Genomic DNA, 50624 nt, shown 5'->3' with positions numbered 1-50624 from the left:
ACACTCACTAATATTCAATAATATGAAACTGACTTAGGGTCCATGCAGGATTCTACTCGTCCACCTGAGGATAGCTCATCCAATGGCACACCAGCAATCAGTGGGCGAGAGAGATTTTTGGAAATGTTGGTGCTCGTTTATCCGCATGCCAAATCTCCTCTTTCACAGCCATTGGCAGTTGAACAAGCTGGTTATTTACAGTAGTTTCATGTTTTTTTTACGGCCCTACTCTGGCTAGCTCTCGCTGTTGAGTTAATTACTGATGAACATTGCCGATTATATCATATTATAACGATTTCAACTCCGATGTGGATGTTTTCAGGCCCTCTTCTGTATTGTATTGTGTTGTAACCCCTAATATCAAATCAAGATGATAATGTTGCTCAGCAAGTTGCCTTTTTATGAAGGGAATACTTTTACAGATCTGTTGGAGATTTAAATGTCAACGCGGTGTCATAAAAAAATGTAATGTTAACCTTGAGAACCTTGAGAACCTTTCCGAACGGCATCCAGATCGCCTGCTGGTGAGAAGTCATACTTTGTTCTGCACGTGGTTGTTATTGTTTATGTTTTAAAGCTGTTTAAGCCAAGACTTCACTGCGGGCCATCTGGCTCTCGGCTGGGAAGCCAAACAAGTTGATTAAAGAACGCAATTAGCGTGGAACCGGCTCTGTCAGCTCACCCAGCAGGGATTAAAGAATGCACTCATTCACTGTGACAATCATGCATATGAGGGCCGGGCGACGTCTTCAATCGCAGGACCTCCTCGAGAGTGGCACACTGCTGCACAAATGTTAATAAAAGGTTGTTTTTTTAACCAGGATTTATACGATCGGCTGCAACCGGCAATGACGAACAAGAGGGGGGGGTCCAGTCCAGTGTGGACATGCGTGACGATGGCGATCGACCCAAAAACCACACACATACACACACACACACCGCCCAAGTGAGACATCTTCAAACAAAAGGCCATTCCTAGACAGCAGGAACAGGAAGTAGAAGCGGGTCTTCATCAAAGTGATCACAGGCAGCGAGGGGCCAGGACGCAGGGTGCATTCAAAAACAACCGTATGATGCAAATCAAAGTGTTGTCTGCAGACCTGCCGAGCTTCTTTTGGGGGCATCACAGGTCACAATATGTTCGCTCGCGAAAGTGAGGCGTTCAACCACCAGGAATGATGGATAGAAAAGGGAAACGCGAAACCGGGAAGACATTTTTCAGCTGCTGTGCTGACTGAAATTCAGCCCCAAAACCTAGGCATGCTTTGTTTTATCTCTTTATTCCTATGTAAATACAGTTATTTACCTCCACAACATGTGATTGGTAGCTTTAACTGCATTACCGCGCATGTGTCCTGTATTTGTTGCTCATGCTGGGGAGTGGGAGTCTGAGCCTCTCCCTCTGGGATGGAGGCGTACGACTTCTATAACTTCAGAGCTGGTTTCCCGCTGAAGGTTGGACACAATCGGGCAAGTGTTCGTGGGCCGTGACCCAGATACTTATTTCCAGTCCCAGGACTTTGGACACTGCACCAACCACGGCATCCTCTCCCGTTTCAGACCACACTCACGAGCGTGTCAGAGGAGAGAGGCGAAGTTCAGGTTCTGACTCACTGATTCGATCTGAGGGGAAATCCCCCGAAGCCAAACCCAAAACCAACAGCGGTGGACCCAAAATAGAGCCGATTACTGCATGAAAAGCACTCAGAGTCAGTAACAGGTCACAAGGAAGCCCAGCTTTTTTTCAGGTAATTCTAAATCATAATATCAGGGATCATTATCAAGTGACAGCTCTTGAATTGTGTGTCTGTTTGGCCATTTAGTGTTTTGTTTTGTGTCACTGTGCTTCATGTGTAGTATTTGTGAATATGGCGCCATCTGCAGCCCAAAACCTAAAGTTGACATATTCAAAAAGAGGTGAGGGGCCTCACTCATTCACTTATCTTATTTCATACATGCCACTTCATCTCTATAAATATTTTTTATCCATGTACAGTGTATACATCCCACAATGCAACAGTCGTAGATGTGAAATGCTTCTCTTTTATACTCTGATGAAAAGAGCAAGCAGCCAAAGAGCTCTCATGTGTTCACAACCTGCTATTAAGACATATGAGGTCATTTAAAAGCTATTCAGTGACTCACTAATTAGAATGAAAATATTTCACTCATGAGTGTTTGGAGGGAAATGGAAAGAAAGTGTCACAGCAGGCTTTAAAATAAAAAAAGCAGGAAAAGAGGTTTTCCTTTTCGCAGTGGAATAAAGTCAACTTCAGAGCCATGAGGCGGGCGATGCCCATGCCCATGCCCCGCCCGCTGCACTGTTGTTTTAACACAATGAAGCTTTGTCACGAGGGCAGGCCGTATGAGATTTCGCCCTCTGATTAAACTTTGACCTTTGGACGGAGTTTGGACTGAGGAGCGCTCAAGTTGCCTTTTTCTTGGAGTCATTCCACTGCAGCTGTAAACCTCATCACCTTCCAGGAAGTCACCTGTGTGTGTGTGTGTGTGTGTGTGTGTGTCAAAATCTAGGCGTTCCTTTAGTCTTTTATTAGAACAATATAATCAATGGACTGTTTTCCTCCTCACACAACTCATTAAAGTCTTTCACAATTTAATTATAAGAGCCTGCTGGGAAAAAAAACAAACATGTAATGGAGAAAGAAATGTTGCAGGTTTGAATAGCATATCATATTATATTTCATATTATGTTCTGCTGATGCTGGCATTGATCTTTGTATGACCATCACCTTGTTCTCCTCATCGTTAGACTTTTTGAAGAATCCTATGATTTATCTGCGATCTTTTTTTGACTGAAAGAATTATTTCCCTAATTCTGCCCCTAACGAGAGCTTCTCATCCGTCTCTCTGTCTCTCGTGGCCTTCAGCTTGTGAATCTGCCGCTGACATGCAGACACTTGTAACCTCCTCCACAGTTGTCATAACACAAAGGAAGCAAATATAACCTCTGATGCCTCTTTTCACTCCTCCCGTTCAGGCTCTCTGTCCACACAGAGTGTGAAATGAGCCTAAAACCAACGTGTGTGTGTGTGTGTGTGTGTGTGTGTGTGTGTGTGTGCTTCTCTGCTGGACGATCATCTAAATAAAAACTCAGAGGCTTGAAGGTTGTTGTTGGATCTCATTGTATTAAACATCTCACCGGAAGCTCGTATCCCATCACCATTATCACTGTGACGTGTTCTATTTACAAAAGGCACACAGGACATGCATTTATTGTGTCAGTAAATATTACACATCGGGTGCTCGTGGCCGCAGAGGAAATCTGGCCACAGGGCATACTTTGTTCTGAAAGGTGCTTTTCTCAAGCATTTGGCGGCGTCTCTGTCACACTTGCACAGCAGCTTTTCACATGTGTCCTCCAAATCATCTGCAACAGAGAAAAAAACAGAGGTCTTCTTTCAGAGACAAGAGGATTGTGGTGTGTGTGTGTGTGTGTGTGTGTGTGTGTGTGTGTAATTTGTGGTGAATACTGAGAAATGAGAGATGTAATTGTGGTTATTATGAACTAATTTGACATTGATTTATTTAAAGAACATCATAAACCAACTATTTTTGGCGCTTAAATACGTAAACCTCATTAAGTCTGTTGCTATTTATGTACAGAAATGACTGCGGTTTACGGGGGGCTTAAAATATGATGAAATATGTCTTCGCAAACATCCCGTCTCTCCCCTCCGATTAAATGCCTGTTTGGTTGTTTTCGTGGATATTTGTAGATCTCTCACCGCCTGATCTGAGTCTCGCTGTCAGATTTACCCGTAGTGATGCGCTAAATGTTACACAGAGCATCGTATCGGAGCGTGCAACCTAAAAATAAGAAAGCGGCAGCTGTCTTACTTTGAAAAATAACAACATCGTATGCCTCCACACACACTGGCAGATTATGAGGCAGAAGCACACACGTACTCTATAATTGTGTTGTGTGTGTCTTTAAGTAATTACCCATCTCTACGTGGTTTTCTCTCTCTCTTTGAAATTGTTTTGTGTCTCTTTTTGGCCCTTTTGAGTCTTATTTGTAGTTGCATTGTGGTTGTTTCTCACTTTTCATAGTCACTGTGTGTCTCTTCACAGCTGTTTTGCATCTCTTGTGTTTTCTTTGTGCTTATTTGTGTTCTCTTTGTTGCCTTTTTATTCATCATGCCTGTGTCCTGCAGGCCTATTTACTAATCAACATGCATGAATAAGCATTAAAAAAATGCATTACCACAATCAGCCTTCTTGTCCTCGCAGGTCCACTGGTACTGGTCTGTTTTGGTCTGGCAGCCCAGACGTTCTGCGTCTCCATAACAGCAATCATGTCTGTGGCAGCACCTTCACACGGAGAGAGACGGACAGCAGGGCCAATGTTTTATTGCGAAGGCTGAACTCCAGACGAGTCAGGGTCACGAAAAGCAATAGGTGGGTAGAGTCACAGGCCGCTGTGGTTTGAATCCCACCGCGGCCATCTTTAAAACGCAGGGCCGAGGTTTTCCACAACAGATAGTTAGAAGTGAACCGCTTTGATCGGGTTCGCTGGCGGAAAAAAAGCAGGCGGAAAGAGGGAAAAAAGAAGGAGACGGCAATTAGGATTTGGGTGTGGAATTTGCGACAACTATTTCGAGGCACCCATTCGGAGCGTGTGAATGCGCCGAATTTGGACATCATTGCCTCCTTCCATCCCATCATACGGCACTTGTGGTTCAGTCAGAAACGGAAACTGTGTGTAGAAGAGGATGGAGGAGGAGACTGAGAGGAGGGAAGGATGTGTGTCTGTGGAGTGGAGGGCTAAACATCCCTATGGCATGCTAAATTATATCTCTAGCGTCCCGTAATGTATAGGTGGGCCACATATAATGTCAGCTGAGTGTGTACTTTGTTTTTCGGCACACAATGTCCATGAGAGGAGGGTGATGGAGAGGGGGCAGGGGGGGCCTCACCAGTCCGCCCGGTCCCGGGGCCAGCCTTGACCTCCCAGTCCGCAGTAGCATCCGTACATCATGTAGGCCAAGGCCGATCTCCCCGTGCTGCATTTGATGACTCCCGCCAACTCCAGCAGCCCTCTTTTGGTCCGCTGGGCTCGATGCGTCTCGGCAGAGGCCGCCGCCGCCACTGAGAAGGGAAACAAAGAGCGAGAGAGGAGGAACGAAGGCGTGTCTTGTCTTGTAAACAGTTCTCAAACTCCTGCACACCAACATCCACTTTGTTGCCTTCATTTCTGCAGTAATACGTGACGTATGGTGTGATATTCATCGAGGGGACACAATAGGAACTTCTGCCTATTCTGCACAATTCAGCTAAATTGTCTCGCGTTAGATTTTCTAATAGGTGGTCCTACTTTTCTTGCCCACATATACACTTCAAGTGTGCCAGTTTATTAGGTACACATAGCTAAAACCAATGCAACAGAAACCCTTCCTTCATAATGGGTTGCTTCAACGTTATGATCATTTCTAAGGGTGAAGTTTGTGTTTTAAATGTGTTTTCTTATCTTGACCCACTCCATTTATATCAATGAGCTCAACAAAAACGATGCAGGTAGAATTTATTGGCGCATTATGCATTCGATTTAACGAGGTATTCCTCATAATAATCATACATTTCTCTGCACAGAGCCTCGGCACAGCATTACATAGGACTCTGAGAGTTGACTTCCCACTTACTCACATCTCACACCTCCACCACCATGTAGAAAAGCGAGAAGCAGAAGATGCAGTGCAGCAAACCAGTTGAATGTGTTTGCACTTGCATAATTAGACTAAAACTTCCACAGAGTGACTGGAAACACAGGCTCTTTCCCTGCCTGCTACCTGGCGGCACTCCTTCTGAGTCCTTCAAAAAATGACTGAAAATAACTTCACAAGAATGTCAACACTACTTTTGGAGCGCCACAAGTGAAAAGATCACCTTACCAGATAACAGGAGAAGAATCCGGTAAATGGCAGCCATGGCACGCAACAGGCAGCCCAAGTCCCAGCCGAGTGTTGACTTCCACTCAAGGGAGCGGAGCACCGAGTGGGGAGCTTTTTTTAGATGCTGTTTGAATAATCTCATGAGCATCACCATTGGCCGGAGGGCTAATCCAGTGTTTGTCAACCTGTTCGCCCCCTAGAGGACGCCGGCGGCAGTGCAGGGGCCTGGTGGCCGTGTGCTTACAGGCTGCGTTCAGGCTGCAATGAGGTTTGGTAAAATACTTTTCTGGACTTTTTTCTGTGTATGAAAATGAAATATATACAAAGACAGCAATTAAGACATTTTTTTCCATTATTTAAGTGTTATTTATTTGCTGTCATTTATGTAATTGGGGTAGAGAGAAGATATATGGGAAATGAATCAAAGAAATAAAAAACATTTGTTTTTTTAAAATGCTGTGTGACTTGTGGCACATCTTTGAAGCTCCGGGGCTAATTGTTGCTGACAGAGAAGGTTTTTTAGTTTCTGTAAGCAATACAGTGTGCGGTTCCACCTCCTCTCAACAAATACACCTTCCAGATTATGGCAATTACACTTTAATGACATAGTCCCCCGATCCCATTATCATAAAGACTCCATCCATCTTGTAAATAAACATGTCAGCGGGTGAATAGAAAAGACCTTTTTTCCATAAAACAAACTGTAGCCGTCCTTATTGTCACTTTGATTTACTGAGCCGCACTCCAAGTGTTTGACTTTAACAGCTGAGATTGTTTATTTGACAAATTGCAGCCCTGATCTGAAAATGCCATGAATCCTGCTCCTATCTTTGGGTTTCATCTTTTTTTTATTATGTTTTCTGAAAGTGTGTTTACGGCTCTGTCGTGCTGGACTCCATTGTCATTCATAATGTGGGGAGCAGCTAGCAGTAATATCAGGGCAGCTAGATCATAAAAGCACACGCTTTGGGCTTTTGATAACAGGGGACATATAAGTCAGTGTTTTGTGATTCACTTCCTCAGCGATGCTGCTGCACAATGTGAGATAAGCGCCTCCTCCTGGCAGTTATTGTAGCTGCCGGGGTGACTGCTCTTCATGAGAGGAGACACATCCCTCCATCCCTGTGTATCTGATTATTTTTCAGCTCGGCCTATCCGTTGCCACAAAAACATCCGGGGAATGTTGAGATCGTATCAGAGCACCTGGCTTGGGAAACCTGTCTGAGCTACAAATGTGCAACGAGCAGACAGAGAGTAACATCCCAGACAATGTGCCGGTTCGTACTGGTTTTCTGGATATTAGCCCGACTGAAGGTCGAGGCTGAAACCCTGAAGCTGAATGAGAGATGATGAGTTTCAGCCTGAGAACCATCCAGAGGATTATAGTATTGAGCATCAGGCCGTCTTCCTCTTCACAGATCTATGCTCCGCTGCTCCAAGACACTTGTTTTCATAACTCTCCTTGAACAACGTGCAAACTCATAACTTGTTCATGAAAAAGAGAAACAGAATGGAATAAATTATGGATTATTATTAGGAGGAAAGAAGAGAAAACCAAACAGATTTTAGCAATAAGAGTGGGTTTGATTGCTAATCTTATCCCTCCGACTGGTTTAATATTACAACACTGTTGTAATGCTTATACATATTGTATTACTTAACTTCAGTGTGTTTTCTCCCTGTTTTTCTGCTTCACAAATCTGCAAATTATATTAACGTTTAAACAAGGACTTTTTCCTGAAACTAATTATTTAATCAGCGTACAGATTGACACGTCGGCTTCCTTTAAAACCGAATAATTTACTTCCAGGTTATAATTAGTGTTGGAGAGAAACCTTGAAATAGCATATTAGTTCATGTGAAACCAGGTGGATCCCATTTTTATGAATGTGCTGTCGTCTAATACAGCCGGACTAGCACAATGTTGTAACTAATTAAAACTGAGATCAAGAACATTTTGTGTAATTTACTTGAAGCTGGAACATGAACCACATTGCTCCTTGTGTTGTCCTGAGCCGCTACGACGTGAAGCGAAACTCCACATTTACCAGAACAAAGGATCTGAGAGGCTTAATGTGTTGATTAATACCAAGATGAAAAAAAACCCAGTAACTTTCACACAAAAAAAGATTTGCAAGAAGGACAGTTGAGGGTGAGAGGAGTTTTCATTGCTTCCGGCTTAACAGTCTGAACTGTGACTGGCTTTGTAGATTTGGTTGAAGAGATGGAAACAGGGTGTCTTAGCAGTGTATATATTAGCAAAGGGCTTGAAGGATTTATCATTTTTTGAATTAAGATGGCGCCCCCAGAGTGGATTTTCAAGGTTGCCATATTGGCAAATGCACAGAGAAAAGGGAACATTCATGTACAATTAATGAATTCCTATGGCGGGATACATCTATTAAAAACTAATTATGGTAATTTATGGCCATATGATGGTTAAACATATGCAGCTATATGCTTCTTAGTCAAATAAAAGGTTTATATTCAGTGATCTCTTTCAGCTTCGTTGTCTTCATGTGGCAGTTCTCTGTTATTTGCCTGAAGAAAGTCACTATACATGTAGATGTAGACACAGAAAACACAACTAATGCACGTAATGTGGCTCAAAACATTTGATCCACACATCCTAACGGATGTCAATCATATTTCCTCGAAGGAAATATCTCTATTCGCACATAAAGTAAATTAAAGCAAACTGCAGCTGTGTTACAACAACATCAACATAAATACATATGTATATATATATATATATATATATATATATATATATATATATATATATATATATATATATATATATATTAAAATGCATGTGTTTCACATTCTGCATTGTTATGATTCCCATTAGAGACTCACTGGTTCATTGATCTATGCTTGACGAGCTCGTGTTGTCATTTTCTGTGTGGAACGTTGTCATGTCCCTCCGCGGCCTGCAGGGGGCAGCGCTGCGCTGGAGCCCGTGTTCACCCTGCATTGATACAAAGAAGAAGAAGAAGCCACGGGCGGCCTTCAGCGATACAGCACATCTAGCTAACTTATTTTGGCTAAAACGAAAAATAATTCACCCTCCTTTTGGATAACCGACATACGGGTTGTTTGGAATAAAGATACATTCATGTAAGTATGTTCAAGGAGCATTTGTTGGATAATGTATGTGGTATTTACCGGGTCTCGGGCGGGAGCTAAACATCTACTGCTCGCTATTGTTTGCGTTGGGGAACTAGTTTAACTTGACATGCCGATGCTTTGTTAGGTCCAGTGGACTTCCTAGAAACTTGGCCAGGTAACGTCACGCAACTCGGTTGGACCGGTGTGCTCCCGGCACCGGGGGACGCTGTCGGGTTTCATCGGTTGAGGTGTTTAGTGCGGCGGGTAAAACTATGTGAGCAACATATTGCTACGCGTCGCTAGCAAACCGATGATTGCTAACTAGAAGTCCACTTCCCCGGCCGCGGGGAAGACACACGTGCGCTAAACGCGATGCGTCCATTGTCGGACACGGACGTGGGGGGTCCCGAGGAGCTCCCTCTGATCCTAAAAACTCAACCTGCGGGATGTTTTCTTTCTCAGTCAGCCCGCTGTCATCACACACACCTGACTGATAATCGGCGGAAGCTTTGATACAAAAAAATGTCCTGGGAACAAAGTTAGTTTTCGCTTTGCTGAAAAAAACTTAAAGCTAAAGATTGTAAAGGAGAGGAAACGCTTATATCATAATTATAGTATTAGTCTATTATCTTTCTATTAAGATCCGTATTTGCTTAGAAAGTAGTTTTGAAGACATGTCAAACAATAATATGTTATTAAACATGAGCTGTGACGGGACCGGGTTAACGTTTAAACATATTAATAAGGAAATACATGGCTGACAATAACTCTGACGCCATGATATGCTCCTAAACAAACAGTTTGGGACGCCGAAGCTTTGCTTTTATGATTCATTTCTTGTGAAGCACTTTTTTTTTTGCATTTGCTTGAAAACAGACCAGGCGAGCTGAAGGATGAATCAGTGCTATCTCAGTGCTGTCCGATAATGGACCTCATGCGTTTAAACGCTTTGAGCAAACAGTTCACACGGGGCCAAAGAGAGCACCGTTCACCCTGCGCGGCTCCAGAGGGGCACTTTTTATTTTACTTTCACGAGACTGAGCTGATAAGAGACGCAAGCTGATAAGAAATATGTAGTTTTTTTTTATACCGGAACTACACGTGTGTCGTCATTACTCAATGCGGAAGTCATGCACATTGGAGGCAAAAGAAAACCTTAAGTAACATAATGCCTGTGAACTGTAAACCAGTTGGACGACCTGCTGATGGTGACTTATAATGACTAGGGAGTGTTTTTATGCTGTCATTGTTTTTGTTTTGTTTTTATACCAAGAAAACTAGCTGTAATAAACACTGTGTGTTTGTGTATATATTTCATAATTCCAGGTGCTGACAGAGGAGCGTGTATTAATACAAACATGTCCGAAGCGTGTCAGGACAGAAGGAGTCGCTGGCAGGAGATTCAGAAAGGCCTGCAGTTCATCCAGTAAGTGTCACTGTAAAAATCCCTACTTGTTTGAGTTGTGTGCGTTACAAGTAAGCAGACATGTGTGAAGTGTCAGGACTTCTCCGATTCGGACTGACGCCGCCACGCCGCAGAGTCTTGATTGTCCTCATATATTAGAAATATTGCACAGGATAACTAGATGAAGACGTGTCTGCGGTTCCTTTTTTTATTTATTTTCCAGCGCTGGCACCACCCTCACCCACATGGTGGAAGAAGGATCTGTCAGCCCCGCATCGTGCTTTGTTGTTCGGTTTATCTGGCTGTCAGGGAGACGGCTGATTACCGGCCGACTCGGCTTCACGTTACTTATGTTTTAATTGTGGGATATTCCACTGATTTGATCTGAGCTCTGTATTCATGCATCCGGCAGACTGGGAGAGTGTCCGCGCGCTGTTTCTTTCAGAGCTGTGCCTGACAGTGAGGTTTGCATTTCATCTGATCTGACGGCGCCTTTCATTTGTAAAACAAAAGTGATACATAAATGCTGCTCCGTGCTGTCAACTTGAAACTTCACTGATGTCGTGACGTTGACTCGGACTCATTAAATGTAATGTAATGCCAGAGGCTCTGAATGAAACTGACACGATGAGTTCGCAAAACAAGGAAAGGCGGCTTTAAATGCCTGACAAGCATCCGAGCTCGAAGCCAGTACAACAAAACAACCTCTGTGATGATTATTGCAACATTTTACATCACAACCACAAATCCTCTGCTCAAATTTTACAACGCAGCGAAGGATTAATAACCCTTGCTGATCTTAATCTAGACAGTAACTTCACTTTCTGTATTTTTTTATAACTTTTTTAACAAAATCATGACGATCCTGGACTTTAAAAATGACGGCCGCCGTATTCACCCTGTTTTTACAATGTGTTGATATAATTGGATTTTTAATGATGTCAGCACCTGCACACACAGCAATCTGTCAAACCGCACACACACACACACACACACCCACACACTTCCTGTGTTGATGTCACTGTCTGAAATTCATTTCATTTTTTAATGACGATGCAGATCAGATTATTATTTATATATATCAATGTATTACTATTAATATTAGCTTATGAAACGCAACATTTAATGAACTTAATACATAATATACTTAATGTATACTTAATATAATACAATTTAAATTTAAAAAAATGATGCTGCTTCATTCAATTAATTTAGTTTTCCCAGATGAATAATGATTTTAGTTGCAGACTTTCTGAACTAAATCAGACTCGTGCTTTTGAACTCTTACTTCTCATTCTAATGTATCTTTTGTTCTGACACTTTAAAGGTTTGTAACGTGAACTTTCTCTTGCTTTTAGGTCCACACTTCCTTTTCCTGGAAGTCAAGAGCAGTATGAGGTGAGCTGTGTACATTTTGAAGCGGGGGTTTCCCATCTTGTATCGTGGCGTCCGAATAAAAACACAAACGAGCTGCATTTGTGTTTTCAGGTGTTCATTAAGGATCTCGTGTGGAATCTTTTCGGAGAAGGAAACGATGTGTTCAGAGAAGGGGAATGGACGAAATCCATCGAGATGTACACCGAAGCCTTGAGTATAGCGGATTACGCCGACTCTGAAGATATCTGTGTTGCAACAGGTCTACTGGAAAAGCTGTATGCGAACCGAGCCGCCGCCTACCTGAACATTGTTCCGGTAAGCAAGTCTCTCCCAAACATTCTCCATATGCAGTTAAATTGTACAAATAAAGTCCAAAAAACAACAAGCAGATTTGGATCTCATAAAATCAGCCTCAAATGTCACGTTGGAGGGCGCAGGGTTTCCCAAAGCCGGGATTACTTGCTCAAATCAACCTTTACCAAAAAACAATACACAAAATGTCAACAAATATGTTTTTAAATGTCACTGCAGTTTCAAAAGAAGAGCTCTGTTTTGGGCCCTCCATTAAGCAACATTCACCATTTGTGCTTGAATCTCTCATTACACCATGAACACACTATTTGTATAATAATTAAAAATACAGGGAACATTTGAGAGGTTGTGGAGAGAAGAACAAGAAGCGTGTTTTTCGTTTTAATTTCCTCTCATTAAAACACAATGCTCCTCCTGAATAGAGTTGTCTGTTAACCTGAGGACCCTAAAAGGGCCGGACAGCCTCAGTGTTCTTTTGTCACAATGTTTAACTTGTCCCGCTTTGAATCTACTTTGCATACATCACAGGACCTTTTTTCCAGGTGCAGGGAACATCATGTGGTCTCAAGCCTCAACAGTAACATGAAAACAAAATGTCAGGATTTCTAAATGTTAAACTTCCCTTCAGGGGAAATAAATGATGCTTTCAGAGAAACGTTCGGGTCTCCTGTCGGTGTCATTCTGCTTTACATCGTGTCCCAAGGCGGGAAAAAACACTCAGCCGTCTTCAGGAAAAACACACACACACCTGACTCAACCCACTGGACACGTAAAGGCAATTCCTGAACAACGGGCGGTTACTTTGTTCTGTGTTGCAGCACGACGGTTAAGTACAGCTTGTCTAACTTTGGGACGCGTCCTCTCTCTTAGGGACTGTACGACCAGGCGCTAGAAGACTGTGAAAAGGCTCTCCATCTGAACGAGGGGAACTACAAAGCGCTGTACAGAAAAGCTAAATCCTTGAAGGAGATGGGGAGACATCAAGAGGCCTATGAGGCTGTTGCCAAATGCTCCCTCGCAGTGCCTCAGGTAAGGGATGCAACGCGTGCGTTTTTGTTGTGTCGATGTATCCAAATGTGCAGGGAAGATCCACTCTAAATTTGACACGCGCGCCGAGGGGATTCACGGCGGTTTCTGGCGCGTTGCCCGTCTGGCTCGTCGCTGTGTTGCCGTTACCTTTTTGAATGAAGACATTTCAGGTAACACTGATGTCGGCCCAACTTTCGGTGCAATTAGCGGCCCCATTTAGCGTAAGAGACGGTTTGTTTATGCCTCAGGACGTCTCCTCATCTACAGCGTGATGAAAAACGGAGGTTTCAAGGCAATTTTCATCAAACGACAGGACTGTGGATGTGGTCTTCGCCTTCAAAAGGTTGCTGAAATTCGTGCAAAATGGCTCGGTCTTGATGCATGAAAGCAAATGTACATATGTGCACAGGACAAATCCTTTGCGAATGAGGGGGAAAAGAAAAGCTTTCCACACAGCAGCGGCAGAGAATAATTGGTTAATGGAAATGACCGTTTTTTGACAAAGCGGTTGCGGCGAGAGTGTTTGTATAAACGCTGTCCGTTTGTGTTGTCTCCCCAGGATACCAGTGTCACAGACCTGACTCAGGACCTTGCCAAAATTTTGGGATTGAAAATCCGTAAAGCTTATGTAAGGAGTAAGGTATGTGTGTCTCAAACCGTCCTGACGCTTAAGGCAAAAAAAACAATGACAACCACGTGAAGCAGTTCTACTTGATGTCATACATTTGATGTCAATGGAGGCATCTTCTGTGCACGCATCAAGCCGTAATTTAATGAAATCTAATTCCATTTAACAGCCTGCCTTGAATGTTTTGCGAGCATCCAGTTATCAAGATGCATCATGTGAGAAGGTATGTAACGCCATGACCTCAATATTTACGTTGGCTCTCCCGAGAAACATGTCAATCAATGATTTACTCTTTTTTCCTTCTTCTGTAGTTTTCCCATGGCTCGTCTTCAGTTGAAGATATAGAAATTGGTAGGTGTTGTGTTAATGCAGCTTTGATTTGTTCATTAAAAAGGAGAAAGGATGAAAGTAACCCCGCCCCCTTCCTCGTCGTGTTTCAGAAGTGCCTCGGCTCACCCAGGAAAGCAGCGTTTTGGCTCCGTCTCCAATCCAAGCTCCAGCGCCTCTAAATGAAGCAATAATGGATGAGCTCCCCAACCACATCATGTCGTCCGTCTCCCCGTCGGAGCCGCCGGGCTTCGAGTCCGTCTCCCTGTCGGCCTGCGTCGTGCCCGCGCCGGCCCCTCTTCCCGTGCCCTCGTTCGTCAACGGGTGCAGAACCAGTAAGCCTTGCCCGATGCTCGACGTCAGTCAGGATTTCGACGCGGACATCATCGGGGACGACCTCGACGATCTGCTGGACCAGGCCGGCCCCGAATCGGCCATGGTGAGAGAGCCGATGTGACCGCTCGGCGGGGAGTGAAACGCGTCCATGTCTGAGCACGAGTGTAACTTTTTTCTCTCTCTCTCTTCCCCTCCAGGTTATACCCACAATGAAGGGGCCTCTTCCTTTGCCAACCAGTATTTCCTCCGGCAGCTCCATGTCGAGTCCATTCCTGATGCCCTCCCACATCAACCCGTTCCTCCACAGCAGCGCCCAGCAGTGCACCGTGACGCTGCCGCCGCTGTACCACAAGTCGGGGTCAAGTACGTACTTTGGTATGGACACCTTCGACGCCCTGCCCCCGCCCCTGGACTCCCTGGATAGTCTTAACATTACCGACTATAAAACAGGTACGCTTCCTTTGTCACACTCGGTGTGTCCAAATACGTCAACCTGTGTTTTTAATGATTTTTTTTTTTCTCCCGTCTGTGAACATTTCAGATTATGCTCAGAGTCGATTCATTCCGCAGGTAATTTTGTGTTGTTACTCATCAGTCAGTCGAGGCCTTGTTACAGGCTTGTGTTAGGTCTTGTTTGACATTTCAGTTTTTTTTATTTATTTAATGAACAGTTGAACAATAATGAAAGCCCCATGGGAATGGCTGTGGGGATGCCTGAAGTGAAGGGTCTTCCTGCTGCTGTGGAGTTAGCGAAGAACCCGTTAGCTGACACGCATGAATTCAAACAAGCGTGTTCAAGCTGCTACGTCAAAACTGGTGAGGAACTGCATGTGTGCCTGTGTGGGTGTGTGTGTTGTCTTTCTAAGGAAAGGCAGGGACTGTTTGGTGTAACATGTTTTATTTATTTTGGTATCCACAGGGCCCGGAGTGTTGGATTACACGCTTCATACAGAAGAGCATAAATGCAAAAAGGACGCTTTACTCGGAAGATTCAAACACTCGCTAGACAAAACGTGGAAGCTCATTCGACCAAGACCAACAAAAACCCAATACGTTGGGCCTTATTACATTTGTAAAGGTAACGTTTTATTGACCTTGATTGAACCATGTCTGTCTTTTCCCAGAGAAAAAAAACATCATAAATGTATAATTTAGCAATGCAGATAGTATCAGTTCCATCTGCAGGGTACGGTTTTCACCGTTTCACGTATTTCCCTTCCTCCTCGTCTTTATTACACATAAATATTCACATTTATAAAAATGAGCATTTGTGGCAGCTTCTGTGACTTTGCTTTCTCCACGTTGCCGTCGTTGCCCGCGACGGTCTCGTCTCTCTAACCGCCAGCCGCTGACATGTGACCGGTGTTGTTTCAGAGGTGGCTGTTGGAAAAGAGTGCCTGTACCCGGGCCACTGCACATTTGCATACTGCCAAGAAGAGATTGATGTTTGGTCGCTGGAACGGAAAGGGTTCATCTCCAGGGAGCTTCTCTTCGACCCGTACGGGCCCAACTCCAACATCCAGTTGACGGTCCCCAAGATCTTACAGGAGCATCATGGGATATTTATGTTTCTCTGTGGCGTAAGTGTTTAAGTTCATGTTGGAAAAAGAGCTCAGTGTGTCGTATGTCATTTAGTTTTAGTTACTGCAGCGGCAGAGTGCTAATAGAAGGAAACTTAGGTTTGTCTCGCAGTAAATGAGACAATATTTACCACCTCAGATGTTTCTTAGACTTATAAGCGCTGATTTCGCTTTGTCCGGGGGGAAATAAAACAATGTTAACGTGATAAACGTAAAGCTTTCCGTTGGAGCCTCATGTGTTAGTCTGATCATTAGAAGCTGCATCCTTACATCAGCCGTGAGGGGCTTTTAGAGTGCTTTTAGAGTATCTGTGTAGCAGCGATGGAGCCCTTTCTGTCCTCGCTGCAGAAAGACTGATGTGTTTTCACAGACTATTGTAATGTTTTTTTTGTAATTTGCAGGTGTGTTTTGACCACAAACCCCGAATAATCAGCAAAACCAACAAAGACGACCTCTCGCTTTGCTCTCATCCTGTGACGAAGCACGACTTTGAGGATCATAAGTATGTCATCTCGTGTTTTTTGCAGCTCTGAAACCACCTTTTAGTCGACTCATTCACAGTTGAGAGTTCTCTGGAATGATGCGAGGGATCAAGAGCGGGACTTTAATGTCCCCGTTTGTCTCGTAGGTGCCTGGTCCACATTTTGAAGGAGAATACGGTCCGTTATTCCAAAATCAGACCCTTGAATCCTCAGTGCCAGCTGGATCTTTGTCGGCATGAAGTCCGCTACGGCTGCGTGCGAGAGGACGACTGCTTCTACGCGCACAGCCTCATCGAGCTGAAGGTCTGGATGATGCAGCACGAACTCGGTGAGATGGCTTTTTATTTTTAAAAAAACACTCTCCCAAGCACACTTCTTCTAAAAGAATGCCTCATGCAAAACTTGTCACTGTGAAATTTTATATAATTCAATTATTTCCACCCGATTTTAATCAGTTTTACTTTTGCATCATGTAGGTATCACTCATGAAAGTATTGTCCAAGAGGCCAAAAAGTTTTGGAATTCAACGGCTTCGTTGCAGGGAGCCCAGGTAAGCCCAACTTAAGGACTGTGTATATATGTGTGTGTATTTATTTTTGCCGTTTCGTTGGATTCGATCGTCTCTTTGGGTGAAAACTCGGTCGCGTTCGTTTCTGGCTGAACGTTTGAGTTGCGCCCCTGTTGCTTGGTTTTGTTAATCGCAGCCCTTTCGTCGCAGCTTTCCAGTGCACAAAGGAGGTTCGGGCCCCCGAACCTGAAGATGATGTTTGTTTGTGGCCAGTGCTGGAGAAACGGCCAACTCAGCGAAGCCGACAAAAACAAGAAGTATTGCTCAGCGAAGGCGAGACACACGTGAGTGCCGCGACGTCTTCACCGCACACGAGGAGGAGAATCGATAAGTGACTCTTTTTCCATCCGTCTGTCCCTCTCAGGTGGGCTAAAGACCGGCGGGTGGTGCTCGTAAGTTCCCATGAAAGGAAAAAGTGGACAACAGTAAGATCGCTGCCGACCAAAAAACCCATCCCGTCTCAATTTGAGGTACGAGCCGAACATTCTTCTCCTCCAAGGTGGCTCTTTGTCTTTCTGATAAACAAATCCCCTGCAATCTGTCTCACCAAAACATTGTTTTCCCCCCATGTCGTAGATTTGCATGCATGTGACAGCTGGCAAGAAGTGTCAGTACATTGGGAATTGCACGTTTGCGCACAGTCAAGAAGAGAGAGACCTTTGGACCTACATGAAGGAAAACAACAGTGAGTTCTGTCAAGGAGACGGGCTCCTTTCCTTGGGTGAAACTGAATTAATTTGTGACGCAGCAACCCTAACGACTCATTTCCCATGCCCTCATTTAGTTCCAGACATGGATCAGCTTTATGAGCAGTGGCTCCAGTCTCAGAAGCCGGGCTGGGGCGACGAGAGCTCCAATAACTCTGTCAGGGAGAACGGCAAACAGATCCACATGCCAACCGACTACGCCGAAGAAGTGGTGAGTCTGAAAAAGCCCCGAGAATACGGAGCGCTGCTTTTGTGTATCAGCGGTAGATTATGCTCTTAAGCTGTCCTCAAGCAAGGACGTTAACACTCGTGCAATTGTCTCTGCTAATCAATTAGTTTCACAGATCTGTTGATTTCTCCACAAAGAATCGCACAAAAGCACCACTTTAAAGTCCCAGTGTAGGTAAAGTTAGTCTTTAGCTTCGGACTGTGAAGCATTGCCCACTGAAAAGAAGCATTTTTAATAAAATCCATCAAATTACTAGACCGCTAAAAGTGGGTGGGCTTATAATAGGGGACAGCGATGCCACACACACACACACACACACACACACACACACACACACACACACACACACACAACATGGATGTCATGATGTTGTTGCTTTCATAAGCAAAAGTCATATTAAGTTTTTTAGGAAGAACATATTTTTGATATAAAAAACATATTTTTGATAAATATTGTTGGACACGTGGACAGTATTATTGGCTACGTGAGCTAAATGTTTATAAGACTTTAAATATTGCGTTCACCAGATATGTGCTGACACATTTCTTGGGAATAAGTCATTCAGCAAAAAGAAACTAAATGCTTTCTTTTGCTGGCTGATCACACAATTTTACCATCAGACACAAATGTTTTGACAACTGGATGAACGTTTTATTAAACACTGTTTTAATGTTGTTGTTTACCAAGTGATTAACAGGAATAGCTTTAAATGAATAAACAGGCGATAATCAGTCATTTGTGTAAATGGAATTTGCTCTCTGTGTGTGTGTGTGTGTGTGTGTGTTGTTTTTTTCACAGGCTGGCAACCACTGTTGGCTGTGTGGGAAGAACTGCAACAGCGAGAAGCAGTGGCAGCAGCACATCACTTCAGAAAAACACAAAGACCGAGTCTTCAACTCTGAGGACGATCAGAACTGTTGGCAGTATCGCTTTCCTACGGGCACTTTCAAAGTTTGCGAGAGGTAAGACCACCGGCGGCCGAGCGCCAAACGTCTCCGGTCGGAGTCCGGTGGAGTTTTAACGGTTTGACCTTTTTGTGTCCTCGTAGATTCCTCAAAAGCACGTGCACAGAGGACGAGTTGTGTAAGCTGGCGCACGGCGAGCAGGAACTAAAAGAGTGGATGGAGCGCCGGGAATTCCTTTTGATGAAACTTGCCAAAGCTAGAAAAGACCATCTTATAGCACCGAATGACAATGACTTTGGGAAATACAGTTTTCTGCTTAAAGACATTATTTAACGATGCGATGACGATACTTAAGCCCACTTGCAACTAATGCAGTATTCAAACAGTCGAGTCAGGTGACCCTCCCCTCCCCCCCTCACCGAGGGCCTCGAGGAAAACCGCCTGATCACAGCATGATTTTGAAGAGGGCGCTCAGGACCGGCCCTCTGAACTGGTGGTTGGCTCTGAACTACAGTAGTGTTACCTGAGTGGAAGACGCGTGAAGCTTTGCTCTGTGCCGTTCAGTAGAACATCTGGAAAAAGCGGCAGGCGCGAAACCTCGATCAGAGGCGCGTTCAGATACGGTTGACCTTAAAGTACTTTTCTTTTCCACCCCCCCAAACAGTTTATATACGTTAATGACCTTTTACGGTTCCCCGTGTTGAATGTGGGATACTTGCATCGAGAGTTCAGTTGACATTCTCTTATTTTAATCCATCATCAAAGGTCATTTTCACTTTCCATTTATCTATTAATATGCCAGTGTAACAGACACCACTCAAATTAAAGCTTCTTTTTGTAAACCGTTTAAACTGCTATGTGTTTTATTAATCACATTTATAATCTGGTTGGGTTCCTATATTCTAAGTACTTAGAATATTTCTACAGTGTGGTACTTCTATTTCAAGAAATAGCTCTAATTGAAAACCTTAAAGGTGCTTAATTCGAATTCCAGAGCATATGAATAATCCATTGTGTCATACATTTGGGAAATGTCTTCTCTGAACCGGCGATCTCGGAGGACGCAGGACGACTGCTCATCCCATGAGCTGCAGCCGCCGCCCCTCCATCCTTATCTATGACAGATTGCCTCCTTATGGCTCTCAACATGACTGCTGAGCTGGCAGCGCAACGCTAACAGCACTGACTGTACTCTGAAAATACTACAGTAGATTAAAAGTACATTCCCTCAGTGCTACAGGCAGATTTTAAATGGATAACATGTTTGCATTGGGATCGAATTATTTTCTGTGTAAATGAAGATGGAATTTAATATTTTCATCCTTTGAAAAAAACAAATGGGTTTTATCAATCTGTCCAAGTGCAGTATGTATAAACATCTATATTCTGTTTCTACGAGAGAAAAGTAGGAGGTCATCTTTATTTAGAATATGTATAAACATCCCTGGGAGTAGGAGCCCAGAGGGAAAGCTCAGCTTCACAGCAGAAATACTGAATGCACAAAGTCAGTTTAGCCATCATGTTGAAGTCTTTGTCCCTCTTGCATCACACCTCGCCGTCAGGAGCCTGACATCGAGTTGAATCCCCCTCTTCAGTCCTTTTTGAGGTCGTCTTCTTTTCACCATTTGTCAAGAATCCCTTCAAAGCGGCGCGCCCAGCGGGACACGCGCGACAGGAGCCGGTCAGCGGCTGCGCTCTCAGGCCAGCAGCCGCTGCAGGTCCTCCACCTCCAGCTTCCACATCCTCCTGTGGAGCCCGGCGAGCTCGGAGAGGTCTGCCATCTTCACGGCACGGATCACCGGCTCCGGGGAGACGGTCACGATGAGGCCCATCACCATGACATATTTGCCTGTGGGAAAAAAACAGCTTCAAATAGATTCAAGGAAACAAAACATGATCCGGGTGAGATGTGGCTTGTATATTATAGAGATATTCACGCGCCGTGACCACAAAAGACTGCTCTGTAGTCAGAATAAAAGCCTCTCTTTATATGCGTCAAACTTCAGGAATGCTTCATATTCTAAGATTGTGTATTGGCAGCGTTTACACATCTTCATAACTGCTAAAGCCTTAATAGACATCCTGGTGTACTTACAGGCTCAGGAGTATTAAAGTTTATGTTATTAGCTACAGCTGTGGCTTTCCTTCTAAAATTTGTATTTTCTCTAAGTAAGGGCCAGGTTTTTGTTTACTTTAAATATTTATTGACGGTGGTGGTACAATTTTTAAAATGTACAGTTAGAGCAAAAATGGAAATAAAAAGGAAATTCCTGTTAAAAATTTCAATTAAAAACAGAAATCCAGATGGTCCAATTTGATCTCAATGGAGAATATTTCTGTATTTATAGCTTTATTTTCTCATCATTTTCCATGAATAACCGATCGACATACAGCTCTTTTTTAAATCTAGTGCTCACATTTTGTTACCATTTCCTGACAATAGAAATGATTAATTTATTAATCAATAATCTAATACTATCTACCTTACTATACTTATAACTAGAGCACAGCACGTGACAGTGTTATTGGCCCCTGTCGCAGTTCAAATGTAGTATGCATGTACGGATACTACGGAAGGCCTGTTTTAGAAAAGTGGAATAAATGAATACCACCTCTGAAACATAAACTACACCAGTGTTACGGCGTCACCTTGGGCCAGACACGGCTTCCCTCTGGGGATGCTGTTGACGCCGAGCACCGCGAAGGTCCCCGTCTCGTCCAGCAGCGTCACGGTGTTCCGGTCCGGCTGGACCTCCAGCACCGTGCCCTGCATCCACACCAGCGAGGCCAGCAGGGAGCGACCCCCGCCCAGCCGCAGGGCCCAGCCGTCCCCGCTGTCGGTCCCCCGGCTCTCCGCCGCCCGCAGCTGCCCGGACAGCACCTTCACCGGCGGCGGGCGCTTCCTCTCCGCGGCGGCTCTCACCGGGTCGTTCATCACTAACCGCCGCTCTTTGACGGTTAGCTTGGGAAGTTTTGCATTACCCGCGGTCCCGCCACTCAGGGTTATACCGGAAGTTGTGTGCGTGTTTTAGCCGGAAGCAACAATTTGATTTCCGGTCTAGAATCCTACAGAGTAAAGGCGTCTTATATCAAGTAGCTACTGAACCGCAGAGATGCCCAATGTATACGTATTGTTTTTTAAAAATAAAAATGAAATATAATATTATAAACAATATTTTTTAAATATATATTTATAAAAATGTAATATTATAAACAATATTTTTTATAATCATAGTATTTTAGGATATATATATATATATATATATATATATATATATATATATATATATATATATATATATATATATAAATAATTTTTTGTGAAACACATTTAACTGCTTTACTATAAGGTCAGCCTTATAAATATGTTTAGACTAGTTCTGTCCTTCCTGGTACAACTGTTTGCATGTGTGATGTGCAGGTTGCCCCTTTTAGCTTTACATTTTGGCATTTTAAAAAAAAAATAGGTATGAGCTCAAAACGCCATGTGTTTAGAGAAATATGAACACCATATTCGCCACCAGTCTGAGCCTCAATAGTGCTGTGACCTGCAAACTATAAATGTGATTAATATTGAAATACTGGTAGAAAACACATCCTTTCATGTTGATGAATATTGTTGTGAACAGTGCCTTTGAGTTAACATTGTGTTCTCATTACGAAGCACAACGTTGCTTTCAGCAAAGCTTTAATGGATTAAAATAAAAGGTTGTTTATTGATTTCATGCGGTCTTGAGATAATATAACAATTAATCCCACGAGTTGTGAAAATATTTATGATCTGTATACTTGTCACATTCATTTTAACTCACCCCGGTAAAGACCAGAGAATAAATAAAGTATTGCTTTTTTATGAATCCATTATAATTTCCTCAGTTCAGAAGGTGTTCTGCTGAATAAAACACTTGATATTTGGTACATGGAAACACAGATTTATGGTCCGAGACCAAGTATTTGGTCGTCATACTACAAGCTGCGTTTAATATCAGCCAAACACCAGGAATCACCCAGCAGAAAATATGCTGCAGTCTGCAAGGAAGATGCATTTTTCAGCAAAAAATAATAAAAAGGCCAATGTTTAAGTGCTCCGATGACTATATCCAAACTTAAATCTAAGTCCAGTAGACCGTCATCAAACTAGACCTGCACTGAGCAACATGTTGGTTCAAAGTAAATACAAGCAAATTTATTTCATTAAATAAGTTTTATTTCTTTAAGAATAACTGAAGAAAAGTGTTAGCAATTTCTGTACAATTGTTTCATCATTTTCCCTTGGATTTGCCGAGAACCTTGGATGTTCAACAGGGCTGAGAATTGTTACGCTGCCACATAGTGCACTTTTAACCTAAAAACAATATGATTAGTCCACCGGCATCCGTCCGTTTCCTCTGAATGTATTCCAAGAAGTTCCTTAAGCCTCACTGTTGACTCCAGTTTCATTTTCAATGGCTCTTTGCTCTCAATCCCAGTTCAAAAAAAAGAGGCACATTAGAAATACTGCCATTTTCCGAGGACTGTGTCTTTGATTGCATCGACAAACTGTGCAGGCACCCAGTAGACCCAATATTGAGACGCTTCTGTTGGACCCAACTGAAAAGCCTGCAGAGAAAAAGAGCGGCAAGCGCGTCAAGTGAGTTGACAAAACAACACTTTTAATACAAACAAACAATTTGAGGTGCAAATCTAAATGACATCTGTACATTTTAAATGAGATTTAATTATTCAAAACAAGGTCATCTGGAATGCAAATGACTAAAGCATAATGCTTTTTAATGAATCAACATTCAAATACCTGAGTTTTAGGTCATAAACTGCCTCTCAATTATAGACAAATTCCTTTGCAGTACATTACAGCCCACTTAATCCCTTCAATAGAAGTAAATTAAGTATCATTACTCCAAAACCTCCAAACATTTAAGCAAACAAGGCGGATCACTAATATCAACGACGGGCTCGGTGTTTTAGAGGGAGCGCTGCCTGCCCACTGGCATTTTAAATCCCTCATCTCCTCCTCCATCTCCTCCTCATACATCATCAACTCCTCAGTGATGCGGCAACATGCTTTCCGCGAGCAGCTGCCATCAAATTCCATTCTTGTGCCAAAAACGTTACACAAACAAGAAGCGGCGTCCACTACTCTGCACTTTGAGTGTCCTTCTCGTGTCCATACTGGGATCAACGTCACGGACAGGAATGAACTCCCACATGTTCCGTTGGCTGCCCTCGGTACCGATACACAGGAAAACCGAAACAAGGACATCTGTTAATTACCTTAAAAAAGGTCACTGGTACAGTGGCCCAGACGTTTATAATCAGCGTTATTGCTTCAATCCACTTGTGGCCGACTGCCATGACATTCACTGCATTACGCTGTCACTTTGTACTCCCTTTAAATTCATCACATCACTTTTCTTGTTTACTTCACATTAATCAAACCATCAAGGTCTAAAACGCATCAGCTATTCAGCTGACAGGATGTACCGCATTCTCCTGAAAATGTTTGTATTCTCTCTATTAATGCCGCTCTGACATTCTGCTTTGTTGAGCTCTGGATCTCCATCAGACCACCCGATTCAATTAAGTTACTTGTTCTGAGATTTCTGCCTTTTTTTTCTCTGACAAAAGAAGAACACAAGTGCCTTCAGACCCAAAGGTTAATCTAGAGAAAGCGCTGACATTTCCCGCTCCGCTGCCGAGCCCCAGACAGCAAAACGATGACCTCCGTCACTCCGATGCACACACATACTACAGCGAACTCCCCACTCGTGTCCGCCTCGCAGCGCTTGGCATTACAGCTTCTCATAAAACGAGAAACCCGGTGAGCGGGCACGGCGACAGGATTTCAATTTTGGATGGGCCCAAAAAAATATTTGGGTTGGCTCTTTTAAATTAGAGAAGTTAATACTCTTCTTGCCTTCGTTTGACGGCTTCAAGCTTGAAATCTCGCTAAAACCGCAACGACCGCTATCGTGCTGGAAGCAAAGTAGCACGTCTGCTTGATTAGGACACTTTAAAAACTTTTCAATGCCAAGATAGCTCAGGATTTACCCACAACAGTTTGTGTTTCTTAGAAGCGACAAATTAAAAACACTATCCTAGTGCAGCTGTCGGCTTTTATTTTTATCGTGGATTGTGTAGAACAATACATCCGTTCATGTAAAACACTCCCATTTTAAGGGCCTGTGTCCATATTAGTCTGGTCGCCGGCATCCTTCCCACTCCAACGAGAGTGTTTTCAGCAGCTTTGGTCTGTTTTTCTGAGCACTTTTTTTTGTGTGTGTGAAGTGCTTCCAGAAATGTCTGAACTTTTCAGAAAAGCGTCACTTTAGAAAATGGAGGAGCAGCTTGTTGTGACCAACAGATCGTCCTCCCCGCTCCAACGTTACGGCTGTCAGACCGAGCGGGGACGAGCTCATCCATACAGAGTATGAAGCAGGCGTCCTCCGCTTGGTGAAACAAATAGATACTAGACCACTCTGATAATAAAAAGCAGGAAGCCGCAGAGCGGAAGCGGCACTGCGGAGACGAATATGCTGTCTGAAAGAGGGTTTTTTTGTGTGTCTTTTTTGTTCATTTAAAAGTTAACGATGAAGAATAAAACACATTCTACCCAAATCAATTAGAATGTGGGCGGGGCCCAGGCTCATAAGGCCCGCCCACAACACCTGACATGTCGGAAGCGTCGACAACTCTTACCATCATGTAATAGTCGTTGTGTTCTTCGATGGGTTCAGACACTACGTTTTTAATGGAGCCCATCGGGACTTTCTCCGTTCTCTCTGTAGAGATGAACACACACAGAAACAAAGGAGTTTTAGTCATCAGCATCTTTGTGTGAAAGCAGATTTAGCAAAAAAATGAGGCCAGTTGTAACCTCACCCTTTGTTCCGATCCACAACTGATCCTGCTCCAGCTTGAACGTGAGTCTAACTTTTCCTCCGGACTTGTTGAACATCCCAGATAAAGGCACTGTTGGTAATCGTTCCTGTTAGCGGGGAGAGACAGTTAGTCTTTGTGTCCGGCGCTGAAATCATTTAGTCAACCTGAACTGCTGTGGTCCCTCCGTCTCCATCTCCTCTCACCTTTGTTCCTTTAACAGATGCCATTATGTCATCTGGTTTACCTTTGTCCAAAACCTTCCTGTGTTGCTGAAATAACAGTGCCGGTTTAACAACACAAAACTCCATGAATAGATTACTCCATTCTGCAGAAATGCCCTTCATCTTACCTTCTGGCTGCATAAAGGCTCTTTCTTGTCTTCTTCAGCTTTAACTTCCTGCTGGACGACCTCTTTGGGTGTATTCACAGCTAATACATCATTTATTGTAGATCCTACCACCATGATCTTTGCACCATTTGTAATCTTTATTTCACGTAGCGTCTTGTCCTCTGGAAGCAACCCTTTGTACATCACTTTCTGCATTGCGGGTGGAAGACCTGGGAAGACACAAGAGAGCATGTTAAGCGTTTAACATCCACTAAACAGCCACTAGAACACGTGAAAGGGAGCTCCTGTGTTCGTACCAGTGAGAGAGTGGATCTTTTCTTTTAGTTGTGCTCCGGTGTTATCAATAGGAATTTTCAGATCATATTTATTCTTGTTCCAGATAATCTTCAAGTCCACCTTCTCCTTGTCGGCGTCAGCGTCGTCCCCATTGCTAATACTAGAGTCCTGAGTTGTGGCGTCTACGGCATCCGTGGGAGACGTGATTTCCGGGTTGGCTTTTTCCGCTTCCTCACCGAGTTGCTCCGCTTCTTTTGGCTTGTCCTCAGTGTCCATTATGACTTCGTCAACTCCTGGAAGAGGAGGAGAACATTTATGTGGGATCTAGTCAGTGAAGTTCAGTGCTCTGAATAGTATCCAAGGCGTTTTAAACACATTGATGAAATGTCTTCAGAAACATACATCTGTAATGTCCTACTTACCACAGAGATACTCAACATGCATGTATTTCTTTCAACAATTCCATATCAACAGTGTATCGTACATGCAGTCTCGGAAAAATTCTCTATTGGTACTCACTAAACTGCAGTGTTTTATACTAGATGAACCACCTTCTCTAACAGACGCAAACGTTTTTATGAAGTAAAAACTCATATTTCATAAAGGAATAGCCATATATATTTAATGAGAGCAGCTAACGAACAAAAATACTAAATTGATCACAAGACAAAATGTGTCTAAACCTGGACGGACAACCAAAAACAATAATAAAATAAATAAAAGATTAGTGTGGCAACCCGGCTATCCTATCGTTATTATATTAACTTGGCCACCTCTCCATCTGTTTTAATCATATCGTATTTATTTGACTTTACACGTGATGTGGATCATTGAAAAATCTGCCAAGTCATTATAAACAGTGGTTTAGTTATCAATAAGGAGTTTATTTAGAGTTATCATGGTTCTTCTTTCGAAGTAAAAAAAACATAAATGATATATATTGGTTTCAAAACCATGTACAAATTCTTCCACAGAATAAGTAGATATAGAGTGTAAATGTCAGTAAAAGTGCGTCATAGCGTATTAAAGTCTAGTTTCGCTTTTCTTCCCCCTCTCTCTCTTTCTCTTTCCCCCTCTCTCTCTCTCTCTCTCTCTTTCTCTCTCTCTCTCTCTCTCTCTCTCTCTCTCTCTCGTAATTCTAGCTCTTTCCATCGCTGTTTCCTTCTGATTAAAGCTCAAACACAAGCGAGCCTCCTGAACCGGAGCGGTCCAGGACCAGGACCAGGACCAGGTCCAGGTCACCGTGAGCAGGCATGACCGACAGCCTGCTCCTGTAACACGGCTGGCTGGCCTTACTGGTCACTAAACTGGGAAACGTGAACGTAACAAACTGTTTTGTTGGAACTTGGTATACCGTTCCTAACCTGACCATGTTCAAAGTTAACCAGTCCAAACCCGACACGAGTTAAACCCCCCGACATTAACTTTAGTCCCCCACAAATGCAGAAACATTTGACTGCTGTTAGCGATCGTGAACGTTAGCTAGCTGCAGCACTGGACAACGTTTAAAGAACAACGTTATGGAGAGACGGACGTTTACATTACACGGCATTAACAGTGTCGTATCTTAACGTGCCCATTACTAACATATGTTATCCCATAAACAATGGTTAGACTCAAAGTAAAGATATGAAGGAAATGCTGCTGTATTTTCTCAATACCCACCAGCCTGGGTCGCCATGATGATTGTGTACAATCTGTTGTACGTTGGAGCAAAGAGTACAGAGAGCAGGAGGATGTCTGATATTCAGAAAGAGAAACTCGACCGCGGCGAAAGTTGTGTTGAAGCTCGCTTTTCACGCGTGACAGCGCAATAAACCGAAAAAAGATAAATACACGTTTTAAATGGCGTAACACGTATATATATGTTCAAGGTTGCAACGTTTAAACATTTTGTAGTTTGACTTAGCCGGTCGACGTGAAGACAGATCGAAAATGCGCATGCGCCTTCAAAAATATCTGCAAATAAAGTTGTATTTGGACAAAAGCGGTTCCAAGGAAAATAATGGCTCGAGCTAACGTAGTTACATCAATTAAGCTGGTATTAAAACGAAGAATTTTACTGCATAATATAGTAACAAAATCCTACGGGACTGTTCTACAAACACGGAAGTGACGGGTAGTGAGACTTCTCGCTTTGCTGAGCGTCTTTGTTTTTGGAGCAGCAAACCGCAGACAACGAGAGGTGGCACTTCACTCAATGGCTATTGGATACTGTTTTTCTTCTTCCTTCGTATTGTGTGACGTTTGGTGTTTCAAATTATGCATTATCGCCAACTATTGGAATTTATGTTTATTTATTATGATACAATACATTTGAGCTAGAATCTAATACGCAGGTTGAACTATTTTAGATTCATTATTAATGTACTCTTATGACCAACTAACTAACTATTTACTATTAATTTGGATTTTCTTAATGGCTCTTTAATGATCATATTCATCATTGTTTTGTCATTGTCTTCATCATGTATAGAAATGCATGTAACAGTTTTTTGAATACTCATAATAGTGAAAATGCATCAAAATTATTTAATAGAACCAAAAACACTGACCATTTAAAACTGACCATTTCAAAAATAATCTCTATTTTATTAGCTTATAGCAAATCGGTAAATATAATATATATTGTGCGTGGGGCAGAATCAGTGACTCCAACTGTAAAACATTATTTTATTTTAGTTGAAGTTTTCAGCCAGCATGTGTTTGACAGAAGATACATATTCTATAAAAGATGTTTTGAAGAAGGACATCTGTCAAACAGTTCAAACATCAAATCCCTAGAGATTTCAGGCCCCAAGAAAAATAAATTGGTTCCAAGGAGAGTTTGTAAAAGACCATTTGAGGTTCCGGGGCTTTATGGTAATCCTGTGATTGGGATTCCTGAGGTAATTTATTGACGGGAGAGATACTTTAAAGGTGTTTTTTTCCCGTGTGTGACGCTTCAAATTTCCTTTTATATTATAAAAAAAGAAGAATGAAATAATTTACTTGAGGATTTTTACTTCTGTTGTACATAAAGCTGGCAATAGTTTGCTTAAAATGAACTTTCTTTCTGTTTTGACTAACACACAGATTTCTGAAAAGATTGTTGCTGAGTCAGCAGAAAAAGCTGTTGGAGGAATCATTCAATAAAAACCTGAAGGAGCTTTTCAACTAAACGAAATCTTTTTTAATGTGCTCGTTTACTCTGCTGGAGTTTGGTGCCTTTGAATTACTGCAAAACACGAGATATGTTCTGGATGTGCACAGAAGCACAGCAGCAACTCCATGAGTCATACTAAGAAGTAGTGTCGTTTTAGTGGAGTGGACGTATGACGTAGGAGAAAAGGTAAAAATTTTTTTAAAAAAAAGTACCTCAGAAGTATACAGGCATGAGTACTTGAGTAAAAAATAACTCAAAGTGCTTTTCATGGGAGAATATTCCTCCTGGAAACCTCTGGAAGGCAGCAAAGCTAAATGAGAGGAAATGACCGTAAATTACACGAGAAGAAGAAGAAGGAAAGCGAGGAGAGAGAGGGAGAGAGAGAGAGAGAGAGAGAGAGAGAGAGAGAGAGAGAGAGAGAGAGAGAGAGAGAGAGAGAGGGGGAAAAACACGGACATGGGAGAACAAGGAAGACCGCAAAAAAAATAATTGCCTAAAATTAAAGTCACAAGTTGTCATGCCTCGATCATAATAGGCTACTTCTGCTCGGGGGGGAAAGTGCTCACAACAGCTTCTGTGTTGCTCTCTGTGTCCACGCACTCTGTTACTAAACTGCAAAGTCAACTTTACTTTGTGCAAATGTCTTTATCAGAGTTGTTGATGGACCCGTGAGGAGCGCTGCAGCAGCACCACATCAGCCAAGTGAGTTTAAGATGCGCGGCTGCTGAAAGTTACCGACACCATGGCAGACTGGAGGACCTTCAACGTGCTGGTTCTGGGGGTCGGCTTCTTGTTCATTTTTACCGCCTTCACCACCTGTGGGAACGTTGAAGTAAGTACTTTATTCCACTCCCACGCGCGCCTTCACACGACTGCAGTTCAATTACAATACAAGTTTGTGTCTCGACCTATTTGTGTTATCGGGAATAATTAGTGTATTTATGCAAATCACAATAGCAACTTTAAAAAAAAAAAAAATAAACATATTGTTAATACAACTTCGCATCCTAAAAAAAAATCAACAAATCCATCGGCGGATGTGTCACGCGCAGGAGGAAGCGAGTCTGGTGGCGCGCCTCGTGTTTCTAATTGTCTTCAATGGTCAGAGAATGTATCAAACCGGAAGGACGAGTTAAGGACACACGTGACCCACCCAGTCTCTAACCCCCGAGCTTTTCATCTCATCTCCAGCAAACTGTCGTGAAAAGCCTGCGGAATGACACCTTCAGTGGGAGCGGGTACCACAGGTAGGTCACGTGGGGTTCATTCACGTCCTGGCCTCTCGGATGGAGAGAGGAGGTGTTCCTTTTGTCATTTTTTTTTTTAAATACATGTCTGTCGATTCCTCTTTCACAGTCTGGGAATCATCTACGGAGTCTTTTCATTCGCCAACTTACTCGCTCCGGCTGTGGTTGCGATAATAGGACCGAAGCTCACCATGTTTCTGAGCGGCCTGCTGTACAGGTACCAGAGACATCTGCATGGTCATCACACACACACACACACACACACACACACACACACTCAGGAGGTCGTATCTGGTGGACATGTTGCTCACGGCTGTTCCCCTCGCTGTCTCTCCAGTGGCTACATCGCCGTGTTCATCGTCCCTTCAACGTGGTCCTTTTACTTCACCTCCGTCCTCATCGGCATCGCAGCGGCCAGTAGGTTCCTCCGCCAGATGTGGACTTTGGTTTTGCATTATGGTTTTGTATAACAGCCATGAAGCTGCGACTGTAACCTTTTGAAACGTTTGCATCATCATGCAAATTATATAAAATGGTGGGAAAATGTTCCTTCTGATTCCCCAGAGCTGTAGGAGACGTCTTCAATCGTCTGCTTTTGTCTCCTGAACCTGAAGACTACCAGATATGAGCAAGAGAGGCATCAGATCCTCTCATTTGAGAAGTTGAAAAGTGGAAATTATTTGGCGTTGCTTGCTTGAAGAATGCAAATTAGTCAATTACCAAATATTGGTTTATGAACTCATCATTTTGTTTCCAGCCTACATACTGAATCACATCCCATTTATGACAAAAACTACTTCAGCTTGCTTCCTGTTTCATTTAGCGGCCGATTCAAGCTCAGTTTCTGTGTTCAAAATAGTGTTTAATCATGCATACAGGGATTATCATGACGTACACAGTACATCCCAAATTAGACTTTAAATGGGTTAGGAGTTTATTTTGCCAAATAAATAGTGTGCAGCACTTTGAGCTTTTGCATCGCAGATGTTAATGGAAAATACTGAGAAAGCTTTTTTTTGCTGAGTTTTTTTTTTTACTGAAAGAAATTGCGGGAAAATGATTTGGGTCTGTTTATAATTCAGCATCAAACCATGGCGCTGTGATGGATTTGTATCATGTCCCGGGGCGGCTGAGCGGCTCGATGCATAAACTTTACAACACAGAGAGATAATCTCTCACTCTGTGCGGGCAATTAACGGACCGGTTAAAGGTTTTTCTCATGACCTCACTTCCCCCGCAGTGCTCTGGACGGCTCAAGGGCACTTCCTGGTGGAGAACTCGGACGCGTCCACCATCAACAGGAACACCGGGATGTTCTGGGCTCTGCTGCAGTGCAGGTACGACACAGTCACGCTGCAGGCTTCACCTTTTTAATATCCTCATCCTAATACTCAGATTATACTTCATGCCAGTCTCTGAAAATGATCCAACGAAGGCCTTTGGTAATTAGTTTTCTAGCTTATTTGCTTCTCAAACCAACCCAAGGCTGCACATAACGGAGCCTGCATTATGTAATTTGCTCCTATTATTACATTCAGTGCATAACACACAATTTATCACAATGTTTGTCGTGTTTTTTGTCGTTTCGTTTGATGCAACTATTCCAGTTGATCAAAGACAAAGCAGCCAGATCACTGTCAGGCATGTATTTTTAGCTCGACAGGATATTACTGTATGCTTTATTTTAGAATATATTTAATAAATCACGTTGCAAATTGTTCTATCTGTCAGCGAGTCGTTACTCTCTGTGCACGATGTGAAACACAGACGCACCTCTTTAAAGTCAGGTGAGATATATATTTGGCCTTTTCATCTCTGGCGCTCGGCCCACTGCTCCCGCTCACTGAGCTCGGACAACTCATTTGTATTTGTTAAAATATGCAAATTGAATTAGTATAACAATTACATTGGCTGTCATCTGCTCCGAAGCTGACAACGGAGCAGCGCTAATCTGCCCGCGCAGTGGTGATCCCTGCCACGGGAAACTTAGGAATCAGTTCTTCACAGCCGGCAGACACACACACACACACACACACACACAAAATGCAGTTCCTGTTGTCTTTCATGAGGAAGCCCTGTTCTCCTTCGCCGAGGCGTTGGGACGGACTAATTGCTCATCTGCATTTTGGTTTAGGTAATATTTAATTAAAGACGGAAATAGATCACAGCGTTTCACGGGACTGCCCCGCTCACCATGAAAGGCAGATGAACTGAGGAAAAGAGAAGAAAGAAATGCAGATTATTGTGTAAAGAAAGGCAGCGCTTGAACCCCCCCAACACAAAAGAGTCCAGTCCTCCTCCTAGCCCTCCCCAGAAGACATTTAAATAGCAGTGTGTGTGTGTGGCCTTTGCTTCTTTATTGACTCTGACAACTCTTTTGTCAAAACACCCAAAGAGTTTAAAAATAGCTCCAATGAAGAGTCAGAATAATGAGAAATTTCAGCTTTTTACTGTCTGTCAGCTCACGTTGGCTCTACTTTCTTTTTCACAGCATGTTATTTGGCAATCTCTACATTTATTTGGACTGGAGAGGAAGGACAGAGATATCAGGTAGGGTTGAACTCCACTGAGCACCGTCGTAAATATGAACGCAACATCTTGCACGATGATGGAACGCAACATACCAAGAGGATTAAATGACCGGTTGCTTATTCTGAATACGCTCCGGGCTTAATGTTGTTAATACATCCTGTGTGTTTTTTAATGAAGCGCTTCATTTTTAATCTCCCGCTCTCAGACGGCAGCAGGAGAAACATTTTCCTGTCCCTGCTGGTCGCCTCCGTCCTCGGCACCCTCAGCTTCCTCCTGCTGAGGAAGAGCCACGGCGAAGAGGAGCTGCTCTGCGAGGAGGAAGGGCAGTCGCTGCTCTCCGCCGGCGTGACGTGAGCGAGAGAAAAAACGTCCGAGAGATAATTACACCTTTGTCACCGTTGTCAAAATCACTCAGAATATAAAAAACATGTCTGAAGCAGCGCTGGAAAGGCGGGTACGGACCTCAAGTGATGAAGAAAAAGTATATTTAATAGCAGGCTGTGTTCTACGCAACGCACAAAAAGTTATTTTCATCCAGTTGACAAAGTTAAACTATAACCACACCACCTAAAAAAAAAAATATATATATATATATATTCAAATAACTCACCTTGAATGTGGAGGTTTGTCAAGATGACTTTTAGCTTTAAATCCCTCTTGTCCTTCTCAAAAGAAATGGCAGATCATTGAAATTGTGACACAGTGGAGCTTAATCTCCACACTTCATACAAGTGGGTGCAATCAGGCCGCTTTGTGGCCGCGTTGACGGAGACGTCCTCTTGGAGAGTGACGGCGGTTCGAGCCCTCCGGGCCCTCGACGATGAAATGATGAGACTGACATTGGGAGATCTGCGTGGCAGCGGTTGTGTGTCGAAGGAACGGTTTTGCGTGTCTCTCAGACGCAGAGATGTGAGTTTAAGTGATTAACGGCTTAACAAGGAAGCGCTCGGGGAGCCGCCATCCACTGTAAACGCTCTCTCTCTCTCGCCGCCGCCGCCGCCGCGTGTGGAAATCTTTTAAGGAATCAAGTGTCCGGGATTTTAAAAATCACTTCAGCTGTTTCAAGATGTTTTTACTGTCATGTGCACAGATAACAGACAGTTATTCTGTACAATGAAACGCTTATTTTGACACAGAATTACAATAAACCTAAGGTACAAAATGAATAAATACAAAATAAGGCACAAAATATAAAAGATATAACAGTATTGCTATGATAATTATAATAAAATATGATACTAGTATTGCTCTTATATTGCTCTTATGGCCGTTTGTCTCTTGAATGAAGTGATGTCATAGTTTGTGTGTGCAGGTAAACTTTATTTATTTCAGCTTCGTCAAACTAATGAATTCATTTCCTCTTGTTCAGGTATAGAAACAGAGCAAGCACCGCCATGCAGGAGGCCAAGTCAGACCTCAGTAAGTTGTATTATTTACACAAACACATGTATAGATGGATACACAACTATGTGTAGTAACACGAATACAATACTTTATATATATATATTCTCATTCTAAACAGGTTTATAGGACGTATCGTGTTGAAAAAGAGTCATTGCAAAAGAGCCAATCCCTTTCTGAGTGTGTTGATGCACTATTTTCCCATGATGCAATGCTAAAAGATCATAGAGGAGCTGCTGTAGGGAATAATCCAGCAAATTGTCATCACTCAGGAGACGACTACAGAGATCTCAGAAACGACACACCATACATTTACAGGAACCACTATTGGTGAAGTGAAGTATCACAGAAGTCTTTTTATTTTCCGTTATTTGACACCGTGTCGGTGACCTCGAGCGCTCACTGCTCTCGGTCTGTGACGAGCAGTTTTTTTCTAGTTTTTTCCTCTTGTGGAAAACGGGGAGGCGGGGCCGTTCCAGATGATATCGCTTTGAGCTGCGCTTGCGCCCGCCGTCAGCGCCGCCTGCAGTCGCTCGCAGCATCAGATTGCTCTTTGTCGGCATGCGGACGCGTGTCCACCTGCCTCAAAGGTATCAGGTGTATCAGAGATGCACTGATTCATGTCGAGAGAGGGCACCGGGGCGTACATAAACACACCTAGCGGGAGCTCTTCTTTTGAAATCTGCATTCCCCTCAACGCATCCTCTCCCCTGGGTGTTTTTCGGCTTAATGAAACAGAATATTTTGCGCATCTTTTTCTCTGCATTAAATGGCATTATCAGAGGGTGATAGGGCCTTTATTACGCCTGCATTGTCTTCATCTGAGCTCAATCCACTTGCTCTCATTCGAAAACGTATCTAATAGCGACTAAAACCCCGGCGTGTGGCGTGTCCTCCCGTTCAGAGACCATCCTGCAGCTCCTGAGGACCAAAAGCATTCTGCTGCTGAGTCCCTGCATGGCGTACAGCGGTAAGTCACGTCGGCGTCGCACGCAACCACGAAAAAAAAACCCTCCAGCGGCGGCTGACAGCCGGAGCTCCGCCCCCCCTCTCGCTCTCGTTCCGCAGGCCTGGAGCTGTCGTTCTACAGCGGCGTGTACGGGACGTGCCTCGGGGCCACCACGCAGTTCGGAGACTCGGCGAAAGGCCTGATCGGGATCTCCGGGATCGTGGTCGGCGTCGGAGAAATCGTGGGTGAGTCGCCGCCCTCTCTCGACGTGGACGCCGCCGCAGGGCCTCGGCATTCACGCCGTTATGTTCTTTTCCCCCCCCCGTCGAGGTGGAGGCTTGTTCGGGTTGCTGTGCAAGAACAATCGCTTCCGGCGGACCTCCGTGGTGTTTCTGGGGATGGTCGTCCACTTCGTCGCCGTCTATTTGATCTTCCTCAACATCCCGGACGACGCCCCCGTCGTCTTTGACACCGGCACCCAAAGCCAACCGTTTCTAGCTCCCAGGTCGGCCATTCCTCTCACAAATTACCTCTGCAGAAGAAGAGTGAGCACGGGGCTGCTCTTGTTGTGTGTTTTTTTTAATAAGAGCTATATTTCCTCTTTCAGCGCGTCCATCGCCCTGCTGTGCAGCTTCCTGCTCGGACTCGGGGACAGTTGCTTCAACACGCAGCTCTACAGCATATTAGGCTGCGTTTATGCTGAACACAGCACGCCCGCCTTCGCCATCTTCAAATTCATCCAGGTAATCCCCGAGTCGACAGTTCTCCGGCGTTGTTAGCGGGGCGGCGGCAAAGCCGGGTTAAAATGTTGTCTCGCGGAGGATGAAATAAATTCACCTGAAGGCAACGTGGGAAGGAAAAGGAGGAGACCCTCACACGTCTCCTAATCCACCCCCACCGCCCCCCACGTTGTGGTTGCTGCAAAAATTGGCCCGAAAAAAAGAAATAAACCCCCGGACATCGTGCTATTTTATATTCCACTGGAATAAAACAAATCTGGGGGGGGTCTTTTTACAGCGAGTGTAAATCACTTGTTCGGTTTTCCTCCGATACCAAGAGAGATAAATTATATTTGCTATTTACTGGCTTCATGACGAAGCCTCTCGAGACTCCGGAGATCTCATTTGGATAAAGCAGTCGAGTCCTGATGCATTAAGCAGAACATTTCTCCTGTTAATGATAAACACTGATAATGAACATCTGAATAATTGAATGTTGATGAGAAGAATGAACAGATTGACTGCAAACACGATGACTACATCGTGATTTCAGTTGCACGTGAACAGAACAGTAATTTAGATTACAGTTATTATTAATACATATAAAATGGTCTAATTGATTGTTTTATTCAGTCAATCATTATATTACAATAGGATTCTATATAATATACTGAAAAGGTAGAAGCAAAAGATGCTTTTATATTCCTAACCTGAATTATTATCAATTAAATCAGATAATTCATTTGAAATAAAGACATATATATATATATATTTTTTTTTTTTATTTACACCTGTAATTCTCATATATTGTTTTATGAATAATCCAAATAATGTGTCTAATAAACAGAGGATGCTATTTGAGGTCTTTTCCTCTCATGCACAAATCAAATGAATGTAAAAAAGAAAGATGATGGACGGTGTGGGCGGGACTTAACGGCCTCCCGGCGTGTCCTCCTGTCAGTCTGTGTTTGCAGCGGCGGCGTTCTTCTGCAGCGGCTACCTGCTGCTGAAGTGGCAGCTGCTCGTGATGGTCGTGCTGGGCTTCGTCGGGACGCTCTGCTTCTTCGCGGTGGAGCGGACGCAGAGCTTCTTCGTGGATTCGCCGGAATATTAAGAGAACGGAGACATTTCTACGTCATCGTGTTGTGGGAGGAGCTTCTGTATTAACACGCTGTCGGGTCGTCTACGCCCGAAATAGTTTGGATTATTGAGAACTGAAACATTTTGAGTTGCCTTAAAGCAAAGCTGCACCTTGAACTAACAACCCGACGCGACACCGTTTCATCGTCATGATTTTGACGTCTTACTGTAGCATTTTTAAAATAACCACTTGCCTTATCTCCTACTTATTTTTCTTCCAGCTCAGGTTTCTTATTAAAGGCATAATTGTGTCATCTCAAGCTGTTTATATTGTTCCAGAGTGATTGACAGTTTGACAAAAATATGAGTGCAAATAATGCAATGCTGTTAATGTTTTAGAGAAATATTTAGTAATTAATGCCTGACAATCATTGTTCTTAACCTTTGTTTTGTGTAGATTGTGCATTTTTTGTCAATTTCTTTCTCCCTAATATTGTAAATCTTTGAATAGTTTTATGCTTTTCCAGAGATTCCATCAAACATGCTGGAAAAAAAAACAACTATTTCCTGTGTTTTGTATTTTGTAATAAACATTTAAGATGGTGCGTGGATGCAAAACCTCTGAAATAAAAGGTTAAGCCTATAAATAAATATGAACGTGGAGCGATATTGCTGAGGTCACGCTTATGAAGTTGCCCCTGTGAAGCAACAGATTGAGCGTTATCTTCCTGACTGAACGGAGTTGGAGAACAGAGTAAACGTTCCCCTCAGAAGGGAAACACTGTTTTTCACCGCAGCGTCTCAGATCTATTGTGTGTTTTTTGCTCCAACATAACGCAGCCAACGTACGTCCAGTTTATCGGAGCCCAAAACAAGATAAATCTACTGGCTTTAATGCTGATTTGCCAGATTTATTTGAACATCCACGAGGCCATTAATCAAAAGAGGAGCGGCGGCGGCGTCTGGCTGGAAGAGAAAAGGGTTCCAGGCCCAGAGGTCCCACATTACTTTACTGGTAATTGAGTATTGATCACATTATAATGAGAGTAAGCAGTTTTGTGTGATCTTAAGTCAATTGCGCTGCCTGCTTGACGACGACAAAGAGCTGATGGGCTAAGTGAAGTACACGGCGTTTACTCACAGAATTAAACTCCGGCAGGGCTCATGCTGTTAGTTTCCATAACCTCGTCGGGGAAGTAACTGGGTTGGGATAAGTCTATTACCTGAACACTGCAATGCATCAGCAAGTAACACACACAAAGCCACAGCTTTGATCTGCAGCACTACGGAAGATGTCGAGATAAATACCTTATTATCTATGCATTATTCAAATGCAACACTCTACTGTTTAAGCCTGCTTTTATGTATATTTGCAGCAAATTATTGCCACTTTCTGGTGTTTTTAGACAGTTTTTTCTTAGTTCTTTTCTTTCTCTTTTACATTTTCTGAATGGGAGAAACACGGATAGCTCCTTATAACAACTACACACTATTTAGCATCAGTAAAACATGAGTTAACACTTAATTCATCATTCATAACTCATTGACATGAACACTCATTAGTAACTCATTAGTATGCAATTCATAAACACAGTTATGAATGTTTCATTCTTGATTAATAAGCATGACTCATACGGGTTTAATGATTGTTTTCATACTTCTAAATAATGGAGTCCCCATTTAAGTAATATATCTCGCAAACCAATTATTAAGGACTTATAGATGATGTGCTAATGTTAATATCTGCTTTATAAACGTGTTTTAATAACTGCAGTCCATTCATTGTTGGCTTTATAAATGATGAATTAAGTGTTTACTCGTGCTTTATTATTGCTGAATAGTGTGTAGTTATCATGAAGTGCTATCAGACATGGATCACATTGAATTTTCTTGAGCTACCGTGTTTCCAAAAAAATAAAAAAAGATCCCACACAACTCGTCACCGTCTCCTCCTCCGTTGTGATTTCCCAGCACGCCACTCCAGTCGACTGTGACTTTGGCTGGAAAAGCGCGTCACTTGTGTACATCAAAGCTGATCTCTTTTAACTGTGTGGCATCCTCACATCCTCCACGCTTCTAATTAGACGGCTTGATTGAAATGGACCTGCGGGGAACACGACCAGCCGCTGGTTAGAAATGTGAAACGTGAAGAAAAGGAAGCGCCGGCGCCCTCGTCGTCGAGGAGTCGTGTTTTTGAAGCTCCACACGAGTCGTGCCGTCGGGCTCCTTAAAACCGGAGAGACTCGTTTCATTTCAAAGTCTGTCTGCGCCCGGGGGATTAATTCATTTCATTTATTCGTCCTCCTCCCCGTGACCCGCGTGATTGTCTGCGGCTGTGGAGTTTAACCAGAGCGCCGTGTTTACGGCCACTTCTTTCTACCTGTAGCTCTCCGGCTTTATTCAATTCTGGAGACGTGCCTCGTTCCCATGAATTATGGAAATCACACATCTGAGGAATAGTTGTACGAGTAAGGTTCACAACACAATTAAATATCCCAATTTAAAAAAGAGAAACACATCCCCCATCAAGTGAGATGACTAACAACTCTCCGTAATTATATGCAGGATGAGACGAGCACAAACAGTTTTAACCGCTCATTTGTTTTGTTTTTTCTCCCCCCGCTGTTAGCTTTCCACACACAATGGATGTTGTTGCAATCATCATCAGCACAATTAAACTAATCACTCAGCAGTGAGTGTTCATTGCTCACGGATCAAAGGTTTGTGTGATCAGCGGTTGTCCTTAGATTTATGAGAATTAGCCCTCGCATTAGTTTAAAAAAACTCCAATTGATTTCTCCTCCAACAGAAGCAGAAAAACGAGTTGCACAAAAAAATAACTTTTTTTTTTGTTGTATCCGCAGTCATGACCACCAGAAGCTGACGGAGAAGCTGAGCTCCAAGGAGCGGACGTAATGCCAGTGTCGGACGGGGATGAACAGCACGTCTCCGGGCCGCAACACGCATTCCAGATACGGCGCCCGGGCGAACGCCGGGAAGCGCTCGGCGTCGGGGTTCTCCACCTCCACCTACACGGAGGCAGTCAGGAATTGAAAAAAGAAATGCCGCATATCATTTGCAGGCTCGACATGCACCGTCTCTCTGTGGACCGTCATCCCCACCTGACTGGTATTGTGAAGGAGCTTTGATTGATGAGGGTACAGCTTGTCGGTGTCCTCCGGTGAATAAAGGCGAATGTATTTGCTTCCCACCACCTGGTGTATAAAAGAGAGAGAGAGAGGGAGAGGGGGGGGGAACAAACAGCGGTCCCATGACAGGTCTTTGACACTAACTGCATTCATAAAACAGCCGTGATGTCGTCACCTGAGCCAGGAAGTTCTGCTGAGGGTCTTGGTGGAGCGGCGACACCGTCCCTCCGGGCCCGAACCAGGCGTTAACGGTGATGTCGTCGTCGTCTCCTTCGCCGAGGCAGCAATAATCCGGAGGGCGGATGTCGTCCTTCAGCTCTGGAATCTGAGGCGACATCGAGTCGCCGCTAAATTATATTTTAACGGTTTCTTTGCAAGAAAAAATATCTATACATATTTGTTGTCTTTGCCCTCGGTGTTTCAGTTTGTGCACCGCTGTGAGCCAGAAGGAAATATCTGCTTTTCTACCGGGTGGCTCGTCTTTGGTTTCCTTCATTTGTCATTGTACAAAAAAAGGGTTGCACAATTAAATTTAAGCTGTAATCCCTTCTACACATATATACTTGGAGACATTGGTTATAGTCTATACAATTATTTATGATAACATAGCTGCAAAACTAGCGACCATCCCATCAGCCCCAGGTGCTCTTCCTGGTTCACGCTCATTAGCCAACGTTAGCATGCTGACGTATCTATGCAGCATATCTATGCAGGATTATATCATATCATCAGCTGGATGCTAGCAGTGCAGAGCTGCAGCCACGAGCTAACCAGTGGGGCGCGCTCATGTGCACTAAAAGGCACGATTATGTCCTCAGAACAAGGAGAAGCCGGGCTAACGGCACACACAGGTAGACACGACTCCTCTGTATCTTTACATAGATAATACATCTCATGCTCTATTAATGCTGTGAATGTAAAGAATGGAGAGGAGTGTTAAGATGGCGAGGTAACAGGAAGCCAGACGTTACTGTCACACTACAGTAGTGATGGAGTGAAGAAAGCAAGACTCTAAATGATTCAGTTCACAATACAGTGACATTATGAACTGATGATCTGCACATAATCACCGAAATTGATATATTTGCCAAGTACTTTGCACGCACAAGAATTAATAACATATCTTTTGGTCAATATGTTGAGAAAAAGTGAGACCAGATCACAAAATATAATGAAGATGTTAATTATCTGAAGGAAAACATCACTTTGTGTCTCCTTGTCAGTTTCCAGACACATGTAATAAATACGTGACGAGGATTATTGTGAGAGAAATCAGCGTCTGGCCTCATTCTGCTCCATCAAACGGCCCAAAATACATAACTTTTAGCTTGACAAGGTGCCCTTTGTGTAAAGTTCAATCCAGACAATTTATTGACTCGTGCGGTAAAATCAGGACTAAAAGTCAATACTGCTTAAAGCAATGCGGTGGGAGGATGACAGCTGGGAAATAAGGAGAATTCAACTCTTCATTGCCAAAAAATATAACCTGAATAATCAACTAGTGAACTGACAAAATGAACAGACTGTTATATACCTGATCAAACAGCTGGTGCTGAGCGAGATACCCCAAACCGCTCTCTCCCTCCTGGGTGTTTTGATCCGCGGAGGAAAATAATAAAAAAAAAAAAAACACACAGCGTGAGAAACCACACGGAGATGTTTCCCTTTGCGAACGGCGCGGCGAGACGCGACGAGGAAGCGCTCACTTTATTCAAAATGTACCGATCGATGAACTGGTTGACGGTGAGCAGCGTCTGGGACCATCCCTCATCCGTGTACCGGGAGCCCACCTCCACGGGAACCGTCCGGCAGCCAGCGACGGACCTCAAGTATTCTATGCTTTTGTGGGGAAGAAGAAGAAGAAGAAGAAGAAGAAGAAGAAGAAGAAGAAGAAGAAGAAGACAATATAAGTCACAGATGTGGTCATTGGGGATTCGAGCCATGCAACAAAAAAAATGAAATATGCCATGTGTGCACTTCTGGATGTCCTCCTCCTCCTCCTCCTCCTCCTCCTCCTTTGCTGCCGTCAGAGCTGAGAGCCGTATGTCATGTGTCAGAGTCGGCAGCGAGAGGGAGGACACCGGACGGATAGTCTGAGACAGTTCCATCGGACTCTGGTGCCAGACGGAGTCGGCGATCAGGGGGCCTTTGATGAGTAAATTAAGCGAAATTCACTTTGTGTTGTTGGTTTTGCATGCCGTCCGGTGCTATCGGTAACCGGAGCGCTGCAGGGGACGAGAGCCGTCAGCTGGCATCGCCTCTGTAATCCGATTACGTGGCGAGAATGAACATACGGTTGAAGCGGAGGACTCCTGATGTGCATTTTAACACCGAGGGTTGTGAGAATGTGCCCCGAGGCCGTCACGACGATGCGCTTGAGACCAATCTTTGACTTTTCTATCAGTTTGATGAATGCGTTTAACATGAGGCAACATGGCTGACATGGTGATGTCATCTGGACAAAACAAATGGCAAAAAAAACCTACAAAAAAACAAACCTCCAGGGGTGTTGGTTGAGGGCGGGCCAGTGCTCGATGATCCCCTCTAGAACCACGGGTTTGAGGGGCAGCAGGTAGTCGGTGCTGAAGCTCTCCAGTGAAGGACACTTTATCCTGGGAATCGCCCTCTCCTCCGTGATCACAGGAACACGTGGGATCTCCTTCTTCAGTCTCTTAATGATACCAAAACAACAAGGGGGTTGTCAAGCCTTCCATTGCAGGATGCAGAGCTTTAAGGGGAACATAACATGTCAGCGTTTTGCAGTCGATTAAACATATTCTCAGGTTTATCGTTTGTCACTTCGTCGAGCTCAAGCCAAAACAGGGGGGATTGAAGATGACTAAATTTGTGCATTTTAGATTCTTTGTGTGATTGTGAATCCAATAAAATATGATTTTGGACTGTTGCCGGGGCAAAAGAAGCTATTTGAAGATATCTCCGCGGGCTTTTGGGAACTGTGACGGGGATTTCTCACTCGCTTTTTTACACTCACCGAGAATGAATTGGCAGAAGAAAAGATAACGAATATAGTTGTTAGCTGCAGCACTCCAGCTCGACTCGAGAGACCAAACAGACATTTGTAGTCACTGTGGTGGATTTTATGCTTTTCTTTTTTTTTTTTTGTCTTTCAGGCAAACAAACATGTAGTTCAGGAAAATGCCCCCAACCTTCCTCTAAACGCTTCATCTTGACTGCATCTAAACAAAGTGATCTGACATTTGAGTGTTTGTTGGCCTTTATCGTCAGTGACATCTGATGGAGTGCGACAAAAATAAGGGCGACAAAGGAAACGCTTGCCTGAAACTTTAGAGCGGCTTATCCTGAAAAGTCCTGCACGAATCTCGACTGTGGCTGGACCTCATGCGGCTGCTGTGCAGGTTTACATGAAAATGTGCACTCATTGGTCTCCTTGTGACTTTTTCTTCACAGGACAAGACTCACATGTCCCAAGAACAAGTTCACAGCTCCATTATTTATAATTTTAATCATGTTTCATTGTTGATTCCCTAATTTTTTACCTGATATTTTAGCCTTTCTTTTTAGGGTCCCCCAAATGATACCTGCCGTACACATCAGCTTTCATCATCATGATGATATCGTTGCTTTTATTTTTGTAAATGTGATCATGAATGTGCTTTTGCGATTAGTTTTTAAGCTCAAGAATTTGAGGAAAATCTTAAAAGCATCACATAGCTATTCCCACTTATTTTAGTGACATCACCGCCGATGGCTTTATTGAGGTAAGTAATAACTTACGATATAACTAAAAGTGACACAGCTCACATGAATAATGTGTGTGAATGTGTGATTGTTCAAGGACTGACCTTGACTTCAGTGTGTTCACTTTCTTCTTCTACTTCCGTGGATTTCCTGACTTCAGCTTGCAGGATCCGGACCATGACCTGCAGTATGTCCTCCATGATGGCTGCTCCCATGAGCAGACCCATGTCACAGGTCCTCACGGCCTGCAGGACCGCGTCCGCCGACGGCTCGCCCCGACACAAAGCGGCCGCTTTGAACAGGCAGCCGCAGGAATAAACGCGCCTCCATTCTTTGTCCACGTGGCGCCACGTTCCTGCGTTGAGTTTCTCCCACGAAACATCTATAACGATCTGAGCGTTGAGCATGCGGACGGCTTCGGCTTCGGCATCGTCGCTGTAAAGCTGCCGCCGACACCGCTTCAGCATTTCCACCACACTTGACTCCACTTTGCTGCTGAACTGCAGTGGAAACTCGTCCTCATTACGAGGCAGAGTGGCAGAGATCTTTGACCACAGCGTGGCCATTGATGAGACGGCCTTCGTTTAGCGCTGTGGGACAGACAGCGAAGGTGAGTTCAGGGCAGCGCTTGTTCAGACTGAATCCTTAATGATGATGCACAGTTACAAGCGCACTGTTTGTGGAATACTTCAACAATTCATCGTAACATTCAGAGGCAAAGGTTGTCATTTAATCGCTTGTTATGTGCTCAGCTGGTCATGGGTCCATTATTAGCTAAAAGTGCACAGCATCATTACACACACACACACTAGTTCTTCGCGAGTACAACACATGTGCACACCCAATTTATCACAAAACACAGGCGAGGACATCCCTTTGCAAGTGTGACACATGCTCAGTGACGTCACTCCGTCACATGGCACATCTGTATCCGCCACACTCTGCCCCCATGTGACTGCGTCCGTGTTAGGATGCTCTGTGAAGCCGGAGGTGATGCCAAAACACCAGGCAGTCAACATGGAGCAGCTGGTTTATTTGAGTAGAGAAACGTGGCGTTGAGAACGTTGAGGCTGACAGGACTGAAGTGAATGGTTGCATTTAATCTGCCACATGCCTGAGGAAACCCTGGTGTCAGGACAGTTAGGACCCTGCAGAGCGCGCACACACACACACACACACGCAAGTACATACACATACGCACACACCAACTGGACTGTAGTAATTATTTAGGGTAAATTACGGTCAGATAACATGATGTAAGTCATTAAAGAGGATGGGCAGAGTAAACCTTGACGAAAAAAATCACCTCAAATTCTGTCATACTTGTACTAATAGAGCCATGTCTAGATAACTTTGTATCCACTAAACTAAACAAACAACAACAACAACAACTTAGAGATGAATCATTGTCAAATTGGTTGCTGCATATAGTTGGATGATAATAAGCTACATATGAGACAATACACATGAACGTTTGGCTAAATATGTTTAGTTTGAGTCTCTAAGCAAATACAAAAATTAAATAATGGCTCATTGTACGTCATTTATTTACGTATTCTATATCATTTATAACAAATCATGACTCCTGGTGAAGTCTCCAGGAAATACAAGCTATCAAAAGTGTGACATTTAAGTTGATTTAAGGCTAATATGCGCGCGCACATTAAATTATTCCTTATAAAACAACAATAACGTTAAGTTTACTTTCTCGCTGAAGAGGAACTAACTACGCTAAATGTTATATTTACCTGTTATCACCACATTCACACCGTTAATCCATGATTTTCTGTCACACAGCGGACTGTAAGCAGCGCGCGAGCGTCTTCAGCCACGGACGACAACAACTTCACCGCCGGTGCTACTTCAAAAACAGACCGGAAGGGAACTCGGACAGCGGGACACATTGGTTCCGCGATAAGTGCTAGGTGTCAAAGACGAGAATAAAAAGCTTCTCCAAATACTGAACAAATACGTCAACATTTTAAGGATTAAGGTTTTTATTTTGAATTAATGTTTTCAGCACAAACGTTGACCTACATGTACTCTGTGCTCCAGTAGAGGGGAGTACATTAGTAACAGTAATTGTAGTATAGCAGACATCGATTGAACCCACCTCCCTCACGCACACACGCACACGCACATACACACACACGCACATACACACGCACACACGCAGGCTTATGCATGCACGGATACACACATGCTCCTACACATCTGTCCACATAACCTCTCAGACGTGCAGCTGCACAAACACCTGTCTTTCGTTTTTGGATGATCAAAGCTCAGTCATTTAAAATAAAACTGTGATCCTGAAAACTGCAGAGTCCAGTTATTAAGAGGTATAGAGACAACAATTATCCTAGCATAATAAATGTATGCAATTGTTTCACAAACATTTGTTCCCCTCTCATTGCTCATGCAACTCATAATGTTTGAATGAATATACACATATTCAAAGAAGGCTGATTGATATATATATATATCAGAACAAATATGATAGAAAACCTTCGCCCGGGGAAAGTCTTGAATCTATAAACACACGGCACCATTATCAAATGTCAAACACTCTATGAAATTCAAATAATCTCAGTGCAAACCGTGAAGCTGTTCCTGTATGTAAAGCAGATGGAGACAAGAGCAAGAGAGCCCGCCTTTCTAGGAATCACAGGGGATTTTAAAATGTTTCATGCATTTCTGTTCATTCTCACTGTGTAAACAGCAGAATTCTCGAGGCTCGAGCTATTGTTCACTTACTTGCATGGAGGTGAGGAATTACTGTAGAGGCCACAACTGCAGCATTGTGTTGTTTGTTTCTCCGTCTTTTACGCCTTTGCCTTTGCTTTTGGAAAAAGGAACCAAAGAAAAAAAGAAGTTGAATGTAAAAGAATGAATGGAAGGATGGAGAGCAGACAAAGTGTTGAGAAACCTGAAGGTTTGAAACTGAATTTGGGATAAATAGTAGTGTATGCAACATAAAAAAAAACACAAATACCGCTCTATTATCATACAATGTGGGGGGAAAAAACAGTACTCACTCATTGCAGATAAAAAAAAATCCCTTTGATAACATCGGCCCCTTTATCATTGGAGCTGGTCAAACACAGTGTGGTTATTATTGTATCGAATGTTGTGGGATACAGACCTCACGTCCTAATGTGAATACTGTTCCTCTGCTTGTGTGTGTGTTTGTGTGTGTGTGTGTGTGTGTGTGTGTGTGTGTGTGGAGGGGGTGGGGGGTCCCAGCAGGGGAGGCTGATGTATTATTCAGATATGTCTGACTAAGGGGTTGTAAGACGGTGTAAGGCTACACTGAAGGTCAGAGGCCCAGCAATGTTATTCCTCCCTGCGCTGTCAGTGCTGACTTCATGTGCAGGCCGTCCCCCCAGATCTCCATCGGCAGGGGTCAGTGACCTTTCACAGCTTTACTTGGGAGGGGAGGAGGCCCGTCGCTCCAGCTGATCGGGGCCGCATCAGTGGTGTCGCTCTGAAGATGTTGAAATGTTTTATTTCTAAACCGGTGGGTCTATTTTTTTTTAGAATTTGTGTGATTTTTACATGAGATTTAATTTTATAAGACTCCTGATATTAAACACTCCTGATATCCTCGCCAAGGACACTATTTGGTAAAGGAAAGGAGCTCAGGAATTAAGAAGAGATTTTCTGAAGATCAAAAAATGTAGAATTTAGATGCATCATTAAATGAGAGTTTCTCTTAAATAAATAGTTGAGACATTTTGTGAAATGCACTCGCAAAAAGTTGCCACTCCCAGATTAGATTATCTTAAATTAACGAAGGCAAACAAACTAAAGCCGCCTTCAGCACAACTAAAGCTAATAAAATGAACACATTTAATAAGTATTTTTAATGCTCTGTCCATCTCAACACAGCAGCACTCCTGGAGTCGTGCCGTCACCCCGACAGTCCTCAGCAGAAGTGTTTTAGAGGAAGATTGTGTGTTACAGACTGAATACACCACGTGGAGGTGAATCTCATCATTCTGACCCTACTGAGAAAATCAACATTTTTGTTTATTTACTATACAAATATTTGTTTATTACATGTTTTTTTCCACTAAAAAAATAAGCGTAATACTTAAATCCCCATGAATTAAACAGTTTACTTGTTAATATTTCAGCATTAGTGCTCAGTGTTTGTTTGAATGAAATTAATAAATGAATAATTTTGGTAATCTTAAGAAACTAAGAGTACACTTGATTAAAAAAATTATCCAACCACAAACAGCAGCGCAGTGCTGTCAAAGAAAGCAGCGCGCAGCTTTAGCTCTAAAAGTTACTGAATCTAGAAAGTAAGTCAACAAACGGCTGCATGCTGTCGTGTCAGTCACGGTTGTGTTTCTCGCTCTAATTACTGGTTATAAATGTGTGTGTGCGGAAGTGGACTTGTGAAAAGTCGCACAAAGTTGTCTCATTCGGCGGCAAAAGTTGTAACATCATAACAACTAACAACATGTATACAATCAGAGGCTTTCCAAACAAATGTATGCAGTTATTAAAAGTCTGATTCATTGAGGCAGATGTTTTGGTTTCATTAGTGCTGGTGCATTAAAAAAAAAAACAGGAACAGCCCATGGAAGTAAATAAATGAACAAATGACAAATAGTCCGGGCACACGCCTGTGTGAATACACAAGTGTAAATGAATAATAAATTACGAAAAAAAACAAATAATTCATCCTTTTTTAGTTCCAATACAAAACAAAATGCAACATGAATAAAACACATGGGCCCACGCTGTTTGCATGTCGCCGACACCGGCCACAAAGCCGGATGCGAGTCGTCTTCAGGGTCACATCTCGCACTAATAAACAGAGAACTCTTTAGTGCGAGCCTCACGTGTTGCAGAAGATACGTTTCGCCCGCATCGTCGCATGAGCCGATTCGCCCTGAAAGCACGTAGTCGACTGACTACAATGTGCAAAAAAACCCAGTAACAATTGAACACACTTTTAACTCCATCAGATTAGTTCAATTTGAACTGTGAAGGTTGAAAAACGTGAAAATTGTTCTCACCTCAGATTACATTGACGTATCCCGCACGTCAAGAGCAATTGTGCAACTGTTTGGCACACAGCGGCTCGTTCTCCTCGAAACAATTTGCCTTTATTATGACGATTCCCTCTGAACCGTATTGTCTCTCCGGTGTAACAACACCTCTCGGCAGCAGTGGCAGCAGCAGCAGCAGCAGCTCAGCGTCTGCCAGCAGCCAAACAGGGCAGCAGGGCAGCATGGACCGTGACTGTTAGCAGCGTATTCCCACGGGCCTCTGAAACCCGAACCCCTGGGACACCACAGCAGGGATGTAATCACCACCATTACGCTCCAGGTGCTGCTGAAATAAAAGATGGAAACAAGCCCCCGGCGGTGTTGCCATGGATCAGAATCCAATTAAACACTGTTTAGCTCGACACAAACTGCCAGTCGTAGCCTGTTGACTCATGAAATTAATGTATTGTCGCGGCACAAAGAAAGTGTTGCGACAGAGAGCGCGGCGTGACCCGAGTCAGCGCCCATTCAAAGCGCCGCGGCTTCATTCTCGGCTGATGTAAAATTCACGAGGCAATTGAAGTGTCGCAGAGAAGACACAGCGTCTGCAATTCCACAATTATTTTCCTTTGCCACCGTCGCTTTGAAGGTCATCTGTTTGCTTAAGCTCGCACACAAACACATGTCGGTACACCTCCAACTGCAGTGTCACGTTTATCCCCCTCCCCGGGGGGCAATTTATGCATACGCATAAAAGCCAGTGGAGGTTAAGGGTTGCCACATTCCCCGGGAACCTGGTAATGGATATTTGGAAATGCCCCGAAGAGCTAACAAATGAGAGGTGTAAAGTTAAATGTCCTGTGAAATCATCTGGAGATCCGAAACAAGCTGCCTTTACAGCCTCGGGGAGGGTTTTTTTTTTTTTTTTTTCCACGGACAATTATCTCGGAGGGGCCCGAGCGGCCGACGGTGTGACTACAGGTCGGCGTCGCAGGGGCGTGTCAGAGTCCGGGACGAGGTAGCCGTCGCCCCCCCCCCCCCCCCCCCCTCCCCTCCCCTCTGGGTTCACCCCGCCAAGACACGGGCTCGCCAAGCCTTGGCGTTCCTCCACAGAGCGGTGTTACCGGAGCGCCGCTGCCTGCACGCTGCCCGCTTCAAGCAGGTGCTCACTTCCAGCGGCTTAATGCGGGACGCCAGAGTACAGGCAGTCCGTCAAAAGCACTCTGGATCAAATGAATGCAACCAGGTGTGCCCCTGCAGTCGGGGGCAC

General features: G+C 43.6%; 6 protein-coding genes across 6 annotated transcripts; 2 read left to right on the top strand and 4 right to left on the bottom strand.

Annotated features, from left to right (window-relative positions):
* Positions 1–3150: 3150 nt before the first annotated feature.
* On the bottom strand, positions 3151–5998 carry pla2g10 (phospholipase A2 group X). The gene is made up of 4 exons (XM_068579268.1): positions 5910–5998; positions 4938–5109; positions 4226–4332; positions 3151–3388 (listed from the first exon to the last, which is right to left on the bottom strand). The coding sequence occupies exons 1-4, from the start codon at positions 5944–5946 to the stop codon at positions 3240–3242; spliced, it is 465 nt and encodes a 154-aa protein (XP_068435369.1). The 5' UTR covers positions 5947–5998; the 3' UTR covers positions 3151–3239.
* Positions 5999–8897: 2899 nt separating this feature from the next.
* Positions 8898–19756, top strand: zc3h7a (zinc finger CCCH-type containing 7A). The gene is made up of 23 exons (XM_068578392.1): positions 8898–9029; positions 10347–10446; positions 11784–11823; positions 11914–12117; positions 12985–13143; positions 13703–13783; positions 13941–13994; positions 14083–14122; positions 14212–14537; positions 14632–14884; positions 14976–15004; positions 15106–15250; positions 15354–15512; positions 15809–16014; positions 16416–16516; positions 16643–16824; positions 16973–17046; positions 17215–17348; positions 17429–17534; positions 17641–17749; positions 17849–17982; positions 18799–18962; positions 19049–19756. Exons 2-23 carry the CDS (start codon positions 10379–10381, stop codon positions 19236–19238), a joined length of 2958 nt encoding a protein of 985 aa, XP_068434493.1. The 5' UTR covers positions 8898–9029; positions 10347–10378; the 3' UTR covers positions 19239–19756.
* Positions 19757–20305: 549 nt separating this feature from the next.
* rmi2 (RecQ mediated genome instability 2) lies at positions 20306–21919 on the bottom strand. The gene is made up of 2 exons (XM_068578394.1): positions 21555–21919; positions 20306–20754 (listed from the first exon to the last, which is right to left on the bottom strand). The coding sequence occupies exons 1-2, from the start codon at positions 21838–21840 to the stop codon at positions 20603–20605; spliced, it is 438 nt and encodes a 145-aa protein (XP_068434495.1). The 5' UTR covers positions 21841–21919; the 3' UTR covers positions 20306–20602.
* A 1171-nt stretch (positions 21920–23090) lies between these two features.
* ubfd1 (ubiquitin family domain containing 1) lies at positions 23091–28208 on the bottom strand. Its single transcript, XM_068578393.1, has 7 exons — positions 28075–28208; positions 26430–26702; positions 26134–26342; positions 25988–26053; positions 25785–25890; positions 25602–25684; positions 23091–23504 (listed from the first exon to the last, which is right to left on the bottom strand). Exons 1-7 carry the CDS (start codon positions 28088–28090, stop codon positions 23394–23396), a joined length of 864 nt encoding a protein of 287 aa, XP_068434494.1. The 5' UTR covers positions 28091–28208; the 3' UTR covers positions 23091–23393.
* A 1797-nt stretch (positions 28209–30005) lies between these two features.
* On the top strand, positions 30006–38599 carry LOC137786880 (UNC93-like protein MFSD11). Its single transcript, XM_068579011.1, has 13 exons — positions 30006–30386; positions 30746–30801; positions 30911–31018; positions 31139–31218; positions 32042–32138; positions 33293–33351; positions 33539–33683; positions 34703–34752; positions 35639–35704; positions 35803–35928; positions 36014–36188; positions 36291–36426; positions 37364–38599. The coding sequence occupies exons 1-13, from the start codon at positions 30297–30299 to the stop codon at positions 37514–37516; spliced, it is 1341 nt and encodes a 446-aa protein (XP_068435112.1). The 5' UTR covers positions 30006–30296; the 3' UTR covers positions 37517–38599.
* On the bottom strand, positions 37202–46187 carry kdm8 (lysine (K)-specific demethylase 8). Its single transcript, XM_068579012.1, has 8 exons — positions 46100–46187; positions 44456–44941; positions 43130–43302; positions 42338–42470; positions 42166–42216; positions 40807–40956; positions 40605–40697; positions 37202–40511 (listed from the first exon to the last, which is right to left on the bottom strand). The coding sequence occupies exons 2-8, from the start codon at positions 44915–44917 to the stop codon at positions 40347–40349; spliced, it is 1227 nt and encodes a 408-aa protein (XP_068435113.1). The 5' UTR covers positions 44918–44941; positions 46100–46187; the 3' UTR covers positions 37202–40346.
* Positions 46188–50624: the final 4437 nt, after the last annotated feature.

The sequence above is a fragment of the Clinocottus analis genome, unplaced genomic scaffold (genome assembly GCF_023055335.1).
Source record: "Clinocottus analis isolate CAN_PGR_092001 unplaced genomic scaffold, fCliAna1.0.p SCAF_16, whole genome shotgun sequence".
NCBI classification, from domain to species: domain Eukaryota; kingdom Metazoa; phylum Chordata; class Actinopteri; order Perciformes; family Cottidae; genus Clinocottus; species Clinocottus analis.
Note: the sequence above shows the minus strand (reverse complement) of the source record. Positions and strands in the feature narration are given on the sequence as shown.

Bases quoted from the DNA above. Each gene is read 5' to 3' on its own strand.
- pla2g10 (XM_068579268.1), bottom strand. From the start codon at position 5,946: ATGGCTGCCATTTACCGGATTCTTCTCCTGTTATCTG. The intron at 4,333-4,937 runs GTGAGGCCCCCC...CTCCGTGTGAAG, and splicing joins CCCCGGGACCGGGCGGACTG to GTGCTGCCACAGACATGATT. The intron at 3,389-4,225 runs GTAATGCATTTT...TCTCTGTTGCAG, and splicing joins GGACAAGAAGGCTGATTGTG to ATGATTTGGAGGACACATGT.
- zc3h7a (XM_068578392.1), top strand. From the start codon at position 10,379: ATGTCCGAAGCGTGTCAGGACAGAAGGAGTCGCTGGCAGGAGATTCAG. The intron at 13,144-13,702 runs GTAAGGGATGCA...TTGTCTCCCCAG, and splicing joins GCTCCCTCGCAGTGCCTCAG to GATACCAGTGTCACAGACCT. The intron at 18,963-19,048 runs GTAAGACCACCG...GTGTCCTCGTAG, and splicing joins ACTTTCAAAGTTTGCGAGAG to ATTCCTCAAAAGCACGTGCA.
- rmi2 (XM_068578394.1), bottom strand. From the start codon at position 21,840: ATGAACGACCCGGTGAGAGCCGCCGCGGAGAGGAAGCGCCCGCCGCCG. The intron at 20,755-21,554 runs GTGACGCCGTAA...TTTTTCCCACAG, and splicing joins GAAGCCGTGTCTGGCCCAAG to GCAAATATGTCATGGTGATG.
- ubfd1 (XM_068578393.1), bottom strand. The intron at 25,891-25,987 runs GTGAGAGGAGAT...CCCCGCTAACAG, and splicing joins CATCTGTTAAAGGAACAAAG to GAACGATTACCAACAGTGCC. The intron at 23,505-25,601 runs GTAAGAGTTGTC...TTTTCTCTGCAG, and splicing joins ACAACGACTATTACATGATG to GCTTTTCAGTTGGGTCCAAC.
- LOC137786880 (XM_068579011.1), top strand. From the start codon at position 30,297: ATGGCAGACTGGAGGACCTTCAACGTGCTGGTTCTGGGGGTCGGCTTC. The intron at 31,219-32,041 runs GTAGGTTCCTCC...CTTCCCCCGCAG, and splicing joins CATCGGCATCGCAGCGGCCA to TGCTCTGGACGGCTCAAGGG. The intron at 33,684-34,702 runs GTGAGCGAGAGA...CCTCTTGTTCAG, and splicing joins CTGCTCTCCGCCGGCGTGAC to GTATAGAAACAGAGCAAGCA.
- kdm8 (XM_068579012.1), bottom strand. From the start codon at position 44,917: ATGGCCACGCTGTGGTCAAAGATCTCTGCCACTCTGCCTCGTAATGAG. The intron at 42,217-42,337 runs GTGAGCGCTTCC...CAAAACACCCAG, and splicing joins ATCGGTACATTTTGAATAAA to GAGGGAGAGAGCGGTTTGGG. The intron at 40,957-42,165 runs GTATATAACAGT...ATGTCGCCTCAG, and splicing joins AGCACCAGCTGTTTGATCAG to ATTCCAGAGCTGAAGGACGA.